The 70,774-nt window shown below is 42.5% G+C and overlaps 1 protein-coding gene across 2 annotated transcripts; it reads left to right on the top strand.

Moving 5' to 3' along the window:
* Positions 1 to 26,708: 26,708 nt before the first annotated feature.
* Positions 26,709 to 53,784, top strand: TGS1 (trimethylguanosine synthase 1; the record flags this gene model as incomplete). Of its 2 annotated transcripts, none has more annotated exons than XM_081996329.1 (13): positions 26,709 to 26,806; positions 27,622 to 27,686; positions 29,593 to 29,765; positions 31,817 to 32,666; positions 34,073 to 34,190; positions 35,122 to 35,208; positions 36,308 to 36,479; positions 37,909 to 38,260; positions 39,150 to 39,323; positions 40,267 to 40,410; positions 41,738 to 41,954; positions 43,045 to 43,123; positions 53,668 to 53,784. In XM_081996329.1, the coding sequence occupies 13 exons, from the start codon at positions 26,709 to 26,711 to the stop codon at positions 53,782 to 53,784; spliced, it is 2,646 nt and encodes an 881-aa protein (XP_081852455.1). The 2 variants fall into 2 exon arrangements, with proteins under 2 accessions (XP_081852455.1, XP_081852454.1); XM_081996328.1 differs by having other exon boundaries at positions 37,909 to 38,286; positions 39,140 to 39,323.
* Positions 53,785 to 70,774: the final 16,990 nt, after the last annotated feature.

The following is a 70,774-nucleotide window of genomic DNA, read 5'->3' as shown; positions in this document are numbered from 1 at the left end:
TCCTGTGCCACCAAATGGGGTTCAGTCCTGCAGTCCCTGGTTGGATTCAGGCTGGTAAGGTGGAGAGACATTAGGCTTAGCTGATATTTCCAGTGCAGTACCTGCCCAGTTCCCTTCTGTGCTGCCAATTTTCCACCTGTATATAACCTACCTATAGATAGATTTTGATCAGCCAGGTTTTCTGGTTGTTTATTTTTCTAACAGTAAGCATTTTGATGGCAACTTTAAAAATCCCACTTTAATTTGTTGCTTGTGAAACTCATCTTACTCATAGCTTTGCTCCTGTGACCTAGAGCACTGTGTTATCAGCCAGACTTGCAAGACCAAAAAAGCCCTGTGAAAGAGCCTCAGCTGGACAGCAGGTGAGTGTGACTACAGATTGCAATTCTTTGGGTGGGATTCACATACATAAATCTCTAGGTATCTAAACTATGGTGCTCCATTTTAAGCTGATGCTGATGGGGTCATTTCTCTTGGAGTTATCACATCTTAATGTGAGTGTCTAAGGGACATGATATGAATTGACCCTAAAAGTTATTTCTCTCCTTTAATGTTGGAGGACATGGTGGGTGACCAGCTCAGCTCTGGGCATCTAAAGACAGGGAAGAGGAATGTGTCCTTCAAGACCCAAAGCTCTACATCAGAGAGAGACAGAGATTAAAGGAAAATAACACAAGAGGTCAAAATGTTTATAGTCCTTCAGGTGGGATGAGATGGAATGATTGAAAAAACTATCCACAACTTTTCCTCCTCTCCCCATATGTCCAAACATTCTCAGCTAACTCTGCACCTTTTGAATAATTTCAAGCAACTCTGGCTAAAAATAATGCAACTAGAAGGGTAGGACTTGTCTGTATGAACCTGGCTGCATGGGTCAGCTATTGTAAAACAAATTAGAGTATGAATTCAAAGTACAGTAGATCTTCTGCACAGAATCTTGGTGGGATGACTGAAAATACTCCTCAGTGAGCAAATCTAACCCGATTAACATGATACAGAGCCCATGACGATCTTTGGTGAAACTGTTCATTGGCCTCTTTGCGGTTGGTTCACTCTTTTCACCCTCAGTAAGATACCTACTGAGGCGGGGGAGGATTGTGACACACTGGGGAAAGTTATGCTTTAAAGTGGTCTTCGATCCTTGTCAAGAAAACATAACCATAAAAGGGTTATAATTCAATATGTAATAAGGGTTTTGAAGAGAAAACAGCCCTCTCAGGCTTCAAGAATTGTTTTACCAACTCCTCAGAAGGGCAGAAGAACTAAAGTCACCTTGCTAGGAGTGAGGACGGGCTGGATATTGCAGCAAGGTCTGTAACACAAAAAGCCATGTCAAATCAGTACTCTGAAAGGCATGACTGGGAGGGGAAAAAGAAGCGATGCAAGATCCACAGCTCTGTGACTTCTCTTGAATCATTTCAGTCCAGAAGATGAGGAACAAGCTGTGGGGCTGGAAAATGCTGATCTAGCCCAGCCAACTGATCTGCAGGAGCATCCAAAAGGCCCTGGATCTTCTTTGTGGCTGGGCCTGACCTCCTCTCTGCCACAGAGACCAAAGCAGAAAAAGGCACCGGCAGAGGAGAAGGATGTGGCAGTAAAAAGGAAGAGCTAAAAGTCGGTAGGATGCAACAGTCAGTTTTCCCATCTTAAGTTTCATCAACAAGTATTGGGCTGATCGCAGCATGATAACAATGGCCTACACAGACATCCAGGAAAAAATTTATTTCCCTGCTCCTAGTACATTTACAATCAGAATAGCCAAAGACAGATAAAATGAAGAAAGGGACTGAAACATATGCGGCCCTCTTCTCCCTATTGTCAGAACTGAGATTAGACCTACGCTTGAAAGGAGTGTTAGATCTCCCGCAAGACACTGACTCTTCTTCATGTAACCTGGATTTGAAACTCATACGGGAGATTCCATATAGTTAAAAATGAATATACAAGATAATATTCACAGATCCAGAAGAAAAAGACCTAAGGCAGGGTTGAGGGGGGATGTATGGAGACTATTTTCTAAACAGGCAAAGGATCAGTTTAGTAATAATGTTGTGATTATTCAGATATTTAGCTGAATCTGCAAAAGATTTGTGCAGCTGTTAATTAATCTGAAAGTCCTCATTCCAAAATTAGAAACCACAGGGAAAAGAAGAGTAAATTCAGTGTACTTAGCATTTAGCAAATTATTCTGAAATATTTATGTGCAATGATGTGCCTTGTTTTGACTAATTGTTTCACCTCTGAACAGCATTAAAACCAAATATATTTATAGTGCCTTCAACAGGACAGAACAGTAGGGGTTATGTAGGGAGGTGCAATGAGACCTTCTCTTTGCACACTAATATCTTGAAATTTAGGCAGTGTTTAACCCTAAGAGACTGGCCTCCTGTATATGTTTCTTAACAACTTAGAATGCATAAATTTTCAGTATTAAGATTCCTATCTGTCAATTACATTTTGAAATGTTATTAGGGAGATATTTTTCTTTCCAGTAACATTTGTACTGTTTTAATTTATTCCCTGTATTGTGATCAATATTTTCAATAAAAGTCATTCAAAATCACCTCTAAAGCCGATTCCTTGAATAATTCACAGAGCCTGAGTAACCGCACAGCTCATTTTACTGATAAATTACAAAGATTGAAAGCTGTTTGTTTGGGATTAGTTGCAAAGTGCTTTTTGAAGAAAATTACGTTTGGGTCACAATTCAAAAAAGAGAGCCTGGTGTTATCATTGATGGTTGTTTGAAATCATTAGCTGAATGTTTAGTGGCAATCAAAAAACAAGACAGAGGGTGTCATTTTGTGACGGTACAAAAATATGGCGCTCCCAAACCTTGAGTAATTGTGTAGTTCAGGTAGGTGTATCTCACAAGGGCATAGTCAAGTTAGAAAGGGTATAGAGAAAGGCAACTAAAATGATCAAGAGAATGAAGCAGCTGTCATCTGAGGAGACACAAAAACCTGAGTTCTCAGTTTCCAGAGGAGAAGGCTGAGGGATGTGGTTGGGGTTTATCCTGTCATGAAAGCAGCAGAAAAGGTGAACAGAGAACTGTTCATCAACTCCCACAGCGCTAGAACTAAGGCACACTCAATGAAAATAGTAGGAGATTGGTTAAATAAAGCTAAGAGGGAATAATTGGTTACACGGCAGGCAGTGGACTTCTGGAATTTGCTACACAACAAGAAGCAGCTCAGAAAGGCAAAGGGTGTCAATAGGTTCAAAAAGGGATTAGACAAAGTCATGAAAAACTGCTCCTTAAAGAGGTACAGAAAAGGACAGGCAGCAATGTACCCTCTAACCCTCCTAATACATTTCTTCATGCTGGGGAAATACACAGGTAAAGACTGCAGAAAACGGCCAGGCTCACATGGTCGTCCTGAATAGCATCTCGCATTGCCTCTCTCGGGGCGTGTTGGGCTAACGGGTCTGTAGTAGTACAGCATGTCTTATGTTCTTAAGAAAAAAACATTTTGTTTGTGCCCTGTTTTAGAGGCACCTCCTTGATGTTAATAAATATAATTCCGCTTCCTGGTATTAAAGAACAACTTAGTGTTTAAGGTTATATAAATTCATTGGTTTACATTTTACCAATACGGACTGAAACTGCGTGAATCTATAATATAATATTATATAAGTATACAATCTATACTTAATGGCTACACACTATAAGCATAATATATTAAATTACTTGCGATATATTCATAGAAGAATGGATAAAGAAGGGATAAAGGCTCAAATAAAAACAGGTCCTAGGGCAGAACCGTAGAAATGATGGACGTGTCAGTTCTAACAACCTGAGATGAAGATGCATACAAAATTAGTTATTACTAGATTATCTATGCCTCATCTTGAAATAGCAATACGCTCACATATCTGATAAGCAGACTGGCAGAAGCATCAAACATACAAAATATATGCAGATTAGTAGCACGGTGCCAAGTGTGTGCAACGTGAACCTGGTTCACCTGCAAAAATAAAAAAGTCCCTGTAATTCCACAGAAAAGTAGAATCACAGGTTCTTAAACCCACAGGTTATTTCACGGATAAGCAGGGCATGTTTCTAAGCTGGCACCTGTTTGCAAAGGGCAAATACGTATGTCATACAGACATATGCTCATGCTGTAAAAGAGAAGCCCAGTTTGCTCTCTTGAGGGATCACAAGGCAGAAGGCAAAACCCACGCAGCTTTCTAACCGATCCAGCCGCTTGGATGGATGACAGACTGTCTCATATACATACAAAGGATTATAGAGAGACCCTCAATAACTCTCACTCTACAGGTTTGGTCATATTTCATCATTCACAGAGAGATTTTACAAACAGTGTACACACAGCTCAAGAGTACTCAGCAATTATTTATTGGCTAACACAAAGGATAAAGAGCTGGGACTAACATGCATTAAAATGCTCACCCTTGTCTTCCATTTCTTTTTTTTTTTTCCTTGCTATTTTCTCTCCTTCAGTTACTAGCAATTACCATGTCAATAATTACACTTTACCTGTGGTTTTACTTTTCTTACATTGCATGGCTATAGCTCATGTACTGTATGCAGCTTCAAAAACCATCTCCTTGAAGCATTGAACCACAGATGTGATGCACCAAACTGGACTCTGGGACACAGAGTGCTGAACATGAATCCTTGGGCTGAATTACATCTCCTGTCTGGGTCATTCTTTGAGTAAATTGTCTCTGGAATCTTTTTGCTTCTGCCAAAGCTACGCTGGCCCCTTTTTCTTTTGCACAGTTCTTAAAAGCTCTATTTGCCTTTTCTACTTGTACAGAGCAGTGTGGCATGATTTAATTACTGCGTATGAAATCCATTTGTTATGCTGATGTAAAAGGTTATTTAAAATGGTTCATATTTTTGCTTGCAACTCTGACATCAAATGATTGTAAAAATAATTAAGTAATTAATTCTTCCAGCTGACAGTAGTTGTGTCTGAACCAAGCATAAGTGAAATGAAAACACAAAAATAGAAAATCCATTCTGTATATTGTGGTATGGAGGCTGGTGTCTGAATTTATATTGCACATTTAGGCTCTGAACATCTTATTTACCACAGAAGTATTTACCTGGTATCCTGCTGATAAAGTGATTAGTGGCTGAGTGGGAGAGCCAGCCTGTGTTAATGCAGAAATCAACTGTAATTTGTAAGAACAGCATCGTGGTAATAAGCAATACGCAAAGGTCCTTCCAGCATGGTTTCTGCATCATGCTGTTCATAAACAGTCAGGTGCTCAGAATGCTATACTTCCAATAACAGCTTTAGGCAAGGCATCCTACAGTTTAACTCCTTGCAACAGGCTGAGGACACAGTAAATGAAAATACACATTAGTCAGTGTTCAGTGGGCAGTCAAGAATTAAATATTTCAGCAATTATCATTGAGTCCTGGCAGTCAAACATTTCAGAATGCCAGTGTGGTCAAAATGCTGTGAAGACAAACGAAGAGCCTAGCATATGGCATGTGTTGCTTGTGTAGTGTTCATTTTATTACAGAGATCTAAAATGTCTTGATTATATTGCTTCTGTGACACGCGTAGTTATTACAAGCCAATTCAATAACAGCTTTTTTAGCACCAGTTTGTATAACTTATGAATACATGAATAGATGGACCATGTTATCATTTGGAATTTAAATTTACGTATAAAAATAACACAAAAATAAGAAAAATTCTGAAGTTAGAAAACTGAGAAGACGAACATGAAATCATCACATGACTGAGCACAGGAGATCCTCCTAATGATAAAAAGTCTCCCATTTTTGTGATCTAACTTATCACTACACTTTGGAAAGAAGCTGCTTAAGAAATCTGCACCTGAGGTTTCGTTTGTCTCTTGGCCTATGCACAACGTGGTATTTGTACATACAGTACAATCAAGAGCAGGTAGCTACTTCCTATTAGAGATACTAAAATTCATGGTTTACTTCTCTGATGACTGTGATTAAAAGGAAGCAAGCATTACACATTCATGTCCAAAGAGGAAGGTGACCAAAGAAATTTACACTTTATTCAGAAATGTGGAAGAAAAAGAAGACTTAATAAAAAAGGCAATTCTAAAATCAAAACACACACAATTTCAAAATTCTTTTTAAAAAAAAGCAAAATTGGTCAAGAAAGGAAATCTCTCTATGGACAGTCCTTTTGTTTGTTTTCTACATAGCAGCAGGACTTTCATTTCCTGCAGTCTGAAAGCCTTATGTGAGATTGCCCTTCCATTTTCAGCTCAAAAACCAAGAATTCTCACAAAATTCCTGCAGCATCTTCTGAAGCATACAAAGAAGAAGTCAGAACAGTTAGAGGCTTTACATTCTCTTGGATTTGGTGACATTTTAGCAATATTCAGCAGATGCAGAGTCGTCTTCCAATTCAGAGAAATACCTTTTCCACAATATATGTTTCCCTTGGAAGGAGATATAATAACTAGATGATACCGGACAGTCCCTTTTGTACAAAAAAATTTGTTGCCAGAGAATATCTGATTAGTAATAAAAATCAAATGTGAAGTTCAGGAAATATTTTTATTTTTAAATAAACAAAGCTATTTTAAAAGAATTTGTAATCACTCATTATGTATTGCATTACATTTTTTTAAAGGCATTACATTTTAAACAGAGTTGATTTGAAAGAACATTTCCAATGTTGTTCCTCAGAAAATGCAGGTTCTGAAAGACAATAGTATTGTCTTGGAAATTTGGGAGAATTTTAGAAGAAATCTTCCTTGTCTCCTAGATTCCAGTAAATACTTGTTTGGTTGGTTGGTTGGTTGGTTGGTTTTGGGGTTTTTTTGACACACTATTAAACAAGCTTTTCATTAATCTGGGTTGCTAGAGAGTTTGGAAGTATATTTAGCTTTGAAAACATTTTGGTCTATTTGAGTTTTTGAAATGACATACCATGGACTTCCCTATCAGCAAAAGACTGTACTTTTAAAATGTTCGTCCCCAAATCAAGAGAAAAAAAATATATAAAATTAAAATAAAATTAAAAATAAATGGTAGAAATGAAAGCCTATTTTCTGACCAGCTGTGATTTAAAATAAGTAGCAGAATACATATGTCATTATAAACCTGCAGTAATATTCATATGGAAATTTCAAGTAAAAATTACTTTAAAAGCACTCTACTAACAAAACAAAGGGATGTTCTGAAGTAGTTTCTCATGGAAGCAGGTTACAGCCCAGTGCACTGTAAGCTCCTTGTTTGTTTTTAACTTCTGAACACCAAGTTCAAAGCTGCACAGCTCTCCTGCAAGTGCTTTTCCAAAATGAGTGAGGCCAAAAGTAGCCTGGGAAGGAGCCCAGGACTACTATCAGAGATTACAACGAAGAACGTCATTAATAAATAGTAGGATTTACTGTGCTGAGGAGCAGGGATGAAGACGTGTTAGAGGAAAAAAGAAAGCAAGAGGTAATAAAAGAACATGGTTAAGGCTTTGACAGGTAGAAGGAGCTGGGGTAAATGAATCCTACTGGGAACAGATAAGCAGCAGAAACTATAATCATTTCCCTGCAGACACTGTCGTAAGCACCTGATATTACACCGCTATCAGCAAAGATCTTTGAAAGCCGCTGGCGAAACACCTCCTGCTTGCAGAGACCCACGAGCCACCCGTGCTGCGGCACGGACAGCCCTAATCCTGCTGACAACAGCAAGGGGGTTGAGTGAACTCCACAGTGAAAAATCACTTAGCAGGATTTTTCTGTAAGTGCTGAAAGTGAAGCACCTGTATGCACAGAACTGCTCTGAAAGGAAAAATAAATTCAGGAACTGCTACGCTCTGCAGCTGATGTCTAGCGTGGTATCTCTTCCTATTCTGGCCTGAACACTACAGAGCTTCTTGCAAAATCTGTTGAAATGTCATAAGGATGGTGTTTCCAGAATAGTCTGCTCATATCTCATTTATTTTCATTTTAATAATCAGTTTGGAAGTCTAATCTCTCACCACTTGCATACGAATCCCTGAAGATTAGCAGGATGTCACTTGCAGGCTTTTCTATCAGCTATTGCACAGCCGACATTTCCCAGATTCATAAAGATGTCACTCGCTTTACCTGATACCATAGATTTAAATGATGCCTTGCCCAGAGCATCCCACGGTACTTGCACATTGTGTAAAAGATCCTGCTTTCGTCTCAGATCTTTCCTCTCCTTTAAAGTCCCTTATTTATGCCCTTGAAGCTGTCTGTTGTGTGCCCAAGTGCCATGGCTCCTCTTTTTTTCCACCTGCTGCCCCAACCACTTCCCTTCTACTCAGCCACCAGAAAATCCCCCCATGCTCATCACTGTATCAGAGCTCTCTCATACCCTCAAACCAAGCCATGGGACAGGAGGAGAGCCCAAGAGGCCAGCTCTCAGGTGGGAGAAGATGTTCCCCCTTTGAGGCTGGTATTACCCTGCGTTGAAGGTGTTTCTGCTCGGATCCTTCCAGCCTCCACTCCAGTCTCTTCCACCATCTGCCACAAAGCCCAGGGGAGCAGCATCACATGAAGGACCACTGGGGAGTCTTCTGGGAGCTCCCTGCCCAGTCTGCCTCCCTGGTGGTGGCCTGGTTTCAGGTCCAGCCCAGTCACTCTTCTCCTGGCCCCAGGTTTCACACTACCATCCTTCCTCTCCCAGGAGTAGACCTGCAGACTAACATCTAATGACACTCAGGTGACATGCTGAATGGGTGCCATCAGCAGGTTAGTGTGGTCAGAAAGGGCTCTAAAAGAGAGGCAGGAGGAAGCAAGGTCTGGGCAGCTGTCTGTGCCCATCTTTGCGTCCATCTCTGGTTCACAATCTTCCTTCCCTGTTGTCCCAGTTTCAGTACTAACTGTTCTTCCTCAACACTACCTTATTGCACTTCTATCTGATGTCTATTGCACCATCTATTGCTGATGTCGCGTGTAGTTTTATAGTTACGTTATCAGTTTTATGCTGTGCCTAGCATTGGATAAAGTAGAACCAATAGCCAATTTTAACACAATTCATTGTGAGTCGATGAAGTGCAGCACTCGCGATGTGCTTTCTTTTGCTTTCAGAGGGCGTATGGGCTGTGCTGAAAGAAACACGTTTTCTGTTTGCATCGGCTCTGGTGCAAAGCAGCCTGCCGGGAGGGTCAGTACTGACTTGGTGTGTTGGTTACTTGATGAACCATCACTTCATTCAGTTAAAGAGCCTCTCATGTTAGGACAAATATTGTCTCCTGTTCTTAATTCAACTCTTCAACCACTATTTTGTTTCCTTCATGGCCACAAACTGAAACCACAGTGCAGGAGCTAATTTCCTTTCGTTTCCAGTGCCCTGATGGGGAGTGCTTCTGATCATCCAAAAGTGTACCATCCACACATCCCTTATTTTCCAGATTCAAATAATCATAGAATCTTTCAGTTGGAAGGGACCTTTAAAGGCCATCTAGTCCAACCCCCCTGTAATGAGCAGGGACAGCTTCAACTAGATCAGGTTGCTCAGAGCCCAGTCCAACCTGACCTGGAATGTTTCCAGGGATGCAGCGTCTACCACCTCTCTGGGCAACCTGTGCCAGTGTTTCACCACCCGCAGTGTTAAAAATGTCTTCCTTATTTCTAGTCTAAATCTGCGCTCTTTTAGTTTAAAGCCATTACCCCTTGTCCTACCACAACAGGTCCCTGCTAAAAAGTCTGTCCCCATTTTTCTTATAAGCCCCCTTTAAGTCCTGGCAGGCTACTAGAAGATGTCCCCAGACCCTTCTCTCCTTCAGGACGAACAACCCCAACTCTTTCAGCCTGTCCTCATAGGAGAGATGTTCCATGATCCCTCTGATCATTTTTGTGCCCCTCCTCTGGACCCGCTCCAACAGGACCATGTTTTTCCTGTGCTGAGGGCTCCAGAGCTGGACACAGGACTTCGGGTGGGGTCTCACCAGAGCAGAGTAGAGGGGCAGAATCCCCTCCCTCGACCTGCTGGCCACGCTGCTTTGGATCCAGCCCAGGATAGGGTTGGCCTTCTGGGCTGCGGGTGCATGTTTCCAGCTCATGTCCAGCTTTTCACCCACCAGTACCCCCAAGTCCTTCTTGGCAGGGCTGCTCTCAATCCCTCCATCCCCCAGCCTGCACTGATACCAGGGGTTGTCCCAACCCAGAATCACCTTGCCTAAATCACAGAATCACTAGGTTGGAAAGGACCTTCAAGATCATCAAGTCCAACCATTAATCCAGCGCCACCATGTTCCCTAAGCCATGTCCTGAAGTGCCACGTCCACACGTTTTTTGAACACTTCCAGAGATGGCGACTCCACCAGCTCCCTGGGCAGCCTGTTCCAATGCCTGACCACCCTCTTGGTAAAGAAATTTTTCCTAATATCCAATCTAAACCTCCCCTGGCACAACTTGAGGCCATTTCCTCTTGTCCTATCGCTAGTTACTTGGGAGAAGAGGCCAACGCCCACCTCACCACAACCCCCTTTCAGGTAGTTGTAGAGAGCGATAAGGTCTCCTCTCAGCCTCCTCTTCTCCAGACTAAACAACCCCAGTTCCCTCACAGCCGCTCCTCATAAGACTTGTGCTCCAGACCCCTCACCAGCTTTGTTGCCCTTCTTTGGACACACTCCAGCACCTCAACTTGTAGTGAGGGGCCCAAAACCGAACACAGGATTCGAGGTGCGACCTCACCAGTGCCGAGTACAGGGGCACAATCACTTCCCTACTCCTGCTGGCCACACTATTCCTGATACAGGCCAGGACGCTGTTGACCTTCTTGGACACCTGGGCACACTGCCGGCTCATGTTCAGCCGGCTGTCAACCAGCACCCCCAGGTCCCTTTCCGCCGGGCTGCTCTCCAGCCACTTCTCCCAAGCCTGTAGCGTTGCATGGGGTTGTTGTGGCCGAAGTGCAGGATCCTGCACTTGGCCTTATTAAACGGAAAGAATAAGCAAAAGGAAGGGGCATGCATTTTGAACTGATCTCTTTAAGATGTTGTTGACAAGTTGATTTAGAAGTAGGATGTCTGTAGTGTCTTGCTTAATGTCATAATTCTGTATTTAGTATCAGCCAAACAATGACTTGAAGTTACTCTGAAAATGACTGTCATGCTTTCTTAGTTCCTTTAAAAGCTGTTTATACATCATATATCTCCAAAGGAATAAGTTATTCTATTATTTAAACATAACTTATCATTCCTTGTTCTACTCTTGAGGTTCCAGAATAATTAAACACTACAGCTTACACAAAGTACCCCTTCTCCTCTTTCCTAAAAAATCCCCATAATATTATTTCTAGTACGTCACTTTTCTGTAGTCTGACAAAAACTGTAATGTCTGTTTCTCCCTTTTATATATCTGTATCTCCATCCATATTTGATATCTATATCCAGTGTTGTCTTATTCTTCCTGGCTGGTATATCACTCTGTTTTATACTTATATTTTCTCTGTCTTGTAAATGTGCTCTGACCTTTTTTCCAAGTTTCTGTGTGCTTGTCAGGTTTGTTTTTATTTTGTATTTTACTTTACCTGCAGGTTTTGGAGGTTTTCTGCTTTAACTTAATTCATTATGTATCTTGTTTTCTAAGATATATCCTGAGAAATGTGCCTGTCCGTGGAACAGGCACCCCAAGGGAAAGAAGAATGGGCTCCTACACCCTACACCAGCTGGGCAGGCAGGGTGTCCCATGGCAGAGGTGACACCAGGACCATCCAAAGGAGCAGAGCTGCCCAGGGCCCACCGTGCACGGCTGCAGGGTGATATTTCTGGGGGCCCCTGTCAAATAATGCACATCATCTTGGAGCCCTGGACTTCAAGCTGTAACTGAGACATTTAATACAGAGAAGGTAAAATCTCTGTAGTTAGGTTTACATGTTGTTTATTTGGGGGCTGGTATTATCCCCAGATGCTACCCACAGAGGTATTGGCATGACAAGAGAGACTGGTTGAATAGGTGTGATTCACCATTATGCTACTTTCTGTATCCTTTTCACATCAGAGGTACAGAACTAATTTGTTTACATTGTCATTGCAAACCATCACTAAATTGATTTATATTCTACTTTCTTCTTTAATGAGTTTTCTTCCAGAGCTTTCTTCTGATATTTCTTCCCAAACATGAAGCAAGGCAGAAGTTTCAGAGATACGTCTTTTCTGATCTGTGACTCTCACCTCCAGACATCATCTAATAAAATGAGGACTTTATTTAATGCATTAAAGTGCTTTATTTTTCTATATTTATATTTTATTATCAGGAGTAGCATTCTTGTTTGACTGCAAATTCTTTTCTCTGTGCTAACTGTGCTACCTCTAGTTATTATTTGTCGGTCATATTTATTCCTCTTTCTTAGGTGCTCTGATGACAGAATTAATCGCTCTACCAAACAAGGGCTTCACCTTGTAGGTAAAAAAGTAATTCATGCTTACAACTTGTCCTGTTTCCTTTTGAAAGCAGTGGGAGTTTTCACATAGATTTTAATGAGGCTGTGGCCAGTACCCATGAACATCACACACGTATATACGAATATGTATAAAATATACACACACATATGGAATGATCGTATTGATTTCAGTAAGACATCTAAGGGTTCTCTGTTATGTGTGGGGTTATGGTACAGATTGGCACACTGGAAACTGCAGCTTTTTTTCTTTTTCTTTTTAAGCTACACATGTTCAGCAAATACAGTGGCAGCACAAGCTTCCCTTACTGGTACTTCAACACGGATCTGTAAGACCCATCTTAAGGGCCATGTAATTCAGTCTCCCTGCTTGTACCTACATTAGCAAATCAAAGAGGACAGGCTGTTCCTTATGTCCGTGGGACTGACCTCCTTTCTCCTCCCTCCCCCAAAGCAGGGTAGCTTCATCCATTCTGCCTGATGGGGACACTCAGGGGCTGGTCCCCGTATCTCGACCCTTTCCTAAGTCTATGCATAACGCTTTAACGGTTCTATGTAAGAGCCACAACATACCATGCAATTCTACCTACCTCAACGTCCCCTATACTGCTCCTCCTCCTGAGAGCAAGAGGAGGTCTCAGTAGGTACGGCAGAGCAACCTGCATCGTTGGTTAATGGTTGCTCTTTACGCACAGGGTTGCTAACGGATAAGGACAGGACAAATTTGCAAGCTGTGCTGTTTTTGACCACTGTAAAAGAGGACAAGGGCTGCGAGATGATTGATGGCCATAGGGGACACCTTCAGGCTTTACGCAGACCTTGCTACAAGAAAATACATCTTAACTACTGACCTGCTTATCATTAGGCCAGATGTGTTTGGGCTATTATGGTTGTTTGCAGTAAACCTGGCAGAACTCAACCAGTGAGCCAAACCACCACAAAACCAAGTCTGAATGCTGAGGTGTCTTCTTTGTGGTTTTATACATCAGTAACGCTGGAAAAAACCACCAGAGCCACAGCAGGGCCAGCACTGAGACAAGCCCAGCAACCGGCAGCAACACATATGGCAGCTGCCCAGACAGACAGTCTTTTATTTTTCATCTGTTTTTCTGGTTTCTGTGGACTTTCCAGATACAAGCTTAGGGGGAAAAAAAAAAACCCAAAACATATTCATGTTTTAATATGAAATTCTATCCTTCTTTCTACAGCTACAGTATATTTGCCATAGCACAACCAGGGTTATTACCCTGGCATGGAGCTAATGAGAGACTGAAAACAGGAATTTTCTTCAGATCTAAAATCCCTGCCTTGGATTTCAAAAGCTTTTTCTTTGTGTAGACTTGCTTTAGGCCAAATGGGCCTTGTAGGGACTTGTAGGTTAAAAGAACCTGCTAGTAAAATCACACAACTGTGAATAACTTTATCATACAGTACAGAGTTTTGCTTTTCCAAACACTGGAAAACTCAAGCCACTAGGGAAATCTTCCCTACTCACAATCAAAAGCTTTTTTTCCCAGCACCATGATCCAAAAACACATTCACCCGGGCCTCTCTCAGGGTTACAAGCCACGGCTGCTAGAAGATACCGAAACATTCTTCTCTCTGTTGAACGGCACATCTCATCCACCCCCAATCTCAAAAAAAGTACTGCACGTCAAAGCAGTTGGAATCGTTATGGTTTTGCATTTACCCTTGTTTTGGGGAATATAGTATTTCATCTCAAATGAAGAACAGGGAATAAATTTACCACTTAACTGAGATTTAACATAACAGATTTAGAAAAAACAACTCATTAGTGTGGGTTTCCAGCAGAAGCAGCATTTCTAATCACTGTGGTAGGACCTGATGTGACACCCTGTCCTGGACCACATCAGGTAGGACCTGATGTGACTGCCCAGTGAGCCTGATCTTGTGTCTCAAATTGCATTCGTGTGCCAAAGTCCTAAAAGTCTTAAAGGCTTTAAAAAAATGGCCCAGGAAAAAGGACTAAGGCTTCTTCCTCTCCCCTCCCCTCCTCTTCCTCCTTCTAATTCAGAAGAAATGAGTAACCATTCCTGATCCAGACCAAATATGGGCTTACAGGACACCCTATAGGGCACATATCCAAACTTCACTACTGTCTGATACTGCCACAGTCACACTAATTAAAAACCTGACATGGCAAACTGATGAGTTTTGTTTGGACCTGTGTAAAGCAATATCAAAAGAACATCCCAGCCTTTCAGTTAACAAGAATCCAAGACATACACACTAAACCTCCTACAAAATTCGTATTTATTAAGCTACTGAGGATTAAAAAAAAAAAAAAAGCAAAACCCCAAACTCCATTAAACAAACCAAATCCATTGTGTTTGTCTCATTTGAAAAAAGTACATATGAAATTAGTAGAAAAACACTATCCCTTTTTTGGTTAATCCTCATGTAGTAGCAACATAATAGATAATTTCTCTCCATGTTACTTTATCATATAGGTACCTTTTGCTAAAACCACTGCTTAAAAACATGCACATTATGAAATATAAATTCACGCTAAGGTAAAAATGTCGATAACAAAAATAACAATGTAGTAATAACAGACATTAAAATAACACTAACGGAAAAATAGAAGGATGAGAGTAATGGCCTACAAATGCTGCCTCAAACTCTCTTTCTAAACTTCCTTTTTTTTTTCTGAAACAGACAGTAAACACAGTTCAGAGCGATAAACTCTTTCTGTGATTCAGTTTGCCTGATTCTGTATGTCTTGTTTGGCAAAAGGGTAGTAAGTCTTTTGATGTTTAGCTAAATCAGACAGAAATTGTCTATACAGCAAACCCTTGTGATGTTAAATGGAAAAACAGTTCAACATGAAACAACAAAATTTCACTCCCTGTGACTTTACTGTTACATTCCCACCCCATAAGAAGGTCATCTAATCTCTTGTCCTGTCTAGAAGAAGCCTCAGATAGAGGCCAAGAGAAGTAAAAATAAGAAGGAACAGAATTTCTCAAGATCCAGACCAAGTGCTTGTACCTGCTACTTAAAGTCTGTGGCAACTAGAGGTCAAGGAAAGTACAAGCTTATCTGAGAGAGACAATATACCTCAGACATTTTATAGAAAGAAGAAAATCAACTATGAGTACAGTGACTTTGACTTTAAAAACAAATACATTTAAATAAATCTGTTAAAGAATTAAAACTGCTCCCTTAAAATATCACAGGCTCTAGCAATTCATTAATTTGAAGACTCCTTAGGATAAAATATTTCAACATATTGAAATATACTAGTCAAACTTTTGATGTTCATGAAATCTTTCTAATAAAGCTGTTAGTGTGTTTCCTGGTGGTTTTTCATGTCTCTATCTTAGAGTTTGAACTGCAGTTTTGCAGAAACGAAAAAAGAAAAACAAACACATCTGGTAGTTGCAGAAACTTCAAACTTTATATTCATGACATACACAGGTAAAATACATCATCTAAAAGGCTTTAGAATTTCTTTTCTAATCTGGATATGCAGTTACATGGGCAACATTTGGAGGGAAAACTCCCCTGAGAAATTAATGGTGAAGAATTTCACTTCTAGTTACTGACATGTTACCATATATTTGACAATAGCTTAATTCCTTTGAAGAAGTTTGCCTGTGTGGAGCTCAAGTAGAACCAGTGTTTATATGCAGTTCGTTCTCAATGATGGTTACGTACAAGAAATCTTCACCTGTATCATAAAAGCAGCAACAGATATGGAATAAATAATTAAGAGATATTGGAAATGCAGCAAAGATGAAGTACCAGGAGGCAAGGAAAGAAAACCTAAAGAGGGAGGAATACCTCTCTGAAGAGTTCAGCTACATAGCAGGAATATTCTGCACTTTTGTAGTTGCAGACAAAAAGCAGTTAGAGGCTGTTTCACAGCATGAACAATCTGATGCACATCAGACCATAACAGAATATCTGTTTACTGATAATGAAATATTTTCATCAAATATTTCACCTCTACCTCTTTGCTGGCTTTGTTCTGAAGGCAAGAGGCCTTGCAGAATGGGAAACTAGACCCCTCATGATTTATGTTTATATATATACATGGCAAGTATTTTATCGTGCTGAACGCAAGTGATTTTTTTTGAAGGCTTTCCTGCACCCCAAGGGCCCAGAGGAAAACCTTCTGCCAGAAGGCGCTGCTCCAGCCCGGCCGGTGGAACAGCTCGTGTGGACGCTCCTGAGCTGTTCCGAACTAAATCAGCCTGTTTGGTTCACCCTACTGATTCACACATTAGACTAAGCCATCTCGTTTTGCCTCTGGTGAATCGAACCGTCACAAATGCTCTCCCTTCCAAGTAGAGCTGCGGGGATGGTAATTAATCGCTAAACCGGCGGGCGCAGGAACCGCCTTCACGGCCTCATGCCCTTGCTACGTCATCTCCTGGCCACAGCTAGGAGAGCTTTATTTTAGAGCTTGAGAGTCAAGAATAAAAACAATTTAACAACACATTATTTAACTTACGTTATTTCTAGTATGTCATCCAACATCATGTTTTCTCTGGTGGTAAGCCCGGTTCAGTAAGTCCCCAGCCCTTGCTCCCATGTCCCTATCACTTGGCTTCTGGCAGTCCTTAAGAGAAACTGTGCTCAGAACTGGATCAGGGAACCAGTATTTTGAAAGCACTGAAAAATCAAGGTGCATGGAAAAGAGGATGGAAAGGAAATTTCTTAGATATAACTTAGATAATATGTAATGTTAATAAAAGAGACACGGAGCAGAAGAAAGGGCACTGCTATGCTCTATGTTAATAATGCTGTATTAATAGCTTCTGGAAAGCTATGATCCGTTAGCAGTTGTGAGCAATAGGTCACCACAGATTTCCTAAGACATTAGAACTTACATCATTAATAAACAAACTCAATTTGGGATAAGCTGTGAGAGCAACTCGAGAAAGAGATCCAAAACTTTTAGTAGATATTCCTGTGAAAATGTTATTCCTGAGTCCCATGCTCGATGATGTTCAACAGCAAATCAAATGCTGGCAATTACAAGAAAGTAAATAGAAAACAAAACAAAATATATATAATTCAAATTTATCTGGGGAGCTACCATAGCATACATGGCTTATTCTTATTTTTTTCCTTAGCCTTGGTTAGCTATGGTTGGTAACAGCTGAAGAGACTGGGATAACAGCCCCTTTGGTTTGTCTCTTTATGTTACTCTTTTCTTACCAGAATTACTGTAGGCACATATTTATCTGTAAGTTTCATCAAAGTATTTTAATTTAAAATATTTCTTATGTAGCATTCTTTCATACAATGAGAATATTTCCCTAGCATTTTAAAGGTGAAATGACCAGCTACGGAGTGGCAGAGCCTGTGCCTCTGGCTGGATAAGCCAGCAGTGAAGTACAAGGGTTCAGCAGGGATGGCTCCATGGAGAGTGATGGACCATCTGGTGTATCTTCCACCCCACGAAGCTCCTCACCTGTCAAGAATATAAAATGTTATAATAGTAATTTTATACCAGCTGAGTTTTGAGGTAACAAAAACTCCTGATGGACCTGTCCTGGTAACTTGGCCTGGATAGTAACTGGTGGTATGGCAGGAGTGTGAGTGAAAACATCTCGGGGTGCATGCAGGAACTCATGGGCAGCCTTCTTGCCAGCACACGGACTAGCAGGCAGCAGGGAGCTGCACTGGTACACACAAAGACAGAGCAATCCCATCTCCAGCGGCAGAACATGCATGGCCAAAAGAGGGGGGTGCGGTTTGTCACCCCCCATCCTGTGAGATCAGTGCGCACACGGGAGCGTACTTCTGTAGGAAGTGGGGATTGGGGTGCGTAGAAACTTGTAGGTGCTTTTTAACATCTTGCAAATATTCTGTACTCTGGTTTATCTGTTGGCCTGCTGATATTGATCCAGAATGTGAAAATCAGTGACTGCCAGCTAATTACATGTCATTAATAAATCAATAAACCACTTTGATCCTGATTTGACTTAAACCACGTAAATCGAACAAGTCTTCCCTGCCACGCTCCCTTGTGTTAAAAAAGTCATATCCTATTAAAAAAACAGCAAGCAATTAGCTTAAGTACCCCTGAATCACACTCAAGTTACAATAGCTCTTTAACTCGGATGATTGACTATTTCATTTCCTAGTGTAAATGTAGTTAGAAACTAACAAGCTTCTTCTGGATCCTCTAATTATATCGCTCTTCATCTCAAAAAAGTTGCTGGTTTGGTGCATTCCTGTGTCATTCCTTGTTATATGTGGTCACCCTTTAATATAAGCTTGTAATAGAGAAAGGAAATTTCTTATTTGTAAATTATATTTCAGTAGGTATTCTCTCCTCACATATGTCCGTGTTATCTGCAGCCAAACCGCTGAATTTGGGGAAATACCTCCCAGGTGAACAAACTGTCTATAGTTTCTCATAGTCATATGCTGTAACTAAGGAAATTAAAAATATTTGATGGGCTAAGACAGTGCAGAAAGAGCAGAATGAAATAAAGGTTTCCCATTCAGCAAAAACATTGAAGAGATAAATGCAGCTAAAACATTTGGATCCTCAAATATGAACTGGGAAGAAAGACAGTTCAATGATTAGTTCCAGAGAAACAAGGTATCCCCTAGAATTTTACTGAAAATACTAATCATGAAACACAGCAAATAAATGTAAAACATATAATACAAATATACCATGAAAGAAATACACATATGATTGTTATGAAATTAGCAGAAAGAAAATAGTAAAGTGACTAGTCACTTAAATTTTAACATAAAAAGAAGCTATAGCAAGTGGCCAGCCTGTTACTGCTACAGCTTGCCCCGATTTCAGACGTTAAGTTGCAAGCGATGGCATCCTTGCATCTGCAGATCAGGACCTCAGCAGGAACAAGTCCAGTCTCAGAGGAAAATCCCTGTATAGAATCACAGAATAGTTTGGGTTGGAAGGGATCGTTAAGGGTCATCTAGTCCAACCTCCCTGCAATAAGCAGGGACAGCTTCAACTACATCAGGTTGCTCAGAGCCCCGTCCAACCTGACCTTGAAAGTTTCCAGGGATGGGGCATCTACCACCTCTCTGGGCAACCTGGGCCAGTGTTTCACCACCCTCATTGTGAAAAATGTCTTTGATCTCTCTAACCTAAATCTACCCTCTTTTAGTTTAAAGCCATTACCCCTTGTCCTGTTGCTATAGGCCCTGCTAATAAGTCTGTCCCCACCTTTCCTATAGGCCCCCTTTAAGTACTGGAAGGCTGCTATACAGTCTCCCCAGAGCCTTCTCTTCTCCAGGCTGAACAACCCCAACTCTCTTAGTCTGTCCTCACAGGAGAGGTGTTCCATCCCTCTGATCATTTTTGTGGCCCTCCTCTGGACCCGCTCCAGCAGGTCCATGTCTTTCCTGTGCTGAGGGCTCCAGAGCTGGACGCAGGACTCCGGGTGGGGTCTCATCAGAGCAGAGCAGAGGGGCAGAATCACCTCCCTCGACCTGCTGGCCACGCTGCTTTGGATGCAGCCCAGGATACAGTTGGTCTTCTGGGCTCCAAGCGCACATTGCTGGCTCGTGTCTAGCTTTTCATCCACCAGTACCCCCAAGTCCTTCTCAATCCCTCCATTCCCTAGCCTGCACTGATACTGGGGGTTGCCCTGACCCAGGAGCAGGACCCTGCACTTGGCCTTGTTGAACCTCATGAGGTTCACATCGACCCATTCCTTGAGCTTGTCCAGGTCCCTCTGGATGGCATCCCATCCCTCAGGCATGTCAACTGCACCATCCAGCTTGGTGTCATCTGCCAACTTGCTGAGGGCATGCTTGATCCCACTGTCTATGTTATTGATGAAGATATTAATGGAATGACCTCCTTTTTATTATGGAAGGACTAACATTAGACTGCATGCACTAATATTTACTGCAGATAGGCAAGGGCATGTCCCTAATTTGCCACCCTGTTTCTTGGGAGGCTAGATCAGTTAGATTAGATTTGTTACCCTGCAGTTACTTAAACCAGTAGGATCTTGTTTCGTGGTCAGTGGTAGCTGCTGAGGTGAAAAATTAATTGCTTCTATAAACTCTTGCCTATGGCAATGTCCTTTGATTTGTCTTTCTTTGACGTCACTTTTTGGCCTGAAAGCATAAGAAGTCTTGCATTCTTCACGCAAAGTTGTTACCCACTCTTAGATTAGAAACAATCTTTTCACTCGGTATGCACATACTATTTAGTATAATGTGTATATGATTAGGGCTCTTATACAATGCCAAAAAGTCCACAAACTTAGACACAAACAAGTAAAAATTAATAAGCAACAGAGAAAAAGTTATTATTTTCAGAGCCACATTGCAAAACAGAGTGTAATACAGCACTATAAAACTTCCTTATAGGAATAGTCACTGAAGGCTGCACCTGTAAAAACTAACCCAGTTCAAAGAGAAATATACTTTATAGTAAAGAAGAATTAAAGCTACACATCTTCAGACTAATTTTTTAAGATGTGTTCACAGTCTTAGGATGTGGTCTCCTCTGGCTTACACTATGTCAGCAGCACTTCCAAAGGTGCAAATGAATAGCGGCCACTTGTAAAAGAAATGGTCTAGCCCATTATCTAGGACTATGTAACTGGATATGATTTAACTGCATGTACTACCGTACAAAAAAAAAGGAATTTAAAAAGTTAAACCAAAGACTACAATGGGCAGAAACAGAAGTATTAGGTTAACAGTGTCTGATAGCTGGCAAGACCAAACAGGTACTGTTCCAATTAATTATGGTTCCCAGGGGATTCAAAGGTGCTTTGAAGACAGCAGGTACTGACAGTATTCATTTGGGCTGTGAAGACACAAGGAACCAGGGAACAATCAAATCCATGGTACGAGCATTAAAAAGGTTATCTCTTATCTTTCCAGCCTTTCTGGCTTTCGCCTCCGAGTGTGAGCTAGCAGATTCTTTATGTTGGAATGAAAGGTACCAGCAATAACCCATGGGACTTCCCAGTGCTGCAACAAACCAGTTATCCATTCTATGGCAATTTCTCCACTCTGGTGAAATGTCACATATTCTTATTTGGCCTTGGTTACACAGAAAAGGAAATATAAAAGACACAACCACCACCACCAAAAAAAAACCAAACAAAAAACCACCACAAAAACACACACACAGAGAAAAAACCCAAACAACAACAACAAACCCCAGAGCTCTTCAATATATAAAAATAAGAGCAACTAAAATTCATATTCTGTCCTGGAATCAAAGGGCACAGAGCTCCAACCGAAGCACTCCTTTATTTCTTGTTTTCCAACAGACTTTCCCTTAAACACTTTGCTTTGCTGCTGTGAAACAGTAAGTACTGTTTAACAGTGTTATTGTTTCACTGTAATTGCAAATGCCGAATGAACCACAACAGCTAAGGCAACCGCAATGATGCAAACCTGCATCTCCCACAGACTTGTCTAGTGACACAATCTGAGTGCAGCTACAGCATAGAGGGTTCTGCCCTTTACTAGAGGGCTGAGACTTAAGGTGTCTTTAAGAAGGAAATTAGGGGATCAAAAATGCACCATATAGTAAGTAACAGACCTAAATGACATGCCTGGATACCATGTTTGCTTTGTGTCCTTTTAAACATTTGTTTGGCTCATCAACCATTTAAAGAAGGTATCAGATCTAACTGGGACGGCTTCATGTATTTCAAAATAAAAGACAAGATTTGTTATGTGCTGAACAAGGATTAGAAGTGCAAGGTCTTGGGGACTAGAAGAGTTTCATTCTCACTGAGACCATGTTGCCACATAAAATTACTTTCTCCTGTGCCAGACTACTCATATCTACATGTCAAAGAGGACTTTGTCACAGAAAAAAAAAAATGTTCTCTCACAGATGGTCACAAAATCTTATGTCAAACTACCTTGACCTTATGATTTGCATTTGCTTAGTGGACTCTAGTCTTTACCAAAAAAAAAGTGAAAAGGAGATAATACTAAGAGACCTCTAGTTCTGCAAGTCATGAATAACCTTTGAGTATCTGGTCATTTATACATTGGTAAATACCTTTTTAGAGGACTGAAGAGTCTCTGAAGCTTAAGCCAATTGTACATCCTTCTGTGTACATCTGCAACTCGATGAGTTAAATTTCTTCCAGTTCATCCTCTTTATTAGAGACCATTGTCAAGTTAAAAGAAAAAACCCTCACTTACCATTCCATAATTTTCCATACAAGTTCCACAGAGGATGTCACCATTTGCCTCCTTCTGTCCCACAGTTCACTGGAATAATGTCTTTTTAAGCCATCCTTTCTCTTGTAAATGTGAAGCAAAAGACTGAAAGGGTACAGAACCCCAGGCAGAAAAATCTCAGGTACAAAAAGCGTTGTAACTGGCATTTGGATCAGCCAGAACCAGGGCACACATTGCAGAAACTCATCCAGATACTTCAGCGGAATCAATTCTTCTGATATATAAATTGCAGAGATTAGTGTCTCATGTATGGCATTCAGGTCTACATATCCCTTCCTGCTAAGAGAGAATACAGTACATTGGGTTAAACACTCTCAAGTATTTCTCTCAGCTTATCCACGACAGAAAGATGACAGAATTGCCTGTCTTTTGTAACATGTAACTTAGAAAATTTTATTCTGTTTAAATACTGTTCTTAATCTTACCATCTGCCTACAAACCAAGATATTGATAAACAACTTGTTTTTTTATTGTATTCAGATACATATATAACCTGATAATTTCCTCCAAGAAAACAGTGTTTTTCTATAAATTCCCGCATAAACATACAATAAACCCCAGCTTGACTTCGAAATATTTGCCTTATTTCTCCAGCATTTCTCATACATGGTAAGGGAGATGTGCGTGTAAGACTGGAGCTCAGAATTACATCAGCAGGTAAGAGTTACTGTGAGAGTATCTTCTAATTTATACACATTGCATATATTTGTTTTATTATTAGCGGCTGAGGATCTATTCTCAACACCTCTCAACTTCTCATCATTTGGCCAGTGTCAGTCATGGAATTTAGCCTTGGAAAGGGATTTAAAAAGAAGGAAATAATGAAGAGCTTTAAAGTCAGCTGGGAGGCAAGGTCACATTCTGAGAAGCATAGATAAAAGCAGCAAAGCCAGGATCACCGGGAAGTGGAGGTCTTCACTACCACCTAAGATATAACCAAAAAAATGGTGACAGATAGGTTCAAGAAGGGCTTTGAAGCTGATGCCCAAGACGGCGTGTGAGAGCAAGGAGCAGAAAACAGGTGGGGGAAGCAGACAAGGCAGCATTTCAGAACAGGACCTGCCAGAGGGAAGCAGAGGAGGGCAGGCAGCTGGGAGCAGGCTAAGGAGCCGCTGCTTGACGTGGCTCCATTCGTGTGGACCGCGTAAATCATTGCAGGTTCCAGTGGGAGGACATATCAACCCTGTGCCGACTCAACATGAAGCAGTCCATCATTTTCCTGCAAGACAGACTCCTTGTCAAGCACAAACTTAAACCAGCATCATTACACATGACTTTTTAAATCAGTAGCATCTCATCAGTGGATATTTTTTAAGGATGGCTTACTCTACTTTAAAGCTCGTTATTTGCCGGTGCAAGCTAAACTGAAACAGGCATTGTTACAAGGATCTTTTTGCTAGTTAAAGTGTAGCGTTTTAAAATCATGTCTGCTAAAAATCACACTCCAAGTGCATTGCCCTGCCTAGGTCAGACCCATCAGCGTGGTCGTGGTCCAAAGGGGATATTTCTACTATGATATAGTACAACTAGAAAAAGGTCAGAAAAGAGGAATGAGGAAAACCAGAGGTCTAGACTGGCTCCCAGAGAAGGAACATCAAATATGCCAGGGCTTGTCAGCTTGGAAAAGAGACAGATTATAAGGAGTACGGCCGACATCTATAAAATCCAGCAGCACAGTAGCTGAGTATGGATCAATTGCTCACTCTTCCAATAAGGGAAGCATCACTTGAAGCTGGGAGAAGCCATGTTCAAAATGAAAAAGGTGACTTCTTATGCAACAGCTGATAAACCTGTGCAATTCGCTGCTAGATGATGGGTCAAGGGGGAAATTGGGCAAGTATCATGAGTAGAAATTCAGTCTTACTAAACAGGCAGAAACCATATGCCATCAGCTGCAGATGGCTGGGGAATGGGAGACTGTTAGGAGGCATTCCCACATATGTCTAGCCTTACCTGCTAGTGGCTTCTCCTGGTGCCTGCAGGATATCGGGCTTGAATATTATAAAAGACTAGCCATCTTGTTCTTATACAAAAGTATACTCTGCATTTCACTTGAAATGTAGTATTGTTTCCTTAAGAAGAGGAGCAAAACAATTCTCTAAATATTTCACAATTCAGCTTTTATATGCTCTGCATTTGGCTGTTGCTAAACAGTTTGTGTTCAAAGATTTTTATTTTACTGCATTTTCATTTTTGAAATATGAAGGTGATGTAGCATCCTAACTGCAGATGCCATAATACCCATACAAGTGCTAGAACTGGTGTAATCGTTCCCTGTATTTCTAAAGTATTTAATTACTGTAGCGATAGATATATACAAGTCCTGACTAATGACAGCATTTAACATTTTTGGTTATATCAGCTGTAAGACGGTGCATGATTCAGGACACATTTAACTTGAAGATTTTTTTTTTTTTTTTTTTTTTTGTAAGTGGATGGAATTCGTTGCTGGATGGTAGTTGTGCTACCTGAATGGTCGGTCCTTCTGCCTCCAAACTCCCCTTTGCATATTTCATGAAATGTCTTAAAAATCCTGAGGATATCTTGCATCCTCTTGAGGCTGTGCAGCCTTGTTACCCAAAACGTACTGATGCAAATGGAATGAGACAGCACAGCAGATAAACTGCACAGCACATCATGCGTTGAATGTAGCCAATGAAAAGCACAGTATCCCAGCTTGCCAAAAGTAAACACCTTGCAGAGGGCCTAAAAGCAGGGCAGGCATGTATGATACACTTCTTTCTAATGCTCTGCCAGTGTCCAGTAGGCAGGCTAGCACGTAAGAAGAGATCACAAAGTCCATAATTATAATCTGAGAAATCTTGTCCCAGTGATGTCTAGGAAGGCTTTGTAACGGTCTTCAGAGAGACCTGGATTTCAGGCTCTTACAGATAAACTCTGAATAATCTAAGTAGAGCCGAATAGTCGATTGCTCACTGTTTTACATACAAAGTGTCTCAAACCTTGTACATCATCAAATAAAATTGCTGCAGCAGAGGCAAGGATAAAATCTAATTCTACAGGGCATCATCTTGAGGTCTGCTCAATATTGCACCTTCCCTTCTCTCCTACCAACCACCTATTCTAAACACCCTCCAACTCTCAGAGCAGGTCAGCAGGTCTCCCCCAAATTAAACAGTCTCTTTCACTCCACAACAATGTTTTCCCTGGTTATATCTGATCCAGTGCCTGAAGCAGGACTCCACAGGACAGAAGTCCATGGGCAAGACACAGTTACCTGCATCCCTGTACCTTCCCAAAGCTTTCCCAGTCCCTGCCTCCAGCACTTCACCCTCGCCGCCTTGCCCTGCCTTCTCCCAGGCCCCTGCGCTCACCAGGCTTTCATAGAATCACAGAATCATTAAGGTTGGAAAAGACCTTTAAGATTGTCAAGTCCAACCATCAACCCAACACCACCAAGCCCACTAAACCATGTCCTGAAGTGCCACATCCACACATTTTTTGAACACCTCCAGTGGTGGTGACTCCACCACCTCCCTGGGCAGCCTGTTCCAATGCTTGACCAAACAAATGGTTTGGTTTCACCTTGGCTCCTTCCGTCCACCCTGTCCCTATTCCCTCCACATTTTAAGCTCTTCTGTTACTTCTGCTCCAATACCTTCTGCTCATGCTTGCCACTCTTGTTTCCCCACTCCCGGTTTTGCCAGATTTTTGCTGCAATATCTTTTGCTGCGGATTTTCATTGCAACATCCCTTCCTCCCCTCCTTTCTCCCCACTCTGAACACCGTCGAGATGCAAACATCCCTCGCAGGGAGTCACTGAAAGCACCAGAAGTAACTACGGCTGCCCTTGCACAGACACCCGCTGGGTAGCCCGGGACCCCGGCAGGCAAAGCAGGGCGCTCAAAGTCGAACCCCCAATTCGGGTGCAGCGGCTGCTCCTTGAGCGGAGACGCTGCTACTGCTGCGGCCAGCGCCCACCCCAGGCGGCTCGGCTCGGCTCGGCGCGGCTCGGCTCGGCGCCACTCGGCTCGGCTCGGGGCGACTCGGCGCCACTCGGCTCGGCTCGGCTCGGCGCCACTCGGCTCGGCGCGTTTCGGGCCGCCCCCTCGGCCGCAGCCGGGCGGGCCCGGGGCGGGCCGGGCGCTGCCGGCAGTTCCGGCGGAAGGCCGCGGCGGGTGCGTGCCGCGGCGTGTGTCTTCCCGCAGGGATGGTGCAGGACCCGCGGGGGCGGCTGGTGGCGGAGCTGCTGCTGCGGGCGGGGGCGGCCCGCAGTATCCTCTGCCTCTGTTCCCGCGCCTTCGTTGAGTGAGTAGCGGCCTCGCCGCCAGCACCGGGCGGGCGGGCGGGCGGACCCCGCGTGTCCGCGTTCCCCGTGGCCGGGGCGGGGGGAGAGATGCGGGGAAGAGCCGTGCCGCTGCGGCCGTGGCGGCTGCAAGCAGGGAGAGGTGCACAAAAGGGTCCGTACAGGTTTGGTTTACCGATCGATGGGGGTGGGGGGAGCCCATCCAAAGGCCGGCTCCCGCGGGGGGCCGCGGCGCTCCCTCCCTTCCCCAAAGGGGCGCAGAGGGGCCCGGGGCCTCCCCGAGCCGGTTTCTCGGCGCGGGGGGGGCGGGTCGGCACCGGAGCTTTTGGTGGTGAACCCGCTCGGTGTGCAGCCGAGGCGCTTGCGGAGGTGGGGTGCCTGCAGCGGTGGCGAAGTATTTGCGGTTTTGACCAAATTCGCCCCCTTAAGCAGAATGTTTTGTGGGCAAAAATTTAATTTCCGGGTGTTCTGTGTGGCGGCAACATTTTCTGAACACCTCTCGTGTGAGCTTTTCACGTCAGGCTCTAAAGTGCCGCCTTTTGCGTATTTTCCTTTGCTTCGTGTGTGTGGAATCGCAGAGCAGCCCAAGTGGGAAGGGGCCTCGAAAGATCATCTGGGCCAGCGTGTGGTGGGAAAGGGAGCCCGGGTGGGGTTGTCCAGCGCTCCGTCCCATGAAACCCACCTTGAAACCTCCAGCGGTGGGGACTCAACCATGTTCCTGGGGAAGCTGTTCTGCCAAATGATTGTTTTTAATGTTTAAAAAAAAAATCATTTTAATGATGACCCTCTGCGTCAGTGTCTCTCTTCATTTTTACAGAGATCGAAAATTATACAAACTGGGATTAAAAGGATTTTATGTTAAAGATGACAATAACAGTACAGGTAAGGTGATAAAATGTACTGTGCAATATGATGTGTAAGTTATAGTTAAAGTGAGTTATGTGTGGTTATATAAGGTACAGTAGGACTGTATAAAAGCTAACCCATAGTTTTTTTCTTATTTCTGGCTTGTTTTTGAGTACTTTTGTTATGGGGATGGATGTGAATAATAATTTAGCACTTACATAGCTTTCAAGTCACTATAATCTTGATGTGGAAGTTTGTGTCAAACCAGGTCCAATGTTTATTCCTGTTTGCACAGATTTACCATCTCACATAATCTTCACCTGGTGCACAGAGCAGCTTAGCTCAGAAGTGCCTGAGAGCTGACCTGCTCCCAAATCATAATTTCAGCTTCCCTCGCTCAAAATTAATTGTATAATGGAGGGTCTGCAAATCCTAGATATTTGCCTGGGAGTGATACTGTCCTGCTGCCTCTACCCCAACCTAGGACATCAGCTGTTGCTGATTAATCTGCTGGGCTAGAAGTAGAGAAGAAGCAATAGCCCTGATGGGGAAATGTTTTGCATGTATGTGAGGAATCATAGGAGGAGGACTGGAGGAGTAAGTCTCTCCTTATTTGCTTGAATTTTAGGAATAATCATGGTGCATGCTCTGGCAAATTCCACACTAGCCCCTTGCTCCATCCTGCCGAATTCCCCACACATGCCTAGCTGAACATAATTCCTTTGGTATCTGATTTTTCCATTGTTGTCTTGCTAGCTCCAGCATCATATAATAGCTTGATTTGAAAGGAAGGAGTCTGAGCAGAAAGGAATGTCTATAGAAGCTGAGAATGACTAGCACAGGTTAGATGGAGGCAGTGTGGATGGAGTGAAGAAAGAGAATGGAGGCAGTGTGAGTGGAGTGAAGGAGGAGAATGTAAACCATGTTTTTGTGCATGTATGACTGTATTGTGGTGAGAGTAATCAGTTAAAAACAGAAGAGTCTTGTGCTGCGTGACAATTTGGCAAGTTACATTCTGACCAAAAAAAAAACCCCCATGTAAATTTTCCAGTTTTATCAATTGTGTCAAAGAGCTTTTGTATTTCATGTTTCATCAATATATGGTTCCTATTTTCTCAGTTTGTTTGTCATTTTATATACATATGATGTCACTTAAAAATTTTATAGGTGTGCAAGCAGTGTTTTGATAGCTGATCAGTTATTTCTGAGGTAATTACGTTCTGTACTTCACACATTGCTTTTTTGTAAAATTGTATTATCTTTGTTAGTGTGTTTTTGAAAGATTTGTAGCAAAACCGGCAGTTTCTTGTATTTTAAGCTTGCTCTCTGATACATGCCAAAAAAACTGCTGTAAAGAATTTTCTTTTCCCAATTTTTCTGTTGTTTGCTAAGTGTTACTGTAGTTCGTTCTGCAAGTTATTGAGGTGAATGATTGTGGTGGGTTGACCCCAAGCACCCACACCTTCTACCCCAGTTTTTATTGCTAAGCATCCCATTATACAGTGTTGATGATCCCTTCAGCCAGTTTGGGTCAGCAGTCCCAGCTGTGTTCCCCTCTTTGATCTCTTGCCCACCCCAGCCTACTCGCTGGGGAGGGCAGAGTGGGGAAAAGAGAAAGTTAACCGTGCCAGGCAGTGCTCAGCAATAGCCAAAACATCGGTGTGTTATCCACACTGTTATAGCCACAGATCCAAAACATAGCACGATAGGGGCTGCTAAGAGGAAAGTTAACTCCATCCCAGCCAGACCCAGTGCAATGTTTTGGCAGTCAAAGTTAGGTTTTGGTTCCTACTGATAGTTATGTGGAAAATAAGATGCTTATGGTGAAAATTTCAAATGGAAAAGGAAGCTTAAGAGGCAGTTCTGCTAATTTTTGTAGGCCGTGCTGTTGCATTGAGGTGTCAGAACCAGATTATATTCACTTCATATAATTTGTTAATAGGGGAGGAGCAAACGTCTGAGGAGGAGAACTGTTGTCCCAACGTGACGCTAAAGGTGGATGCTAATGATGCTCTCAACCTGGAAGAAGTTGAACTAGACTCGGAGGCTGAGCTTATGAAGAGTATGGGATTGCCTCTTCAGTTTGGTGGGCAGTCAGCCCACAGGGACTTTGTGGTAAATCTTTATTTGCTTTATTGGTTCTGTATACTTTGTGTTTCCAGGTGCAGGGGCACGTCTGCTCCTCAGTTATTTTTGAGACTGCAGTTCATGAAAAAGTATATGAGCTGGCTTTAAGCTGCCTGTCTCGCGTACTTGTAACAGCACACAGCACCGTGGTCTGTGCAGTTTGTAAAATTCACCTGCCAATTTGACTAAGCATGGTGAGGCTGTGCTTTATGCTTCCATATCTGTATTTCTCTTGCTACTAGAGAGAGCTAGTTTAAAACAGCCGTGGTAACACTGATGCTCTGCATCAGGGCAACTAGTATACTCCAATCTGAGCATGTGTTCACACTGTCTGCTTTAACCATTTAGCTTTAGATACTAATATAAAAAGCTCGTTTCTCAGATCCCCCTTGCAGCTGATAAGGCCAGGCTGTTCCAAAGGGCAGAAGTGAGGCTTAGGTGCTCTGCTTCCCGTAGGGAGCACTTGGGCTTTAGAGGAAGACTAAAGTCATTCACAGACATGAAAAAGACAGTGGGATATCCACATTGTCCACTTTATGGAATACAGACCTCCCTGGCAGTGAGAGAGTACTTTTGTGCAGAGCACTCCATGGTTCTGACCTGATTAATTTGTAAATAATTGTAAAATTATTTTAATTGATGGTATGTAAATAGGCCTTACAGGCATCCAACTTCAAGCCCAAAGTATACATGCAATTTTTGTTGCTATGTAGTAATACTGGAAATAAGTTGAACAAGAAAATAATGTACGTTTTTACTAGATTACTACTAAGCATTGTGCTTTGCACTATGTGTATTAAGAAGACATTATGAGGGATGTGGATGAAAGATTAATGCCAGTTCTCTAAACACCTAGTGTTAGACACATAGTCTACCTTATGCATTTGTCAATGCAATAAAACTAGGGATTGCAGCTGATGGGACGTTTGGACTAATATCTGGACGTTTGCAATCTTTTGCCCATGTGAGTTGTAGTCCCTGATCACCACTCCCTTTTTACCTGCCAAACTTAATCTGGTAGTTTATGGAAAAAAAAAAAAAAGTCAGGTTTATCTGATAGAAAAACTTGCTTTTCTTGGATGTGTTTATCTTGTTTATATCTGTAAGCACAGGAAGCCCCACTGAAACAAGTGGAGTTGTATTTGATGAAACCAACAAGTTACCTTAGTGTTTTTCTTTTCTGTAACAGGTTTCAGTCTTCTGTTCCACTAGGCAACTGTAGTAGTCTGAGTTTGTTGTAACAAGTTAAACGGTTGGATTGCACAAATGAAAGGGTCACCTCGTTGGAGGGGAGGCTGTTTCCTTTTATTTCTGTTAGCCAACTTGGAGATCAGATCAGGAAGGATATTACACCCCTCTTTTCAGTCAGTGTCTTCAGACATACAGAGGAGATTCAGCTGCAGGATTTACAGAGTTTGAGTATAAAGTGATGCTTTTTTGTTCAAAGCACACAAAGGTGCTAAATCCTTTCTAAACATCAAGGATTTAACATTTTGTTAGGCTGAGCATGGTATGTTCACTACCCTAATAAGACACCTGAACAGTGTTTCCTGGCCAGGTAGATACCAGGTGACAGTAAGGGTCAGTCTCCATGGCCTCCTAAAATGGGTCCTTGATGTTACTGAGATACTGTTTTACTGTTGAGCTCAACCCAGTGACCCCTCAATTCCTGACCAACCTCGCTTTAGGATTTTATAGTGTTTTATGTTGATGTCTTTCTTTCTGAATCCTTGAGCTACTAATGACTTCCCTCTCAGCAGCCCCATTTCTGTCTTTTATTCTGCCTTTTTTTTGCGTGTCTTTCTGTAGACTTTCTCATAGCTCATTCTCACAACTTCCTCAGAAATGTGAGCGAAGGTTATGCAGTGCGGCCCTATCAGACCCATAAACCCTACAACCTTTTGTGGGGGGAAAGCTAACAGTGGGGTTGCAGTGAGTGGGAGGGTTACAACGGAGACAGAAATGTGCTTGGAGAGAGGACAAGAAAAGACTGCATATGTGTTGTGGACTTCTGAGGATGTTTTTCCATTGTATTTTAGGCAACAGAAAATTATAGGAAGAGAAGTAACATGAAGGTTATGAAAAAGAAAAAGAAGAAGAAAAAAGAGTTACAGCAAAAACGTGAGCGTAAAATAGGGTGGGAATGCCAGGATCAAGCTTCTGGTGGTCATATCCAGTGTGTTTCTGAGGAACTGGCCCTAACTACAGAGCAATGTGAGAAGAACAGCAAACCTCAGGTTGTAAGTGAAGGGAACTGTGAAAGTTCAGAAAGTCTTGCAAATGAGGCTTTACCCAGTGAACTTAAAGAAAAATGGGAGAAATACTGGAGCGAGTACGGAGAGAGCCTTCTCTGGCAAAGTTGGCTGGAGAAGCATCAAGAGGTCTCATTGCCTGAGGCCACCACAGCCTCTGAGCCCTGGAATAGTCTGGACACCAGGGAAGAGTGGGAGCAGCATTATAGCGAACTGTACTGGTATTACTGGGAACAGTTTCAGTACTGGACAAGTCAAGGATGGACTACTGAGAGCTCACATGTTCACAATGTGGAAGCTAATGGGGTTACCCAGGAGATGGGTATTTTGGGAAAAATGGACTCAGTTAGTCTAGGGGCTGAACGCAGTGAAGTGCTGAGCTTGGAGCTGTCTCCTAACACCAGAAGTGAAGAAACACTCCCTTCAAGTGCTGAGCCCCACAATGAAATAATCTCTGGGATTTGTAATTTAAATCTAAATTTGGAGGAAGTGAAGCAGAGCAGTGCAGCTCTAATAGTAGCCCAGCAAGGTCCTCAAGAGCATAGTTCATCTGACAGTGAAAGCCAGAAGGAGCCCTGTGATGGAGGACCCAGGAAAAGGAGTGCGTCTTGTGAAAATAGAAGTATTAACCAGTCAGGTAATACAAAATCAGCTAAAATTGATTCTATGAGAATTTCTGTAGATGCTTATATAAAAGAAGCAAGGGCATGTCTGTATTATGCCATTTTAAAAAAGTCAATTAAGTATTTTGTGGAATGACTGCATACTTGATTCCTTTTTCTTCCCTCTGCTTCTCTGGATGACCTCTCTCTCTAACCTGTATATTGAATGTGTTCTTCATCCAGAATTGATTTTAACAGAACACATACTTCATGAATCTTCAAATGTACTACAGAAAGTGGTGAGAGAGCACTGCTAGTGTGTATTTATTTATCTTAGTATTGGTAATGCAGCTGTGTTACTCAATTGATGTGTCTTTTCCTCACTGATAGTCTAAAATGAATGAAAACTCAGGTTGATGTTCTCATGAATCTGATATTTTGAGAAAAAAAATAGTTCTGTTGTGGAGGGGGGCACATTTGGCTTCTGTCTAAAAATGTCATCCTTGAAAATAAACTCTTGTTTTGTTGTATGGTGTTACTGTGGACCAGATGTCTTCCAGAGGTCCTTTCCAGCATTAAGTTATCAATTAGGCAGTGAGCTGAAGTCATCTTTACAACCCCAAATTCATATGTTCACACCTAGTGCTAATAAGTGAAAGTGCCAGGTGATGTAGTAATATGGTGAAAGCCAGTGGTTGTGCCTTATGCTACTGGAAGAGCTTCTTTGAGGGAGATACAAGACTGGGCTGGTGATGTTTTTGCCAGCCAGTTCAGCATGCAGAGAAAGAGAGCCATCGTTTGCCTGCCAGTTCTTCCTGCCAGCTTTCGCTGAAAACAGCAGTGTAATGTCTTTCCTGAGTGTTGTATGGTTTCTCCTGCTGAAGAGAGGGGTTGAAGCACACAAGTTAAGTGTCAGCAGTTTGGGACTTCAGTTTGGTGGGAAACCTCCAAGTCCACTGCTAGTGACTGTCTAAGGAAGGAAGAAGTGAGTGTGGTCCCATCTTGATCCTACAGTAGAGTTGGAATGGGAGAGGTGAACGGAAAATCTTTCCAACAAGAAATGAGGGGTGTTGGAATCCTCTCTTATTAAATGTATGTGAATATCTTTGTATAGCTAATGAAATGGAAACAAAATTTATGCCCAAGGAAGAAACTGTTTGGAATTTGTACCTTGTAGGCATTTTATTTTTCTTGGAGAGCTGGGGTAATTTGAAGTTGGTCCTGCTTAAGATTATTAACTCTACAGTGTAACTAATACTGTAAGTTTGTGTTGGTATGTTGTCCGTCAGACAGGTAAAGATACAAAGTGTTTGGCACTTGTGCCTTATTTGTCAGGTTCAGGTATGTACAGCAATCTAACTGTAGCTGCAGATGTACTTTGGGGACAAGAAGATAAGGAATTTATGCAGAAGGAAAATATGATCTCATCTATCTTGTTTAGGTTCACAGGGGTCATGTAGCTTGAATTCAAACGACAAAGAACAGTTGCTGCTTCATGACGGAGATGAAGATGAGGATGAAGAGCCTCCTGAATACAGACATGCCAAAGTCAAGAGAAGGCAAGTCGTGAAATTTAGATGAGCTTTTTTCTCAAGAAGCCCGAGTCCAGAAGCCTCCTGATTTGTATTAACTATTTGATTGAGATTGTGAGTTAGAACTTCAGTACAAAACCACATAGTCTTCCATCACTGCTTATCACTTTACCTGGCAACAAGCAGTGGATATTTCTTCTCTTCCATTGCTTTATGAAAACAATGTATGTCCTCGATGACTGCGCAAGGTGACGGTGCTATTCTTGTGCCACTGAAGTATACAAGATTGATAAATTGGATAGGGCAAGTTGTTTATCTAGGTCTAATTAGTGTAGATGATACAAGAATGATAGTAAATAATTTCTATTGTTGAACTGAATTGTATGCTGTCAGTAAAGTGCTCAGTGCTATGGCAATCATAAAATAGCTAATCTCTGCCTTGTCACAGTCTTTTTCTTCTCTAAAATTTATAGCTGCAAAGATGATGTGATTTCTCTTCCTCTCTAATGAATTTACAAACTCAAAGGTGAGGGGATGGATGAAATTATCTGCTAGTCATGTAGTTTTCATTTGGTTCTAATATTTTGCTTTTGCCATAGTGTTAATAATATAGATAACAGATGATGAAGGTAATTTGGAAATAGGGTGAACAAACATAATCTTCATCAGTTCCATGCAGGGCTTGATGTTAAATATTTTAAGAGGTCGTTTGGAATAGTTAGAGTATTATAATCCCAACAGAAGGACATATGTCCCTAGAATTGGGTAAAAAAAAAAAAGAGTATGTGCTCATGCACATGAGTAGGCTGGTGTGATCTGCTTTGCTTGGTTTCAGCAGTGTGTGGAAGAACTTATGAAGCCCACATTTCAGTGTTTTCAGTATGTGTCTTAGTGGTATATCTGTAAATTAAGAGTGTTTTTTACAGTAAGTAACTTTGTCATCTGTGGTTTTTTCTAGCCATGAACTGGATGTGGATGAGAACCCAGTGGAAGATCCTGAGGAAACCTGCTCTGTTTTGGGTTTCAAGTGTGGCACAGGACGAAAGTAACTGCATACGAGGAACTCGGGGTTTCTTCATAGCCAGTCAGCTCTCCTGTTATTATTCAAATGGACTGTTCATCTCCAATCTCATTTTGTTAAACTTTTGAAGATGATTCCCAAAGTTAGCCTCTGCTCTTAATAAAACTGTCATCCTTTGGCTAGAGAGAGAGATGCAAAGTTACAGAGACTAATTAAATAACAAGGAAAGTGCTTTGCAACAGAAGTGTAACTCCTAAGGTCCTTGCAGTTGTGTAAATGTTAAATGGCTGGTCAGCTACTTAAATTAGAGCTTAAAGCCTCTGACAATGAATAGTCCTCTCAGCTTAGACTCCTGTGAGCTTAGATCGTAACTTACAGCTGTTTCATATTGGAATGAGGTTGCTTTATACTAGTAAAATGTTGCTATACTAATAAAGTGTTGCCAGTGTGTTGACTGACCAGTGAAATTTTATTTTTGGTGGTATGACCTGAAAGTAGCATCACAGGGCACAGGTAGACTGTAGCTTAGGTCTAGTGCTTCTGCAAGATACAAATTGTTTAGTGCTTAAATATATATATAATATATATGTGTGTGTGTGTATATATATATGTATGTTTCAAAGAGGAGTGTGTTTTGCAGTTGACAATGTCTGTTCAACTTTATAAAAATTATAAAAATGACTTATCCCTATTTCCTTTTTTCTAATTGCATTTGCCAGAAGACAAAAGTAGCTGGTTTGGAGGTTTTTGACAGCCACCAAAAAGATGTTTTATTCTACTAATCACGACATTTTTTCATTTCCTGTTCTTCAGGCTGGTCTGGGAAATAGTTTCTACCTAAATTTATACACCTATTAGGAAAAAAAATAAGGAAACCTAAAACCAATTTGGGTAAACATTTTCAAATAAAAATATTTTAAAATTTTCATGAAGGTACATTGTTTTGCAGTTACATCCAGTGACATACATTTTAAGAGTGGAACAAATGTCTCATAAAGAAATAATTTAGTCTGAATCATTTTTTGTAGACATCAACATTGACATTAAAATTTCCAGATTGGAAATTAACCAACTAAGGGTTTTTTCTTTTTTTTCTTTTTTTTCTTTTTTTTTTTAATTTCAGGTATGGTGGAATTCCAGATTTCACCCACCGAAGTGTGCAGTACTTGGAGAAAAAAGCAAAACTCAAGTCCAAGTTCTTGGATATGCGTAAACCAAGGAAGAGCAAAAACACACACATCTTCTTTACGGAGGAATCTGAAATGATTTGCAAAAAAAGTAGAACTTTGAAGAAGGTAGGTTTAATTGTTAGTGTTGCTGTAATTCGTAGATTTAGCTGCTCCCTTAGCTGTTGCTGGATTATGAAAATGAAAAATAAAATTAATTGTCCAGAGTAGGTGACATCTTTTAAATGTCAGTCCACTGCTCTCTATTCTTCCCCTGCCCCCTGCTTAGGTGAGGAGTAGTTAGGTTAGGGTGGATATGGAAAGGCATTGGTGGACTCTTGGCAATCTATCAAGAGGAATTTGAGCTTAATGGCAAAGTTATGTGAAAGTCATTCCTAACATCTGGGTGCATCATTCCTTTAGAGGTGTATGTAGGTTTCTATAGTTACTAAAAGTAACTCCGATTTTAAAACGCATGTGAGGACGTTTAAGTGCTGGCATTTCAGCAACGAGAGAAAAACGTTAGTACGCGTGAGTGTATTTCATGTAACTCCATGTTCTCAGTAATTTGTATCAACACTTTTGCTTGTACCTCTACCTGCCTTTATTTTCACCTATAACTTTGCTTTTTTTTTAACTCAGAAATTAGTAATAAGTAGAAAAACTTGTTCACTGTAGATTTTTCTCAGTTAAGTCTCTTTAAAATCTGTTACCTCAGGTTTTCAATGTTATTTTGCCGCCTTGTGGGATGCTTGGCATTCCTTAACGCCCAAATGCAAAACACTGTTTTCTGGTGGTAACAGCACATACTGAACTCCAGTGCCATTGCTATAATTTTTGATAAAGGCTTGACCATTGGCAGCTTATACCTGAGGCCAGTATAGTCAAGGGCAACTTTAATTATGTGAAGAAAAAAAAAGTTGCAGATTTTCTCAGACTTCCTGGTAAGGACCTGCCCCAGGCCTAGTGCCACTCAGAGCAACTGTAACATAAAAGTGAGCAACTGCGTATGCCTTTGAAGAGTTTGAACGAGCATCTGCACATTGGTCAGGATGTAACATTGAGCTTTCTACTGTGCAGCAGAACCTTCTAGCACATGTGCCATTTGGCACATCTTGGAGATGAGGCAACTAATGTATGACGTTAATTTTACCTCTTCATCCAAACCTGGAAGGCAGAGTACTGCTTCTTTGAATGCAGATCAGAGACAAGATAGTTAATGAAAAAGTAGTAGTCTTGGTCACCTGTGCTGTGGCAAGTCTGACTATATTTCAGATAACACTTGAGAATGTTACTGCATTGATCAGTTGATTTTGTGGAGTTTATCTTTTGCATGTAGCTAGTGTCTGGTTCCCAAAGACAACTTGTTTCAAAATGTTGTAAAAAGGGAGCAGACTAAGGACTTGCATGCCCTCCTGAATGCTTTGACAGTGGTTCTTTCACTTTTTTCAAAATACTTGTGGTAGAGAGTGCATGCATGGCAGCTGCTTTTGAACTCTAATGCTTGGTAGCTGGTTAACAGCACCATCTAATCATCCGTGATATTTGGCAATTGCAGGTAGAGGCGTTCCTAAAGCAGGTTAATAAGCCTGAGGAGGAAGCCACATCCCAGACAGCACCCCCTCAGGGTAAAGCAGTGGCATCATCTTCGAGCAGCACCTCAGAGGATCACGAAGGCGTTACTGCTGCACAGACTGCAACACTGAACACTGAAAACCAAAAGCCACCGTGTTCCAGGGTGGCCTTCACGGAGCCTGAAGGGAGTAACTTTGAGGAGCAAGCGCGGGATGCGGCAGAGACCAGCTCAGATGGCCAGGGCGTGGGGAAGCAGGAGCATGTCTGCGGGCGCCAGCTAGTCTCTCTGGATATTCCCGATTATCTCCAGGCAGAGACAGAGGATGTCAGCCAAGGTACATCGGTTTCCTACAAACTGGAAATTAATTGGCAGTGGACTTAATACTGCCTTCCCAAATTACAGCTTTGTGTGGTATTTATTTATTCTCTTTATTCAAAGGGACTCGTTAAGTCCAAGGGGTAATGAGGCCTATTGAAAGTTGTGCTAGTGGAATTAACTTATTCCCGGAGAAGCCAGAATCCCAGCTCTTGTCTCTAGTATTGGCAGTATTTCTGTACAGATAAATAGTTATTGTTGATCCTAGATGTGATCTAAGAGGTCGCCAGTTCACACCCTTTTCCCCCCTATAAGGATGAAGATGATTAACTTCAGGTAGATGCACAGATTGTCAAGTTTTGGGTTCTCAGATGCGCATTGCTGAGCTTTGGGGAGCATGTGTTAAAATTATTTTCGCAGGGTGGATGGGTGGGGTGGAATCTATATTATAAACTTTTCTATTTAACAGTGTAAACAAAGGAAAACAGGATTTTTCAGGTTTCTACATAAAGTTTAATCTTTCCTACAGTAATTCCAGTATGTTGGATTTTGACTATAAAACTCTTGGCTAGATTGGTTCATATTCCATGATGCACTTGTTTGCTCACTGTGTAGAGTTTATTGTCATCAGTTGAAGATGATGGCCAGCCTGGTAATGCTCTTTAAAAATTGTAACACTTCATTATTTAGGACTGTGACTGATACCTGTCAGGTAACACTGTTCCCTTGAAATATAGGATCATCTTTTTTGACTTAAACCACTAATATGCATAATCTGGCAAACAGTAACAAAGAATGTTTAGCAGTGTTGTTAAACATGAGCATCTTGCATCTCAACTCTCACCTACCTACTGATTACATTCCTAGCCTGCAAGAACAGTGATTGTTAACTTTGCAGTGTCTTCCAGCTGTAGATGAAAAAATTACTGCAAAGAAGGAGAAAAAGAGGAGGAGGAAGAGGAATAAAATTGTGCTGGGAGCTATACCCACTGAGATTGCTGCTGATCCGGAGCTGGCCAAGTACTGGGCACAACGTTACCGGCTGTTCTCTCGGTTTGACGAGGGAATTCAACTAGACAGAGGTGTGTTTAGTACAGAGTGCGCCAACTAGGTGGTATAAGATGTATCCAAACCTGTGGCCCTTCTCGCAGTTTATGACTGATTTTCTTATACGAGGAGCATTACTGAGCGCGCATTTGCACCTCTGGATAAATTCCATCCCCCGGCAGGCGAACAGAAGTCTTAGACTTCAGCAGAGCTTCTAGCATGGGGCACCCCTGTTTGCATTAGTCCTGATGTTTGCCAAAGATCACACTCACACTGTACCCAAATTATGCTTGGTCAGGACTCTTTCAGCAACTCAGTGACATTTATCTATTTCTATATTTTATAAAATAATTTTGTGAAACTTCCAAATATGCTGATGGGTCTTGTTTTGTTCTGACTTTCAGCAGTCACTTTCAGAGTTACTTTTTTCCATGTTTACATGGAAACCACTTGCAAATCATAAATTTATAGGTAAAGGAGGAATTAGGATTACTGCTTCTTCATATCTTGGTTTTGTTGGTTTTGTAAGCCTTTCACTTCTCATGCATTCTCACATAAACACATAGATTATTTCGCAGACCACGCACTGCTGTAAAGAAAATAACATACCGGATAAGAGAGAATGTATTTCTGGTTTTATTTGTTACAGAACATAATCATGATGTGTAAAGTTTTTCGTAGCTGTCTCAGTGGACTTGTCCTTGATAAGACAGAATCCTCAGCACCAACTTCAACAAAGCATTTACTGAGATTCAGGCATATCTGTTCATTTCAGTGGGACTTTGTTTGCTTAGGAAATCACTGGACTGACTGGGGTTTATCATCTTCAAAGCTTGTATTTCCTGGTCGAATGCACTAAGCCAAAATTGTTGGGATTAACGCTAAACCTTCAGTTGTGTGTGGGGGTTGTTGTTTGGTTTTAATTTAGGTGACCTTGAAATAAAAGGCGAAAATATACTTCTTCCCTTTCCTTTGCAGAGGGTTGGTTTTCTGTTACTCCTGAGAAAATAGCTGAGCATATTGCCGTCCGTGTTAGTCATTCATTCAACTGCGATATTGTAGTGGATGCGTTCTGTGGGGTTGGAGGAAACGCTATTCAGTTTGCGTTGACCTCAAAAAGAGGTAAGCAGGTGTTGTGTATAGCACGTTATTTTGTTTCTTCAATCTTTATCCCTAAAAATCTGTGTATGTACTTGGTTCGCTGACTTTTTTTTGGTGCTTCTGAAGCAACAGAAGCTTTTTTGCTTCATCAGACTCATAATATGAGCTTTCTGTTTTTAAAAAAGACCTACAAAACTGTTTCTCTATTTTAAGTCAGAGTTGGATTTGTTTTATACTAGTCAAAGTTATTTTTATGTGGCATAGTAGTTAGTCTGTCAGGTGCTCTGAAGATTGCTGGTAAAGGCTGACTTCTGTTTGCAGTGCTGACCTGCAGAGATGCCACAAAAAATTGCTGTTTTTCTCAATTGTTACGCCAAGTCTGTGTACTCAAAAGCAGGTTACATGCGAATAGTACTTAAAACTTGAATGAGATCACCTGCAGGTGCAGCAGAATGACATACAGAAGACAGTAACTTAATACTAGTCTTAAGTTCCTGTTGCCAGCTAATGAAATTGCAGTGAAACATTGAGAGTGTTTTCTGTAAAAATATTGACTACTTGGTATTCCTCTGCTCATCAAACACTCTGGTAAAATACCAGCTCATCTAATGCTTCTGAGTAATTTCTGAGCAAGACAAGTGGTAGTTTTTACTGCACTAACTTTGGTAGGCTATGATCCATTCTATATATATTTTCTAAGTTCACTTAGCTTTTTGTATTTCCTGGCTAAATTTTTATTTCTATGATTATATACTGCCCTTGTATCATGTCTCTTGTGCTGTGTTGGGTGGGTTTTTTTTTTAATTCCGTTTTCAGTGCAATGTGCTCAGCCACAGATAAATGTTTATCTTTAACAAAGGAGAAGCATAAGTTTCTAATTGACAACATTTAAGCTGTCGGGCTCCTGCCAAGATTGAAGCGAGGAGGACTTCCTCTCTTAGGTAGCTAGCCTCACCTGTCCACTACTTGAGCTGAGATGCAGGATTGTCATGGTAGTAGATGTATGACTGCCAAAAGCTAAGGTTTCCCAGCTTTGCAACAGCAGCTGAGCCTTCTGAGTCTTGGCTGTGTGGCTTTCCTCGCTGGTTTGTAAATGCAGTGGCTCTACTCTTGGTGGAACCTCTGGTTCTGCCATGCAAGGGCAGGTCATTCCCCTGTGAGGAACTACAGGTTCATGTCACCATGGCCTTAAAACTGAAGTAGTCACTCACCGCACAACAGTAGATTATAGATGTGACTTGTGTCTGGTGGCTGCAGAAGAACATGTTCCTTTTGAAATGTCCTTTTGGTGGTTGGGTGGCATTCACAGTCCACGTTAACCTGTGCATTTGCTCTCTTTCTTCTGCAGTGATCGCTATCGATATTGATCCTGAGAAGCTCAGTCTTGCGCGCAACAACGCTGAGGTGTATGGCGTGGCAGATCAGATAGAATTTGTGTGTGGAGACTTCATGGTGCTGGCTGCTGACCTGCAAGCAGATGTTGTGTTCCTTAGCCCACCCTGGGGAGGACCTGACTATGCCACTGCCGAAATCTTCGATATCCAAACCATGATTTGTCCAGACGGATATCCTTTCAAAGTTACATGTTCTTGTGATTTATATCAAGTGGTTTTCTCTTTCTTGTCTTCCCTCTCTTGACCTGGGCTTTGCATGTCCAGTTGGCTGACTGGGGGTGATATGACCAGCAGGTGAAGTCCCGGATGTGCTGCGTTTGTTTAGTCCTCCCCCAACCTCAGCTATATGACTTTACCACCTAAAATTAAATATTTTTATTATAATTTTTTATTTAAAAAAAAAATCAAGGGTTTTTCTTAAAAGTAAAAAATCTTTAGAGAACTGTAGTAGCTTCTTAACTTAAAGCATTAATTCAGCAATTTTAACTTCTTTGTATTATTTTACTAAAATATCCTAAAGTAATCAAATAGCCATGTGACGTGTATATATAGGTAATAATTAGTTACGTGAGCTATGACTTGATCATTAATCCCACTTTTTAATTGATTTATAAAAGGTATATCTTATTTAAAATATCTTACTCGACTCAATCATAGCACCTGCCTGTGACTTGGGAAACCACAGAAGAGTGCAAGCAAAATATTAACCCTTTCAGTTAATGTATAGAATTCCATACTAACTTATTAACAGTAGTACTGAGCACTCATTCATCTGGCAAGGTATTAGCATTACAGTTTCATCAAATATGAAGTTGATGGGTTTTCTTCACCCAAAATAATCTCGGTTGTTTCCTTTTTGGCTAAAATGTAGCCATGTTTGTAAGAGTAAGGAAATCTTTGTATGCATGTGTGAGAGGTATTCCACAAAATGGATTGGAAAACAAATATCAAACCAATGTACTAGCTATAAACTATATTTAAATTTCTCATACTTCTCTGCAGTTCAGTTACATTTTCTAAAAAAAAAAAAAAAGTAATTTTTTTTTTCTAGTTTCTGAGGAAATAGTTCTTAAATAAAGAGCTTCCGTGCTTAGACAATACTAATTTCTGCATTTCAGAACAGTGTCTAACTTGCATACCAAGAACACTAACTAGAATTTAATTGCATAATAATTGAATGTGGGACATGCTTTCAAAATGAGTGAATATAAAGCAACTTTTCCCTCCCCATTCTTGGTTTTTTTCCTTTACTGGCTTCTACATTTGAAATTTTCAGGCTCTCCAAGATGATCACCAACAATATTGTGTATTTTCTACCTCGGAATGCTGATATTGACCAAGTATGTTACTGGATAAGGGCTTGGTAATTACAAAAAGCTCAGCTGGCTTGAAACATACGTGTTATAAGCACAACCTTAAGACTTTTAAGTCTGTTCATCTGAAGGGGGGGTTGTTATGTTTGAACCTTACATTAAGCGATTCTGTATTTGCAGTACATGTATTTAGAAATGGGAGTAGTAGATTGTTTCCATGATTTTGATACTGTTCTTTCATAAAGCAACAGATTGTAGGTTCTTACAGAAGATCCAAAGCCAGTACATTTCTTGAATGCCAGACAGACACATCATTATGAAAGAAAAAAATTAACCAACTCTTACTATCTGGTAAGCTGCTGAGTCCTAAACTTTCATGGCTTTCCGTTTATGAAGGAGTTGCAGGAAATCACTGTTACAGCCTGCAATCACTGCTATCACTGATGAGTAGATCAGAGACAAATGTTATGCCACCAGAGGTGGTACGGATGCTGTCCACACAAGGTTCTATATGGGCTGTTTGCATTGCAGTGATTAGATAGTTAGATGCATCACTGACTTGATAAGCACGCAATTCGGTCGTGTAGGTTTTTTTGTATTGGAGATTTTTGCTAGAAATTTTTTTTGAAGTAATGAGATGACTGTAATGATTCCCCTGAGTGTCTGGTTTAGTTTCCTCTTTGTATTTTCTATGTTAATTACGTCTTGTAGCTTTTTGCAAAGAAGGGAGCAGTGAGATGTTCTCCCCACTTGTAGCATGCCACAGAACTTCCCAGGGTTGTTTCCTGCTTTTCCAAAAGCTGTGTCTGACTTAGAGCAGGCAAGGTTTCATGCCACATGGTGGCTTGCAGAATCGTTGATGGCAAACAGCTGGCTTGAGAAACAGGCTGAAGTTCACATGGCCTGAGTATTAGCACACTCTGAGCCCACACTACGCACAGCACTGTTTGTATGGCAGGTGGCGATTCAGCTGCATTTTGCATTTCAGACTGGGGAAATGTCAAAGTGGCTTATGAATCTTTGAATAGGAACCTTAATTTTAGGCAGAGTTTCTCTAGTTTTAACTTCTAACCACTGCATTTTATCAAATGTTTCATTCCCATCATGAGGAATGATCTGCCCAGATTTCTGATCTGTCTATGAGCACTTTTTACTGGATTTATTCATGGGCAAAGGCACCTACATTTCACTTGCATTCACACAAAAGCGCTAAGAGTACTATCCACAGGCCTGCAACTATTCCTACAGAAGAGCTCCGCACCTCTTTGTGGTTGGGTTAGGTGTCTTGCCACCTCTACTTCTTGGTCATTTTGGCTCTGAATGTTCTTGATGTGCTCTAGGTGTTCCTTGATGTACATCCACGGGTTTGCCTTTACACAAGATGAAGAGTTAACCGCTGTTGCTCAAAACTAGCTTTGTGGTCACAGCTTAGTTGTTAAAAGCATATGACTGGAAGCCTGGGTTTGTTTCAGGTGTCCAGGCTATGGGCTACTCCTGGGATGAGGAATCAGCTCCTCATGCCTTTCTCTAAAGATTGTGCCAGTATGAGAAAAAAAAACCCTAAAGTTGATGATCTGAGAGCTGGAAAAGAAAACATTAATCTAGCCCACTGCTTAAGGAAATGTAGAATCGTAGGATTATAGAATAGTTTGGGTTGGAAGGAACCTTTAAAGGTCATCTAGTCTAACCCCCCTGCCATGAGCAGGGACATCTTCAACTAGATCAGGTTGCTTAGAGCCCTGTCCAACCTGACTTTGAATGTCTCCAGGGATGGGGCATCTTGCCATGTCCAGGGGCAACATGTTCCAGTCTTTCACCACCCTCATTGTGAAAAATTTCTTCCTTCTATCTAGTCTGAATCTACCCTCTGCTCGTTTATTTTAAAACCATTACCCCTTCTCTTATCGCAACTGTAAGCCAGTCAGAATATCAGTGCAAGTTTGCTTGTCTGACGGTGGGTCTCATGCAGAAATGGAAATAAGTGCCCAGCTGTTAGAAGCAACCTTTCAATAAAAATACTGTTTAATGTTTAGTTAAGGCAGTGCAAATTTAGTGGAAGATACATGTTTCTTTTTACAGTTAGATAGCTAACATAGAATAGGGATTCTGATGCTGGTGTGAAAGCAGGTGGTAGCTGACCTTGAGCTAGCTGTCAGAGGACCTGTGTTTATTGCCTTATTGGTAGACAAGACATCTAACCTTGTTCCACATTTTTTTAATTGTAAAAACAGTGCTTATTATGTCTGCAGGCACAGCCTTTTCTGTGTAGAGTTTGTCATGTAGAGACAGATGGGGTTCTTTGAATTCCTTTACAAAATTCACTGAGGCTAGGTGGAAGAGGAGAAATGAACTTCTGTACTTCTGCCTCGAGAGGGAGCAGCGAACCAGTGGAATATGGTTGGTGCATTTACAAGAAATGTGAAACATTCCCTTAATTGCATCAAATCTCCTTGTTTACAAGCATGTACTTGTTATAAAATTTGTAATCTGTACAGGTCCATTTTTAGGTCGAATCAGTCTTTCAAAATATTCTTTCTAGTTAAAGGAATAATCAGGGATTATTATATATATGTGTGTGCACATACATAAAAAAAAATTGTTTTATTAATAGTACCTATTATGTGGCTCATGTGTGACACCCTTGCTGATACCCATCTCTTTGCAGCAGCTTTACATCTGAGTCTTTTTCTTTCTTCAAGTTTTTTTTCACATCCCTTAAAGAAAAAAGATGGGGAGTTGTAGAAACTACCAGTCAGAACTATATTAATACTGCTTCAGTTCTGGGGGGCTAAACTTGTATTTGGCTGCCAGTGGTGTTATTGAAAAGCAAAACAAAAAGTTTGACGTACTTGGAATTCCCGCAAAGTAGGAAAGAATTAGAAATCACTGTTTCAAACAGGCTTGCATATTTAAATCCAAATTGTACCCCAGCAAAGTGAAGTGAAAACACTTCATAAATACTTGGGTAGTTGAAAACTCATCTTGTTTTCTATGAGAAGAATTAATGTTACTAATTTAAGGTGATATTATTTTAAAAAAAAAAAGTGTATATGCATGCCTTGGCAAAATTTGGGTGAAAATAAATTTCTTTCTCTTGCTTTGCTGTTGATTGACTCTACCAGTAGCAGGGAACACGCACTCAGGGAATGCTCAACCCTCCCAGCATCCTTGCCCTTCTTGGCTGGTTCATTTCCACCAGATCAAGGGGAAGGTGATATCTGCAAGAGATCCTACATTTAGGTCTTAATACTCCAGCAAAATGTAACAGAGACCTCAATCAATGACTTGAGAAACAAGAATTGTCTTGTTGAGACAGAATGATTAAGTGGTGTTTATGAAGTGTTTAGTAAGCTGTGCCTCTGCCTTGTTGTGCAGAGTGGGAAGTGTGTACTCACCTCAGGGACCAGGACTCATCCCAAGTAGCCCAATCTCTTGCACAGACAGTTTTCTGTACCAGATAATACTTCTATATCTTAGTATTTACAGCAAAGGAGGAGGAACCTGGGATTTGTTGCTATAAGACCTTCTTCATAATGGTGGGATAGCTTCTTTTTACCTCATTGCAGAAGGCATAGTCGACTACCTAGGATACAAAACCATACCCTCCCAAGTGTTCATATACTAATGCAGTGATGCTCCTGGCTCTTCTTCTAAGCCATGTGAGTGCTGCCATTGAGGTATTTGTTCTCTCACAGGTGGTCAGAATGTGGTCAGGCTGCACGATGGCTCCTCCCAGTAAACCAATGAGCGTAAAATGTTGGTGACCTGGTATGTTGTGAGACAGATGACCACATCAGCATCTTTACCAGCCTAGCCAAGTTTGAGAGATGGGCTACTGAGGAACTGGGAGTTTATTACTTACCCTGACCATGGATTGTTAACTGCTCAGATGCTGTATTCTGCTTTAGTGATTGTCCTGAACTTCTTCACTGTTCTTTGAAGACAGTCACATTGTACAAACTTACACATGGGTGTTTAATTCAGAAACAGATTGTCTTTTTGCTAAAAGAGAAAAATCTTACACATATATCTATTCTAGTTACCATTCTTTTTAAGTCTTTCTCATTTTTAGCTGTTGGAAATGTTGCATATTTAACATCTTGAGCATACAGTAGTGCAAGTTTTAATTTTGGGTCACGTGTTAATATATCAAACCAGCAGGACCTTTACAGCAGAGCAAGCAAGTCTAGTCTTAAGATGGAATACGAGTGACTTTTCTAACTGAAGATGATTCTGAGAGTAAAATGCCTGATGGTTATTCAACTTGAGAGCCATCTTTCTGAGTTAGAAAAGTTTTGGTCTATCCAAGATCCAGCTTGTGACAAGAAAAAACAATGCAATTTGAGAAAGATGTGCCAGTGTCCAAAAGCTTTTCTCTCTGTGTAGACGAGTTGAAGCTTAAATATGGATCCTTAGAAGGGATATGGCACTGTGGCTCTGCTCAGAGGGTTATAGCCACCATGTTGTGAAATCATATCATGGACCTTATTAACTTGCTCTACAGTTTTTGCACTAGCAGACAACTTGGTGGTATGGGGTATGAGAAAAGATCTAATTTAAATAAAAAAAGTGTCAACAACTTTTGGAAAGTGGACTGTCTGAAAAAGCAGCCCGTCTTCAAAATTTGAGTCTACTTCACAATCCAGTGTTAATATTGTTCCGTTCATAAACAGGGACTGTTTTATGTATTTAAAATAATGCCTTTTCGTGTTAGAGTTGCTATTAAACATCTGCAAAATGTACCCTTTTTCAGCCATCTGGTTTTGGCCCTTATCATAGTGTAGGGTAAGAGAGGGAGAGCAGCAATGCTGCTTTTTGGGTAATATATGTCAAATAATAATAATATTCTTTCATTTAACCATTTTTGAGTAGTATTTCTTCATCAAACCATGTACGAAGTTTTACACTTCATAAAGTATTGGAGTAAATTCCTAACATAAACTTTATGGTTGAGAGAACTGTTAATTGTTGATTGCTGTCCATGTCAACCATAATTCTGTAAATTTGACAGACCAGGCAAAATACTTGTGTTTAAAATTATGAGCAGAAAGGCATGACAGGCAAAACATTGTCAGGTTGATGGGATTTGGTTTTTTGATGGCTGCAGATAACTTACTGCTCAGTATTTGCAGGAGGAGTTTTTCCCTGTCCTTAAAACTTCAGAGAGCACCTCGAGGGTTTTAACTCAAGCCTCTGTAAAGGAAAATCCAGTTGTCCCTTTTAACTTCAGTCAAGACTGGTTTTTTTTGAGCATTAGTCAAGTGCAGCGCAACGTAGATTCTCCATGACCACCTCACTCTGGATGAAAGAGTTTTCAAAAATGTCTGTGTCCTTTGAACCTTGCTGAGAGGGGGAGCCGCTGCAGCTTTTGAGGAGCATGGGTCGATTGGAGGAGCACGGGACTGTGGGTGTACTACTTGGGGTCGCAACAGCAGCGGCACTGGGAAGATGCGCTGCATGAGAGCAATTGTGTGGTGGACCTGGTGCGTCATTTCGCAGATGCGTGGGAGATCCGGTGGGAAGTGATAAATGCTGTGTGCTAGCAAGGTGTTCACAGGTGTATGGTCTTCTAGCTATATTATTTATGGTAATCTCCCATGTGAGTGCTACTGGCTGACTGGAACTATATAAACTGGTATCATAATACAAATTGGCAGCCTCTCTTCACTTAAACTAGCTAGGGATTTATTTGTTACCAGCCAGTTGTAGTTCCATCCATCATGAGCTGACCTGCTGGCAGACTGCTTGGTGTCGTATAGGCCTGTAACCAGTCCTCACTAGAAAGATCTTATGGGCTGCATTTATTCACTCAAGATACTGTGTTTCTAGAAACTGAGGCAGGGCAAGAGGCAGGAAAAGGTTTACATTAGTCTTTATGCACTGTTGATAATTCTTTTTTTTTTAACCAGTCACTTTTCAGACCTCTTCCTATTTATGTACTGAAAACTTTGTGTGCAGTTTTACTACTTGAAGATTTGATGACTGCTGTAGAATTTTATAAATTGGGTAGATTTCTGGGTTTGCGGTTTTTTGGGTTTTGGACACAGGTGTTTGTTTTTTTGTTGTTTGTAATAGCTATGCCTAATTTAGTGAAATTTCACTGTTGTTGGAGCTTGTGATGTCCTAAAAGTTGGTGTCTCAGACCTGGCTTATATTTCAAATACTGCCAGAAAATACAAATTACCTTTTGTTCCTTGTCTAGTGCGTAGCGTGGTTCCCTGAGCCCAGAATTAACCAAAGCGCTCTTGACCCTGATAGTCATACAAAGAATGCATGTCATGCAGGTACTTTTCTTTTTTTCTTTCCTTTGTTTCCACCTCATCTTCATCGTCCATTTTGAGAGAATCTAAAGTTAGACACCGAAGCCTTGTTCTGTCTGCAGGTCTGGTGCCTGGATGGGAAGATATTTGCGGTGGTGGGTTGTGGGGGTTGGAGGTTTTTTGTTTTTTGGTTTTTTTTTGAAAGTCTGGTTGTTACAAATTACTAGTCAATGAAGAGAGTGTAAAAATGGGTAAAACTCATTTATTTATTTAAATTCTATCTGGTGTCATTCAGAGAACAGAAAATCATACCAGAGGGGTCATTTTAATAAAAGACTATATGGTAACCTCTGTGAATTAAGAAATTTGATGGGCAGCTGACTAGTAAAGCTGCCACTCTCGCCTTCCGCTTCCACTCTTGCCTTCCATTTAGCTAAGATTTTAGACTGGAGACCTAGCCAAATGGGACCTGCAAAGCAATGTCATGTTCATAGTTATGTTTACTCCTAAATAAGCAAAGGGAGTGGGAGTCCAGAAGATGAACTCAGATTAAGTTGATTGTCCTTGGAGATGCATGGGTATTAGGGGAGTTGACAGGTAAAAGATGATAGGTTGATGTGTTTTGCAGCCTGATCATTTCTAAGTGAACATAACTGTGTGCGCTTCAGCTATGACTATCATGTTAGTAATGGCAGCTTTCAAGCAGCCCACTTTAAACTCACATCTGTTCTCTGTCCTTGATAAAAGATAAAGCCAGAAGATACCCCCAGCATACACCAAGCCAGAGTGGCACTTCGGGACTTCAGTCTTCAAAGCTCATAGCACTTGAATACTAAATTGTCGTTTGCCAACCTCAAGTTTAAAAAAAAAAAAAAAAAAAAATTTAGAAAAATCTCTGTCCTGTCAAAGGGTGGCAGCACCACCATGGCAGTGGCATAATTCACCTGCAGACCTGTACGTTTTGAAAAATGCTGCCTGAGAGCATTTTGGTTTAATATGTTCAGTGTAAAGAATACATACCATTGCCTTTTTTTTTTCCCAAGTGGGTTGTGATTTTTTTTTTTTCTTTCCGCTAGCCTCTAGGTTGGTTGCAGGCAGAGGGAGTTCCTCTTTTTACTAGTGTTCTATAAAATGAAGTGAATCACAGTGTCCTTGTGTGACTGCCTATCAAGCCAAAACGCTTGTATTTCTCATACCCCAGGAAAGCTTTTTGGAGGCGGGGGGGAAATGATAATAAATATTTTATCTGTAGTTACCTTTGTTGATGGCTGGAACAGATAGGAAGGTACTTTACTAAAGGGATTTCAGTATGATAAAAAACCTGCAAGGCCAGCAAGAAAACCTTCGAGTTCAAAAATACACTTGAACAATATAAAGCAAGTTTGTACCTTAAGCAACTTGTGTTCCTGAAGTAATCTTTAATGCTTGTTTCCCTTTTCATATTTCTTTTCTGATGTCTCCTATTTTAAACTTGAGACCAAACCTGTTGGCTACTTTTTGAATGCTCTGTGGGTGTGTCTCTAGCTGTGGACTGTTTCCATCAGCAGTTGCTGAACTGAAGGATGAAGCATCCAGGTGGGAGGGATGCAGGGAGGCATTAGCTGAAGCTGCATGCTTTGCCTCTGCCCGGGGAGGCGTGTGGCACGTGCGGGATTACCCCACGCAGCAAAGGAGGGCATCTGCTCCGCCCCGAGTACGCAGGTTTGGACTAAAGAACAAACCAGGATGAGGAGAGTTGCCAGCAGGGAATTGTAATATTTGCACAGGAAAATACAAAATAAACAAAATTTGGACTAGTCCAAGCCTTTCTGTACTCACCATTGTAGTTCACTGAAAAAACAGGAGGTGCATGTTGGTATTTCTGAAAATAGGTGGTCACTTTTGTTTTTCTCAAAGCATCGTGCCTCAGTCTGCTGTTATTTTTAGAGGGTGTCCCTCCACCAGACTGTCACCTTTCTGGAGTTTGGTGTGTGGCAGCTTTCCCTTGTTAAGCTGTCAGGGTTGACTGAGCCCTTCTGAGGAAAACTTGGCAATGGCAACTCCTATGTAATTACATTTGCAACCTCCAGCAGTTTACAAATAAGCATCGTTGCAGAGGATTTCCATTTCTCTCCTCTGAATATTGGGGGGGGGCTGAGGAGTGTGCGGTGCTGGATCTGTCCCTGCAGAGCTTACGCCTCCATGCTCATTGGAGTTTTGTCACTGTTGGGTTTATCAAATGCTTTTAGTAGTCGTTTGAAATTAGTCTTTGTTATCCTGGATTTAATACTTGGAGACTAGTCACAGTGTATGTAACCTCTTGGGTGTCCTTCAGCAGATGCCACCCCTCAGCGGAGGAGCAGCACTTGCCTGTGTTACTGATGAAGCATTTTGCTTTACTTTGTCTTCTAAGATAAATATCTAGCAAATGCTTATGTTTAATAGCAGTGCATTAGTCATACTTAGATATGCTAGTGACATAAATTGTGCTCTGAAAGCAGGAGTACATAACCCTGAGACAGTAACTTCAATGTTCTTATATTAAGTTGACTAATGCAATTAATATTTTAGAATACTTAAATAACATCAGCTATAAAATACAAAGCCTCTAATGCTTTTTGGAAGGGACATTCCAGCTTTTGTTTGTAATAAATTAAAAGTACAAACTTAACATATTCCTAGAAAAAAACACGGATTGCCCAAGTAAGAAAAGTTGTAAAATTAACATTCCTGACGATTTGCCAATTTCAGATTCTTGTGCTATTTATAAGTCAGCCTGCTTCTGCTTTTTTACTTAAGTGGCAGGTTCCTCTTTGACAAGAACGTGGAGATTTTTTACCATTAAACTGAAGGATGAAGAAACGGGGCACACTTTTGGTTTTGTCTGCAGAAATAAAAAAAATGAAAAGGGAGGGAGGGAAAAAAACAACAAAATATGAAAGTAAATGCTTGATCTAGATAAGTGTGGTAATTTTCTGGGCAAGTCAGTAAAGGTTCAAATTATAATTTAGATTAATCTGTTATTTCCTCTTGATAGTAGGCTGGTTTTTTACTTGCAGTAAAATAGAGGAAGTTCAACATGTGCTACAAAGTCAAGTCTCAAAAGGAGTTTAGAAGTGTTAGTAATGCAACCTGAACTTTAAGTTTCAACTGCTAACATGGACTTCTTGGCTTAAAGATCAGTTAAAAATCTACTGCAGGCTTGTAGACCTTGATCTCTTTATGTCTGCCTGGGAAGTTTCCCTGCAAAGGGAACTATAGAAATAGTTTTCCTGCAGCAGGCAGGGAAAACAGCAGCACAGAGCAGAACTGGCTGTGGAGCAGGGACCTCCACCGCAGCACAGGTCCCCAGCATCCACAACGAAGGGGAAAAAAGCAGTCAACGCTCAATTTTGGTGGTGATCTCTTCCCTCTATGCAGTGTGTCCTGGTGAGACATCGGTAGCCTGTATGGCTGTCATCCCTCAAAGGGGTCGTACTAGGCATCATGACTAGGAACAGAGGAGGAGAGAGTATTAGGTGCCCTAGTCCAAAATGCAAAGTCTGCTGCAAAACATTGTCTGTCTGTAATCGTTAAGCATTAAAGGTGTGCATGGGCTCAGTCAACAGAGCGTGAACAGTGAAATTCTCACTCCAGTGATTGTAAACACGAGAGCTGAGGCCCGTGCTGCCTGACGGGCTCTCCCTGCCTGCCCTTACTCAGCTGCCCGCAGCTTTACCCTCAACACTGCTGGAGACTCCAGTGCACACAACAGGTTTTTTTTGGGTTTTTTTGGTTTTTTTTTTATTGCAATAGCAACAACAAACAACTGTAGCTGTTTCTTAAGAGCTTCTCTGCCTCTTTGGGGTTATTTTTGTTTGGGTTGTTTCCCCACCACCACTCTTCTGTGCAACCTTTATGTTCCCTAATTCCAGGATTTGGTTTTACTCTTCCCCCAAAATTTGGGATTTTGACACCTTCAAAGCACAGTTTACAGCTTGCTTTTTGCCACAGCTGGGTGTCTCAAATGCCAAGTACCCTGCAAACCAGGGTCTAGCATCTCTCGCCTCAGCACAGCATGTGAAACAATGACTATTTACCTCTAGTTCTGAAGTCCTCTTACTTTCATGGCTTCAGGTGAGGGGAACTTTTCAGTCACAAGAAAGCCACAAGCCACTTCTGTGAGTAAAAGGAGATACTGAAAGAGTATCAGAAACATTAGGTGACAAGGACTATTGTCATCAGTATTAACAGTGCCAAAGATGTGTTTTACATGAACGTGAATAAAAGGTTTGGGGTTTCACCTCTTTTCATGTGCATTGATTGATTTGCTTTTTGTTATTTGTTTTTCAGGTGGCTTCCTTAGCAGGGCCAGGAGGGAAAGTTGAAATAGAACAAAATTTTCTCAATAACAAACTGAAGACAATAACAGCTTATTTTGGTGATCTAATAAGGAATGACATCTCCTGAAGTCAGTGTGGATCCTTCCAAACCCAACCTCCCTGACTGCTGCTTTGCTTTAAGCTTTTATACAGCTGGCTGGTCAAAAATGACTTAAAGCCATTTTCCGCTTTAATTTCTATTTACAAAAAAAAATTGTTTATTGCCACTGTGAATAAATGTTTTGTAATAATTTGACAAAATTCTAAATGTGGAGGAGCTGTCAATGTAGGAAGAAAGGTCTTTATAAAATTCAGTCTTGCAAGGTTCAACTCCAGCCAGTTGAAGGAGGGTTCAGGATTTCTTTGCAACTCTCACATGTGCTACTTCGGTACCTGCTCTGGTTTTGAGCATTCAGAGGGTCAAAAAGAATAGCCTGAAAGCTGCCGTTGGCGTGTGTCAGGAACTGCTGTCTGTGCTGGAGAAACAAAAGCATCTGAACATCAGATGGAATGAGAAGGTCAGGTACACCGCCAGAGATTAACTGCAGTTCACCTCTGGCTCCATGCTCACGGGAGCAGCTTTTCTTTGTAGGATGAAGGTCTGTGTGTTTCTTGCAGTGAGCGCTCCGGCTTGTTGCAGCACAGGGAGAGAGTGCGGCATGTCTGTGGCTGGTGGCAGGGCTCTACCCTCTGCTTTTTGTTGTTTTATTTTTTACCTCCTTGCCAGCCCTCTTCATTACAAAGCTATTTTGAAGAAACCTTCTGACTGGAGGTTTCTCGGTAACCAAAGAGGTATGCCCCCCCCTTTTTGAGGCCTTTTGATCCTTGCACAGGCTTCAGGGAGGGCGGAGGGAGCTCAGCTCTCCCTCTTGAGGGCTCTGCTCCCACTCGGGGTTTGATGGGGAAGAGTGCCTTTGGGGCACTTCTCTAAGCAGAAGAGGAGGCAGGTGAGAAGTGTCTAGGGCATGACTATGGTGCTGTTACTGAAATGCACTTCCAGTAAGTACCCAAGATCAACTTTGAGCCTGGTCTTGAGGTAAGAGTGTAGGAATATAGTTTCTAAGACAATAAACTAGTGCTGCTTCTCCTCCACTTGGAGTGCAGCAGGATGCCGAAGGCAGCAGAGACTAAGCACTAAACCATGCATTAGTACGGACAAAGAAAACACTGTAGAATAACCAAGTAAGAGGATTTTTCTTGTTTTTCCCATAAGGAATGAAATCCAACTCTCCACATTGGTTAGGAGACCAAAGTGTTTGCATATGGGATGTTAAAAAAGACATGGGCAACCCAAGTCAGTGCAAGTTTGCAGGGCAGTAAAATAGCATGTGGGACATCCTTTTTTTTCCAACTTTACTGTCCATCCAGTACCAGACAAGTGCTAAACTGTTAATTACTGTTGCATCCATGTTTCATGTAAGGTATTTTAGATTACTTTGAAGATAGTTTGACTAATTTGCATCACTGCATTTTGCCATTGTACTACAGTGAGGAAGAAGTACTGTGATAGTGCCAGCCTCTGTGTTAATATTTAAAGGAAAGAAATTATCTGCTCTTCAATATTCCTTAGAAGTTTGCAACTAGGAGGCAGGGGAGGCAAGAGTGCTAGTGTTACAGAAGGTCCAAACGTACTGTAGCAGTGGCATGTGAATGTAATGTTGCTGTTAAATTTCCACTACAAGCTGCATTAAAAAAAAAATCCAAGAGTCATGAGGCCAAATGAAGAATAAATTAATTTATACTGTGTGTGTCACAGTACTCTGTACACTAAAGTTTGACTATATTGGGCTTATTGCTGCTTACAGAAATACTGCTGTTTTATTCTTTGATCCTCTTTTCTTCTCTAAAGTTAAGGAGTAGCTTTAGAAGCATTTTGAGATCTCGCTGACGCTGCTCCTGTAAAAGGAAGCTCTATAGGGGAAATACCAGTAAATTTACTTTTACCTTCAGGAAGGTAGTCAGTTTTGTTTAGTGCCCAGTATGCAAAATGTGGAAGCTGAAATATGACATTAAAAAGATAACATTTACTGGTTTAATGTTTACTTCCAGTATAATGAACTTACTAGTAAAAAGGAATGATTTATCAATGCTCTCTGCTGAGCTTTGCAAGCCCATGAAGCATCAAAAGCGGAGGAATGTCCTTGTTCATGACTGTTCCTCTCTGTAACCAACAAGTACAAAAGGTCTTTTTTTTTAATAGTTTCAGGGTTTTTTTTAAATACAACTTAAAGTCGGAATACACTCTGCTGGGTTGTGATAAATGTTTGCCCTCAGCTTCCCACTTGGACAGAACAAGAACTCCCCCAGGGCTGTGCATCAGTCAATCTGTTAAGCCTAAGATAGATCTATGAGTATTGGGTTGGAAGGGACCTTTGAAGGTCATCCCTGCAGTAAGCAGGGACGTCTTCAACTATATCAGGTTGCTCAGAGCCCTGTCCAACCTGACCTTGAATGTCTCCAGGGATGGGGCATCTACCACCTCTCTGGGCAACCTATGCCACTGTTTCACCACCCTCATTGTCAAAAATTTCTTTCTTCTATCTAGTCTAAATGTGCCCTCTTAGTTTAAAACCATTACCCCTTGTCCTATCGCTACAGGCCCTGCTGCAATACGGTCTCCCCCAGAGCCGCCTTTTCAACCAACAAACACTTTGTGGAGGAGAGCTTCCTTCATGACATGAGTTTCTGTAAATTGTTTTGCTTTATATTGTAGGAAAAAAGTTAACATGGGCTGAGACGCAGTTAAATTTCTGGACATCTCATGCCCAGAGTTTTAATATCCTTTTGGGATTTGAGTAGTATTTTGCATATGATACGTTAGGCTACAAAGAAGTTACGTTGCTACTGTAAAGTAAATACTCATAGAGGTTTGGTCTTTTACCAATTTTAAACCACAAAATAAGCTGTAGGAAAAATGCAGATTTTCTCCTGGAGTTAACTAATATTTGGACTAAATGCAATAAATACATACTGTTTTATACTTTCCACTGAGCTCCTAGTCTCTTGCGTTTATTAAATACAGTCTTAAACTGATCCCGTCAGCTGCTTTTTCTGTTGCACAGTATGAAGGGAAACAATGGAACATGCAGGTAAAACAAGTGCATTACAAGGCTGAAGCCTAATTGCAGGTTCAAGAGGACCAGAGCAGAGCATCGGCGGGGCTGAGCAACCATCTCATCATGGTAGGACAGTTAGTGGTGTGCCCTTCTCTGAAGGAGGCCCCATTAGTGTTATGGTAAAAAATCAGTGTTCCATGAAGTTTTAATGTGCAGGTTTTAGAAAATCTTCCCCAAGTGTAGTGGTTCTGAAATAACATCTGGGTCTATGTGTGCAACTCGGGGGTTATGTAAACAAATTAACGTTACACCACAGTGACCATGGTAACATTTAGAAGAGGGAAACCCCATAAATAGCAGAAGGAAAAAATTGCTTGCAGTAACTCATTGAACAAATCAGTAGAAAATGGGGTTATTTTCACTTGGTTTACTCCTCCTGCTTTCATATGCCTCATACTCACTGTTTGCTTTTAACTGTCCTCCCCTCACACATAAATCTTCCCACCTCCAAATACCAAGGAGGGAGAGTAAACCTAACATGTAGTGTGAACTGATTTACCGTTGCTAGTATAGCCTTTCCAACACAGGTATCTTAGTATTATTCCTGCCACTGGAATATCTTGGTGCAGTCCAGAATACTTTAAAAAGTTGATTTTCAGTGGCGAGGAAATTTTAGATTTCTGTATGAAGACAGAACAGAGATATTTTTGCAAGCGTGTGGTGCAGTGGTGAAGGACTAAATGCTCTAAAACCAGGATTGAAATCGATTCAGACCCTCTCCTGTTTCAGCTGTCAGACTGTGAAGCTGTCAGCCTGCTCCATCAGGGCAGAGTATTATCCAGATACAGACCCTGGGGAAGTACTCGTAGGAGTGATGCTGTGTTGATACAGTTAAGTGAAGCTCCCCAAATGCCCAAAATAATTCATACCACAAAAAAACAAAACAAAACAAAAACCCCAGCTTGTTACTTGGGAGGCCGCAGAAGTCCTCGCTAGCTGAAAGCAAGCAACAGGAATGGCTAAAACCAGCTGGAGTGATTGAATCTAGTGAGGCTGGAGATTTACCCAAGCAGTGAAAATCCTTGCTGCAGCCACACAGGGGGGAGGCAGCGGGAAAGGCTGAGCCTGCAGACAGGGCTTCTCTGCCCCAGGGTTTGGTTTCCACCCCTGCTCGGCATGGTCCTCTGGTGTCTTTTAAAGATGCCTTCTAAATAAAGGTATCTTTTAAAGAAGCCCGAGGCTTTGGTAGCACCCGAGCGATGCCGCGAGCAGGGCTGCTGCCCAGGGCAGAGGTGGGGAGGGCAGCAGCCCGCCCGCGAGCCCTGGGCTCCGCTCAGGGCCTTCCCTGCGCCCGGGAGCTCCCCAGCCGGGCCGCGCGCTCCGCTCGGCAAAGCCCCCTGCAACGTACGGCAGGGTCTCACCATTTACCTTCTCCGTCTCTGCCCAACCTAAGAGTCAGCCCTGGGTTTCTCCAAGTAAAGAGAACTACTGGTGTCTCTTCAGCATGTGTCATGACAGGGGTATGTCCGGGTGTCGGCGAGCACGCTTTCGCCACCCGCCCCTCAGGTACCCTTCTTCAAGCCTCACGCAAATGCGTTTTCTGACCTCTTCCTTTGGGCACGGCTCTCAGGTCTCGGCCGTCGCCTCGCCACGTTCCAGAACCGGAGCGAGTTTCAAAGCACTTCCCGGCAGCACGGCCTTCACTGAAAACACGAAACCTCGCTCTGGGTTTCTGGGTTCTGAGGCCGCTGAGGGGAAAAAATTGCTGTCGGAGGCAGTCGGGGCGTGCTGACAGCATGGTCCTTCCTGTCCCTCTCTCTGGCTCAATTCCTTTTCTTCCTTTTTCTCGAGGCTGTGCTGCAACCTTCTTGTGAAACCCCTGTGGTTTATTAGGTGAGTGCAATGGCATCACCAGAGCTTTAGCACTGCATAAACATGGGTAAAGAGGCTCACAGCATGCCTTCGGTGCGTTGGGAGCAATGAAATACCTTTCCCCAATCTTTTATCCTAAAAATGTGGCCAAAGAACGGGCATCAGAGAGGATATTCCTCTGCACAGTTATTGCAGGTTGAATAAATACATTTACCGTACCAGTGCACCACTACCTAGAGCTCTGAGGGTTCTTCATGTTGTCACAGTGTCAGACGCAGCAATGGTGGCAAGAGCTTTTGTGAAAGGCGGCATTATGATCCGACAGCAAAACCCATCCTAAGGTATTCATTAAATTGTTCCAGGCGCTGGGACAGCCTATGATTATGTCAAACAGCGGAGCAAATTCTACGCTCTGCTTTCCCAGTATACGCAAACTTAATCTGAAAGTCTGCCTGGAAAGCTTAAACACGGACAGCTTTGCTCAAGAGAACTCCAGACTGGCAGAGCCCATCGTCCCGGAGGGTCACTCAGGGGGGACTGCCCGTGCCAAACGTCCGTGCCGGTGCGGGAATGATTTCCGTGGATGCAGCTGGGCTTGTCCAAGGAGTTCCCTTGGACGTCGGAGCATTTGGATGTTCCTGGCAGACGCAATGGTGTCTGCAGCTCGGGTTCAGACCCGTACTTGTGGAAAGCAATGGTCCCCAAAACAGAAGCTGGAGTTCCTCAGGAAGCGGCTGTGCAGGGAACCCCCAGCTGCAGCTCCCGCTGCGTGAGGAGCCACGCTCCGGGAGGTGCTTTTGGTGCTGGATTCCGACACCGAGAAGCCCAGTTCTCCCAAGGAAAGCAAGTGTCATGGAGGTTCTTCACCTAGTGCAGAAATTGCCAGCCAGGGTATTCAGTAACCCTGTCTAGAAGAGATGCTGTTAGGAGTCGAGTTTGAGAACAACCTTTGTGGTCATGTAATGTTGAGCAGGACGTCTTCTACAAGCAAGTGCTCCTGATGGCTCAGGAATGAGCAGGGTACTGGGAGTAGGGCAGGGCACAGGGCCAATGGGGCTGTGTTCAGGCTGCAGGGCTGCATGCCATGGGTTGTAGCTTCTGCAAGAGACACTCTTTGTACACCTCTGCTCTTGCTGCCTAATTTTGTGACTTTACTGGCAGACTTTTGATATTTTTATGCAGTTTGTAAAGAGCATTGTCAGAAAAAAAAAAAAAAGAGCTTTCATCCAAAAATAAATCTGTAGCCCTTTGCAGATAAAACAAAAACAAACAAAAAAACCCCAACAAACAAAACCAGCTGACACAAAACCAAGACCTGGATGCATTATAATAGTTCAGAAATCAGATAAGAATGTCCGAAAAGTAACTATTTTGCAATTGCTTTGTAGGCAGGTCTACTTCATGTTTTGGCCTGAGGCACAGAAATGAAGAGAGGCTGAGATGATTTTTCAGCAGTTGGGACTGACCATGCTGCTTGTCTCTGCTGCTCCTCTGATTTATCAGCTTTGTTTAAAGAACTGGGGACATTTGTGTTAACTAAGTTGAAGTAGGAAACACTCTGACTTCTTACATGCTTATTTTCTCTGTTAATGAGAAGAATGGCCTAATTCAAAATTATTGTCACTCGTTATAAAAATTCAAAGTGGAGAAATAATTTAGTCTCTTTGTAAGTAGAAAACTAGTTCACAAATATAGTGGCTGCAGAATCAAGGTCTACCAAAAAAAAAATCTAATTTGGCCGATTTGGCAAAAATAACCCTGTCCAGTTAGCTAAAAAAATTAAATGAGCTCTGCCAGCACAGAAGACTCAGAAAACCCTAGAAGATTCATGATCTCAACTCAGCCCGGAGGAGGAACCAGCAATGAGCAGCTGTTTGACAGCTATGAGCCATGAGAGAAGTGAACCTGAGTATTTGGCCAGCTCAGAGCATGTGGACAGACATGATAAGCGGTGGGGATTAGGGACCTGGGAAAACTGCCAGGGGAAGAAATTCCAAGGAGCAGTGGGTCCCAGCTTGGAAGCCAACTGCTTGGGTGAGAAATAAAAAGAGCCAGAATTTATGGATCACAGTTTATAGGTATCCAGTCTTGCAGAAAGTTCATGAGTTTCAAGAGAGAAAGAAAAAGCAGATGGTGGTGCCCAGGCAGGTGTTCGAGGGAATGCCTGGGAGCTGACCTGGATTACTGCACGGGTTGGATGATGCTAAAGATGCTGCTGCCTTGCACAGCAGGACCATTGTGAGCAAAGAGGAATGGCAAAATCCATGGCAATTTGCAATAGCTTAGATAAAGGAATATTAAGAAAAGATCAAATTCCTGATGGAGTCCAGGTTGTGTTAAGCAAACACTGCCTCTTCCTCTCCGCTCTTCATCTGCAATATGAGTTTTGTATTGCCTTTCAGGCCATGAAGGGAACTTTATTTTTCATTTACATGAGAAGAGCGAACAGATGACCTTGGTGATGGGGGTCAAGTCATGTTCTGAGACTACACGCCGAGCGGCAATGCCAGGATCCCCACCAGCACTACCATTTTCCGCAGCTTACCACAGTGGAAGTAAACGCACGAGCTGCTCTGTGCTGGCCACAGCAGGACTCGCAAGTAGTGTAGCACACCAGGCAAACTGCATTTTAGAGAAAAATACCACAGATGCTTCAGCTGGTAGGCCTGGGAGCCAGCTGTCCTGTGCTGGGGGTAAAGATCAACTGGCCAATGTGACCTGAATAGGCAGCGGGGCGGTACCAGGTACCCTCTTCACAGCGTCTGAAACACTTCAAGCTCCCCGTGGGTGTCTGAAGAAAGCCGGGGGAAGGAGGCACTGCTGGCGGCCAGCCTCCAGCTGTGCGGGCTCACACCTGCACTCTCCTTTCCTGGTTAGTTTTTCATTAAAAACAGGTCAAAATGAGTCAGTGGCCTGAGGCAGTGACACTTCGCTGCCGAGGTGTGGTAACTGTTAGTTTTCTGGTTGTAAGAGAAAATAGCAATGCTGGAGTTTGCTGCTTGTGCTACAAAATGTATTTGCTAAGACCATTGGGAGTTAACAGAGCGAGCTGTGAATAAACAATATATGTAAGCGTATATGTCTACAGTAGAAGTTTTGAGGCCAGCGCAGAGGCCCCACACAGCACACGTCGGTGGGATTTTATCACGGAGCAGCTCTCATCCAGTCCAGTGGGCTGAGTGCACACTGGTGGTCAAAGTCATCTTCTGGCTACGTTTCCCCTGGCAGGAATCCAGCTTGCACACTCCAAGACTGTGCTGCAATGTGAGCCACGGTAAGGGGGGGCAACCACAGAATTAATTTAAAGTATGTGTTCTTGATCCCAATTAAACTACCAGTCTAGAGATACACCTAGAGATAACGGGAGCCTTACCCAGGGACTGAACTCCAGCTCAGCATCCCGATGTTCTCCAGCTGGAAGAACTGGAGGGCCAACCGGAGCTTAAAAAAAAAACCAAAAACACATCACTGCTAGGCATCTGTGCTGCTTCTCCTTATTTCTATGTGTGTCTGTCTCTACAGACAGCAACTGAACGCTTCTACTTTGCATGTCAGTATAATTTCACTTTGCCCTCACTTAAAACTCATTTCAGTTTGAGCTGAGCGATTTCAGGCTGGCTGGCAAACTACCAGCGTCTCATTCTCCGGGGAGCAGCAGTCCCAGCTGGGACCATGAAAGCAGAGCCCACCAGCTGCAGGCAAGGTCCCCGCGAGCGCGAGGCACACGGGCTGTTCCTCCACCGAGCCCCGAGGGCTGGTTTGAAGCAGTGGAAGGCAGCAGTAGAGGGAACTGGAGTGTGTCACTGGCATAGCACAGCACAGGGAACACCCAAATCCCGGCTGCCTCTCCAAAATTATCATTCTTTCCCTTCCACGGCGTTTTCTATGGACTAAAACTATATGTTACCTCATGTGAGAACTGCAGACAAGCACCGCCCTTACAGGTGTTGGCTTAGAGATTAATTCAATCATAAATATTATTGTGTTAATTATATGCCTACCATGGCATTTCCTATAATATCAGATGCTGCTATGTAAACACCACAGTTAATCTAGATCTAGGTTGTCTCACACCCTCCCTCCACCTCTTTCGCCATCTCGCGACGCCCCGAGCGCGTGCGGACGCTGGCCATCCTTACGCCCACGGGCGCTCGCCACAGCGCAGCTCCGGACCCACGGTGCGGGCGTGGAGCTGCTGGGTGTAACTCAGAAAAGAAATGATGCAACTCGATCTAAGAAATTAATGAAGTGTTAGCAAGTAGGGCAAGACTGTTTTGAAATCAGAATGAATTATTTTTGTACACTAAGCTGATTATGCATCCGGGTTGAGATGTACAGAACGGGTGGGCTACGCTATAGCTGGGAGAAGCCGGGCACCCAGACAGCCCCGTACAGCGCGTCTGTCTGTGCGGCTGGTGGCGAGCAAAGCCGTCACCCTCCCCGGAGAGCGCTGTAAAGGTGAGCGGGGTCTGCCAGACGGCAGGCGTCCGGAAAGGCACACAGGGGAGAGCAACGCGTAACCGCATCGAGCGCGGCAGCCAGCGCGCTGCGTCTGTCCACAGACGGGAACTGGCGAATCGCAGCCCGGGTGCGAACGCACGGGAAAACGCTGGCAAAGTCAGGCCCCGATTCCCCAGCCTCCCCGGCGTCACCGAAACATCAGGAGGGGAGTCCGGCTCGGTCTCATCTTCGAAGGTTGCAGAAATCTGAAGGAAATGGCACGGCTGAATGTGGCTGAGCTGCGCTCGGTGCAGGGCACGCAGAAGGCCTTCAGGGAGACAAACTGACTTACAGTGCTCTTGCAGCCCATTAGCTCTGGGCTAATTAGGGACTGGATCATCCGGTAGATTATATCAGATTCAAATTCCAAAATCAGAAAGTACACGGAATGCAAATATGTTCCCTCTGCCTCCTCCCGCTTCCTTTGCTTCCACTCTCGACAGGCAGCCGCAGGACAAGGTATCCTAGAGCTGCTGAATGCTGATGTGGAATAGGGAGGGGGAATCTTTACGTAGCTGTTTTCTCAGTTGCATTACGCTACTACTTCCAAAAATTGAATTCCATGAAATGAAGACAAGAATGGCTGGAAGAAAAGAAAGCTTTTTTTTTCCCCTTGTACCGCGTCCAGTCTGTATTTGACTAAGTTTCTCGCTTCTTTGCAAAACTCTTTATTTTTTTTGCCTTTCAAGGCAGGCTGAGGAAACAGAGAGCAACATGGGACTCATGCCCGTGTCCTTCTCCCTCGCCTTGCCTGCCTCGACTCAGGACACAGGATGAGCCGCAGCTCCCTGGGGAGAGGCTGCTTACCTGAGACTTCTGGCTTAAGCAACGCATCTCTGTGCGACACGCTTTCTGAATTGCTCCTCCATGTGATAAATAGGGCCAGCCTTTTAGCTTCTGGTGTCCTTAAGTTTTATTATTATCCCATATAAGCCCACATAAGAGACCCTCATCTGGGACCAGGGGAAAACAGGTAGCTCAGAATAGTTAGATTTACACCAAGGGACAATCCTGTTTGGACAAACCAGTATGTCTTTTTGGAGCCAGCTACTGATACCTTTTTTTTTGAGTTCCACCTTACTCCAGTAAAAAAAGCACCTAGCAGAAACACCACGATTTGGGTGTTGGGCTGTGACATATTTTAACATCTTCTGTATGGCAGCTCTTTAGACCACATCGGGCTGTGTATATTTGTCAAGGGTTAACAGAAGGATGCTTTGTAAAGATATGAGACTCTTCCACACTGCTGGGTTATAATGGGTTGTTAGTGACTTGTCAGTTCATGTTTTCAATTACTGTTATTACTATTATTTTTAAACTGTAGGTGTTTCTAAAATTGTTTGATATCAGATAATAAGTGTTCAGTTACAGTAATTAGCATTCCGAGTTTGATTCTGCCACCTCAATGGCTCCAAGAGCTGGGACGGGTTACCGCATACACAAAGCTCTTAGCTCTTTTCCATAAATAGATTACAACTTCCCAGTTTTAACTCTTGACCATCCTTCCTGACTCTGGCTTTTTTGTGGCTCATTCCTGTCATTTCCTCAGAGTTTCTCTCCCACCAAATGAGGAGGACACTTGCAAAGGAGTGCCTCTTTTTGACCAAAATAAAAACGCAGTCCCTAAGTGATTCCCATCCCTTGGCAAGCTGCTGTAGAGCACGTTTACTCGAAGTGTCCCTAATGAACAGCATCTGTATTAGCCTCTCCTGGGCCACTCTTACATTTCCTACCAACTGTGCACGCATGCTCCAGCCCAGGAGGGGACACTTCAGACCATTGTCAGGAGCAGCCTGGAAAAGCCGTGCGTGCCCATCTAGCTGAAAACAAATCTGGTGAGCAGTGGGTAGAGCAGAGAAGAATCTTGCTTTTAAAAACTGCCTTTAAAAAAGAATCTGAGTCTGACCTAAAAAGAAGGAAAGTAGCAAAGCAAGTCAATAAAAGCAAAGAGAGGGGAGGATTCGATGGTGTGGCACTACCGGATGCAACAACAGCTGAAGGTATGTTATTAAACCAGAAAAATGTTTTCCTGAAAAATTTATGGTATGTCACTGGAGAAAGCTCTAAAGTGGCATTTCAAATGAAGAACAAACCAAAGAAAGAAAAAAAAAAAGAAAATCCAGACCAGATGAAACCTTGGAAGATGGTCCACCAGGACTTGCATTAAACTGAGGAAATCTGGGTTATCTAACAGAAGTGACTGATCTTTTTTAAAAGCCTTGTTAGGAGGGTGCATATGCATTTTATGGTCCACCTCCTGTCTGGGGAATATAATTTCCTCAGAAAGAACTGAAATCTGCCTTTTTAATGACTGGGAGATACCTAGAGCCCTGAAACTGTAGCATAGCCAGCTCTATTGAATTAGGTGAACTGTGTCCTCCTCACTGGACATATCATATGTAGCATATCATTCAGAAGCCTGCTTACCTTGTTACCCAGAAATTTGCTGCTTTCCTATTGCCGGATGAAGCATCTCAGCTGGTCTTCTTACAGTATGAAAGTAAAGGAGCTGCTGCCAGATACTCATTATGACAAGTCATCAGGTTTGAAACTCGCTTCACACCTTGGGTTTGGCATCAACCAACTGCCTTCACCTTCCAGGCCCACTACAAAGCCTGTGGGGTTTTTTTCAGAGCTGGTATGGGGGTTTCTATCTGTGCAATAGCTCAAATTGCTCAAATAGGAAACACATTCTCCATTTAACAGCCATTAACATTGTGGGGAGAGATGAAGTGGCCATATTGGAGCTCAGGACAGAATCAGGTCTGTTGATCGCTGCCTGGGGGTGTTTGCACACAGGACATCTCCCTCCAGCTGCAAGATGAAACTATGAACTGGTACGTGGCTTTACTGAAGGTGCAGAAAGAGACAGACTAACTTTTTGTTAACATTACAAGGTTAGAACATACTGGGTTTATTTTTAAGGAAAAAAAATATACAAATGCTCCTATTTCTAGCACATTTATTTGTGTTTTAGCAGGTCTATTGTAGTGAGTGTTTCCACCAACACTAGGAGACAGCTCCCTAACCTACCAATGGTCCACTTACTGCATACAACCAACATGTCCTCTTTTCTGTGGGAATCGGGCATATTAATAAAGCCAACAACCACAAAATAATAAAGATGAGTTCAAAACCCTGCTCTTGGCTTGGCTGCTGCCAGGGGCCACATTGTAGACATGCTGAACTCAGACACTTCCCTTCTTTTTATGTGCTGGGGATACCTGTGTCTTGGGGTGCCAGAAATGCCACGGAAGCCATTTCACTCTTCCCTAAAGGCTTCATCCCAAAATAAACCCCCTATCTTCAGGAGAACAGCACCAACCCGTTATATCCTGCTGTTGCGGGAGATGATTGTAACTCGTTAAGATGCGATGAGTAATATGTTTGAAAACGTAATTAAAATGTTTTTCAATCATTCATGAAAACTCTTTTAATGCAGTATAAAGCTTGATAATGTCTGTGGTTGTACTTTGACCTGATGAAAGCTCTGAATGGAAACTTATACAGTAGGTAATATTTACTCTGGCAATGTGTCAGTAGGCAATGTCTACTGCTTTTATTGCCCTGTGGAATAAAAGTTTTGAATTTTGCTCTGTACTGAACCATTTATTGTCTTGAAATTGGCAGCAGTAACACCCAGCTGGATGCCAGTATGTTTTGTGTTTGTGAACAGGCTGATCCATGGGAAACAATCTAGCAGACAAATCAACTTCTTTATGAATTAAACAAAATCTTTACTTGGGTATGAGGCATTTGAGCCTCAGGGAGCTATTATTTTGGAAAAGGCCCATAAAAGGACTTTTTAAGACACGGACTTTGTGAGTTTTAAGTGTGATATTCTTAGACGGCCTTTAGTTCATGCCCTGCTTTGTATAACTCCGTTGACTTTTATAAAACAGTATCTCCTGTGTAAATGGTGCTGGGTCCAAAGCTCTGAGTTAAAAGTTAGAACAGAGCTCGGTGTCTAGCCAAGCTGCTGAGCTGCTTAAATTGTTCTTCTTCTGTCTCCTACCTTTTTTTCTGCCTTGTCCCTGGGACAGGAACTGCCGTTTGTGATCTGTTTCTCTATTGCATAGCACTGAAAAATTCCTTCAGAGAAAGAGAACAGTAGAAAGTTTACCAAGAAATAGCTGACTGCTCAGTACCAAAAATAAGCATAGCATGTAGAGATAATTCTGTGTGCTTAGAGCCAGTCCTATCAACTCTCACAATCTTGTGAATGTCATGGGATCAGATGTTTTCTTAATTCTCCGGCTGATGGTAATCGAGGGACCACATGACAATCTTGACTTCATTAACACAATAAAAAAATCACATGTAAATTTCTAGCTTTGTGATTGCTGAGAAAATATGAAGCAAGACAGTCTTAAATCTTGCAGGTAAATAAAATCACTAGGAAACTAGTGATCACTAGACCCTCAGACTATTACCCACTACTGCTCTTCCATGTGGACAACGCATAGTCCAAACACAATCAAAAGAGACTTCAGGGCCTTGGAAAGGTTGGTAAAGGACTCCAGAGCACAGCTTATTTTTTTCTGTCTCCTTCCAGTTTCGGGCAGCTACACTGGAAGAAACAGAGAAGCTCAGTCTATTAATACATGGCTCCTCCATGGCTGGTGTCACTGCCACAATTTTGGGTTTTTCAATACTGGGATGGTCTACACAACACCAGACTTGCTGACATCAGATGGCATTCAACTTTCTCAAAGGGGGAAGAGGGTCTTTGCTCACAACCTAGTGGGGCTTATTGACAGGGCTTTACATTAGACTTGAAGGGGAGTGGGATAATATCAGGCTTGCACGTGACAAGCTGTGGGATGACACGCCAAGGTTAGATGAACAAGGTACTAGTGAAGGCCCTCAGCCTGTTGCTCTGAGATGTGCTGGCTACACTGCAGCACACCTGAAGTCTTACGGAGATGAGCCAGGGGCTCCTGAGGTCACAGAAGCCAACAGGGAAACACCAGTGAAATACCTTGAAGGAGCTAAGGGATGTTGCTCTAAGAAGGTGACAGGGCCGACAGCCCAGCTGAAGTGCCTCTACAGCAACGCACGCAGCATGGGCAACAAACAGGAGGAGTTGGAATTCACTGTGCTGCTAGAAAGCTACGACCTGGTTGCCGTTACTGAAATTTGGTGGGGCAAATCCCATGACTGGAGTGCAGTTATCAATGGCTATAGGCTGTTCAGAAGGGACTGGTGAGGAAGGAGGGGCAGAAGCATTGTCCTCTACATCAAGAAATGGATAGAGTGTGAAGAGCTGTCTCTGAAGAATAGCCAGAAAGCAGGTTGAAAGCTTATGGGTAAGAATCAGAGACTGAAGCAACAAAGGGAACATCCTGGTGAGTTGCTACTACAGGCCACCCAACCAAGCGGAGCCTCTTGAAGCCTTCTTACCCCAGCTACAGGAGGCATCGTGCTCACAGGCTCTTGTCCTGCTGGGGAACCTCAACCACACCAACATCTGCTGGAAAAGTGGCATGGTGAGCTGTAGGTAATCCAGGAGACTCCTGGAGTGCACTGAGGATAACTTCTTAAGCCAGGTAATTTACAGCCCTACCAGAGGGGATGCCATACTGGACCTGTTGGTCACCAATGCAAGTGAGCTAATTGGTGATGTCAAGATTGGAGGCAGCCTGGGCTGCAGTGATCATGCACTGGTGGAGTTTGCAGTCCTGAGGGACATGGGGCAGGCGAAGGGTAAAGTCAAGACCCTGAATTTTAGGAAAGCAAACTTCTAGTTCTTATTCAGTCCATAGGAGCCCCTGGGAAACTGCCCTCAGGGACAAGGGAGCAGAACAGAGCTGGCAGGTCTTTAAGGATGCTTTCCATAGAGCCCAAGAGCTCTCAATCCCCAGGTATAAGAAATCAGGAAAGGAAGGCAAGAGACCAGCATGGCTGAGTCGAGACTTGCTGGGCAAACTAAAGGGCAAGAAGGAAATGCACAAGCAGTGGAAGCAGGGACAGGTATCCTCGGATGAGCACAGGGATGTTGCCTGGTTGTGTAGCAATGGAGTGAGGAAAGCCAAGGCGTGGCTGGAGCTGAACTTGGCAAGGGATGCAAAGAATAGTAAGAAGGGATTCTACAGGTAAGTCAGATAAAAAAGGAAGGTCAAAGAGAGTGTACCCCCCTTGATGGCAGACTGGTAACAACGGATGAGGAGAAGGCTGAGGTACTAAATGACTTCTTCGCCTCAGTCTTCACTGGCAGCCTCTCTTCCCACACCTTTTGAGTGGATGAACTACAAGACAGGGACTGGAGGAGTAAAGTCCCTCCCACTGTCAAAGAAGATCAGGTTCGAGACCACCTGAGGAACCTGAACATATATAAGTCTATGGGGCCTGATGAGATGCATCCCAGAGACCTGAGGGAATTGGCTGATGTAGTTGCCAAGCCACACTCCGTGATATTTGAAAAGTCCTGGCAGTCAGGGGAAGTCCCTGGAGACTGGAAAAAGGGAAATGTTGCACCCATTCTAAAAAAGGGTGGCAAGGAGGACCCTGGGAACTACAGACCTGTCAGCCTTACCTCTGTGCCTGGGAAGATCATGGAGCAGATCCTCCTAGAATCTATGCTAAGGCACGTGGAGGACAGGGAGGTGATTTGAGACAGCCAGCATGGCTTCACCAAGGGCAAGTTCTGCCTGACCAACCTAGTGGCCTTCTAACAATGGAGTGACCACATCAGTGGACAAGGGAATAGCTATGGATGTCATCTATCTGGACTTCTGTAAGGCCTTTGACATGGTCCCCCACAGCATCCTTCTCTCTAAATTGGAGAGGTATGATTTGGATGGGTGGACTGTTGAGTGGATGAGGAATTGGTTGGATCTTCACATCCATAGGGTAGTGGTCAATGGTTCGATGTCCAGATGGAGATTGGTGATGAGTGGTGTCCCTCAGGGGTCCTTACTGGGACCAGTACTGTTCAATATCTTCATCAGTGACATAGACAGTGGGATCGAGTGCACCCTCAGCAAGTTGGCAGACAACACCAAGTTGAGAGGTGACACACCTGAGGGTTGGGATGCCATCCAGAGGGACCTGGACAAGCTCAAGGAATGGGTCCATGTGAACCTCATGAGGTTCAACAAGGCCAAGTGCAGAACCCCTGGTATCAGTGCAGTCGGGGGATGAAGGGATCCAGAGCAGCCCTGCCGACAAGTTCTTGGGGGTACTGGTGGGTGAAAAGCTGGACATGAGCCAGCAATGTGCACTCACAGCACAGAAGGCCAACCGTATCCTGGGCTGCATCCAGAGAAGCACGGCCAGCAGGTTGAGGGAGGTGATTCTGCCCCTCTACTCTGCTCTGGTGAGACCCCACCTGGAGTCCTGTGTCCAGCTCTGGAGCCCTCAGCACAGGAAAGACATGGACCAGAGGACGGCCACAAAAATGATCAGAGGGATCATGGAACACCTCTCCTATGAGGAAAGGCTGAGAGAGTTGGAGTTGTTCAGCCTGCAGGAGAGAAGGCTCTGGGGGGACTTTATAGCAGTCTTCCAGTACTTAAAGGGGGCTTACAAGAAAGATGGGGACAGACTTTTTAGCAGGGTCTGTTGCAACAGGACAAGGGGTAATGATTTTAAAATAAACGAGTAGAGGGTAGATTCAGACCAGATAGAAGGAAGAAATTTTTGACAATG

This window comes from Phaethon aethereus (genome assembly GCF_964289735.1).
Source record: "Phaethon aethereus genome assembly, chromosome: 2".
NCBI classification, from domain to species: domain Eukaryota; kingdom Metazoa; phylum Chordata; class Aves; order Phaethontiformes; family Phaethontidae; genus Phaethon; species Phaethon aethereus.
Note: the sequence above shows the minus strand (reverse complement) of the source record. Positions and strands in the feature narration are given on the sequence as shown.